General features: G+C 34.1%; 6 protein-coding genes across 11 annotated transcripts; 4 read left to right on the top strand and 2 right to left on the bottom strand.

Moving 5' to 3' along the window:
* Window positions 1–13683: 13683 nt before the first annotated feature.
* Window positions 13684–16338, top strand: LOC125586301. Its single transcript, XM_048756251.1, has 2 exons — window positions 13684–13990; window positions 14371–16338. The coding sequence occupies exons 1-2, from the start codon at window positions 13790–13792 to the stop codon at window positions 16057–16059; spliced, it is 1890 nt and encodes a 629-aa protein (XP_048612208.1). The 5' UTR covers window positions 13684–13789; the 3' UTR covers window positions 16060–16338.
* A 9507-nt stretch (window positions 16339–25845) lies between these two features.
* LOC106435776 (brassinosteroid-responsive RING protein 1) lies at window positions 25846–26666 on the top strand. Its single transcript, XM_013876705.3, has one exon. It carries the CDS (start codon window positions 26207–26209, stop codon window positions 26585–26587), a length of 381 nt encoding a protein of 126 aa, XP_013732159.1. The 5' UTR covers window positions 25846–26206; the 3' UTR covers window positions 26588–26666.
* Window positions 26667–37372: 10706 nt separating this feature from the next.
* On the top strand, window positions 37373–39566 carry LOC125586307 (cytochrome P450 86A2-like). Its single transcript, XM_048756259.1, has 2 exons — window positions 37373–37978; window positions 38104–39566. Exons 1-2 carry the CDS (start codon window positions 37557–37559, stop codon window positions 39437–39439), a joined length of 1758 nt encoding a protein of 585 aa, XP_048612216.1. The 5' UTR covers window positions 37373–37556; the 3' UTR covers window positions 39440–39566.
* An 11422-nt stretch (window positions 39567–50988) lies between these two features.
* LOC125586310 (acyl-CoA hydrolase 2-like) lies at window positions 50989–54596 on the top strand. Of its 6 annotated transcripts, none has more exons than XM_048756270.1 (17): window positions 50990–51113; window positions 51178–51270; window positions 51340–51410; window positions 51483–51558; window positions 51633–51679; window positions 51760–51876; window positions 51961–52038; window positions 52141–52228; window positions 52301–52413; window positions 52494–52556; window positions 52631–52686; window positions 52768–52872; window positions 52978–53034; window positions 53264–53365; window positions 53504–53552; window positions 53954–54022; window positions 54168–54596. In XM_048756270.1, the coding sequence occupies exons 1-17, from the start codon at window positions 51086–51088 to the stop codon at window positions 54276–54278; spliced, it is 1323 nt and encodes a 440-aa protein (XP_048612227.1). In that variant the 5' UTR covers window positions 50990–51085; the 3' UTR covers window positions 54279–54596. The 6 variants fall into 6 exon arrangements, 5 of the variants coding, with proteins under 5 accessions (XP_048612227.1, XP_048612220.1, XP_048612224.1 ...); XM_048756279.1 differs by having other exon boundaries at window positions 50991–51113; window positions 54201–54596; XM_048756263.1 differs by having other exon boundaries at window positions 52141–52413.
* Window positions 54597–55667: 1071 nt separating this feature from the next.
* LOC125584287 (BON1-associated protein 2-like) lies at window positions 55668–56198 on the bottom strand. Its single transcript, XM_048752563.1, has one exon. It carries the CDS (start codon window positions 56196–56198, stop codon window positions 55668–55670), a length of 531 nt encoding a protein of 176 aa, XP_048608520.1.
* Window positions 56199–56992: 794 nt separating this feature from the next.
* LOC106383965 (transcription factor MYB3R-2-like) lies at window positions 56993–58496 on the bottom strand. The gene is made up of 5 exons (XM_048752568.1): window positions 58484–58496; window positions 58246–58355; window positions 58047–58159; window positions 57836–57964; window positions 56993–57720 (listed from the first exon to the last, which is right to left on the bottom strand). The coding sequence occupies exons 1-5, from the start codon at window positions 58494–58496 to the stop codon at window positions 57015–57017; spliced, it is 1071 nt and encodes a 356-aa protein (XP_048608525.1). The 3' UTR covers window positions 56993–57014.
* Between the last annotated feature and the right edge of the window lie 2269 nt (window positions 58497–60765).

Genomic DNA, 60765 nt, shown 5'->3' on the forward strand with positions numbered 1-60765 from the left:
ATCAGCTTGGTTTGTTGTAGACGTCACATCCCAAGCTTTCTTCTCCTCGAAAATCACATCTCTACTAACCATCACCTTTCTTGCAACTGGATCATAAAGTCTATAGGATTTGGAACCCGGCTCCGTTCCGAGATTGATCACACTGTCTTATCTCTAATCCAACTTATTCAGATAAGGTTCAGTTATTTTCGTATGTGCTACACAACTCAATATATATCCTCAAGTGTTGGATATTTGGTTTCTTCGTTGTGAGGCACTCGTATAGCGTTAGATCCTTCAAGGCTTTTGTAGAAACTCCATTGATGAGGTAAGTTAAATGTCGTACAGCTTCCCCCCCCCCCCTTCCCCCATAGGTAGCTCAGCATCTTCATTGCCTTAAGCATACTTCTTGTCATTCCCATCAAGGTTCGGTTTCTCCGTCCATAACACCGTTTTGCTGAGGTGTGTAAGGTGTGGTTAGATGCCTTTTTACTCCATTATCTTCACAGAATAAATTGAACTAAGCTGAGGTAAACTCTCTTTCTATATCGGTGCGAAAGTTTTTAATGGTTGACCCGATTTTCTTCTCTACACAATCCTTAAACCTTTTGAATCGATCGAATACCTCACTCTTCTCTTTCAATAGCATAACCCACATATACCTCAAGAAGTCATCAATTAGGACAAAGACATAGCGATTATTTTATGGTGTCGGTGGTGTGATTTGTCTACATAAATCTCTATGCAATAACTCCAATGACTTTGTCGCAGGAAACATGACAATGAGTGTCTAATCTGCTTCCCTGCTAGACATGTGTCACAAACGCTTTCCTCGTCTGTTATACTCGGCATTCCTACGACCATCTTCTTCCTTACTATGTTTTCATCACTCCATAGCTTATATGTCCTAGTCGAGCATGCCACCTCCATGTAGCATTTTATCTCTGACATGTAAATATTTCGGGTAGCAAATCTCCATCGCGGTCTTGTAGAGACAGTTTGGGGATCTTGTAACACGTACAAGAAACCTTCCACACGAATCTGTGAATGTTATATAGATGTCTTTCATGTTAACCTCACATCCGTTTTATGTTGCTTGTCTGAGGCTCAATATGTTATGCTTGAGATCGAGTATGTAATATATGTCTTTGAGTGCCTTTTTCTCATCAGGCTTGCACACAAAAGTTACCACCCCCTTTCCTACGATATCAACACACGAACATTCACCAAACTTAGGCCTGGGCATTCGGGGTCCCAATCGGGTTTCGGTTTTATCCAATCGGGTTTCGGTTTTTCGGGTTTATCAAAATCAGCCCCATTCGGATTATATGAAAGTTCGGTTCGGGACCGGTTCGGGTTCTATCGGGTTCGGATCGGGGTTAGTAAATCTTCAAAGAACCGGTACAACCCAATATACTTTCGGGTTCGGGTCCCAATCGGTTTTTCGGTTTAAAAGTACCTAATTTTTACCTATTTATAACCAAAACATGAGTAAAATCGGTTCTTCAGTTTTAAAATACCTAATTTGTACCTATTTTGTAACCAAAACTTAAGTAAAATCGATTCAAAAATAAGGAACATCAATCGTGATCATTCAAAATCAAACGAAAAGTAAACATATTTACTGATAAAAAGAAAACCAAATAAATAAAAGCATAAAACGAAAACCAAGTTCTCATGAAATGAGAAACATTGTTTAACGAAAACAAAATCAAAATCTAAATACTTCAAGATTCAACTGACATCTTTAACAATCAACCTTCATGTAATAGAACCACCAGCCTTCATGTAATAGATAAGTATTTTAGATGTTCAATATTTCTTAGTGTATTTTGGATACATATTAGGAATTGAGATCATATTTGGTACAAGATCTTTTCAAGGTTTTGAATGTTTCGGGTTCTATCGGATATCCATTTAAATTCGGATTCGGTTCGGATAATACACATAACCTGAAATACCACAAAACAAGACCCATTCGGTATTTACTTCGGGTTCGGATCGGTTCGGATTCATTTTTATCGGATCAGATTCGGTTCGGGTTTTCGGGTTCGGTTTATTTGCCCAGCCCTAACCAAACTTCACCTTGCCATTGGTGTTTAGATTAAAACTCGAAAAGAACTCCTTGTTTTCCGTCATGTGATTGCTCGCTCCATTATCCAAATACCAAACACTTGCATTGCTTTTTTCGATATCAAGGTTCTTTGGAATCACCTTTTCTTCATTCAAGAGGACGTCGGCCTCTTATGTCTCGTTTAGGTTGGTTTCTTCATTCTTCACTGGTTTCTCTGGACAGACTGTTGTATAGTGACCCAGCTTGTCACATCTCCAACATATCACCTTTGAATGATCTTTCTTCTAGTTTTTGTCCTCGGTGTGTGACACATGGTTTTGGTTGTTTAACTGACCTTGACCTCTGCCTCTAGCATTCCGTCTTCTACCTTTACCATGGAAACTTTCATAGTTCCTATGACTATGCTGGTTGTTATTTGAAAACATAAGCTTATATTGGTCTTCTTTTTGAGTTTCTTCTCCTACATGCTCCTTGTACGCCTTTAGCCTTCTAACTATGTCCTCAAAATCCATAGAATTAAGGTCTAGGACTCGCTCAAGATACTCTACGATCTGGATATACTTGTGTCTCAGAAGTCCCTTCAAGAATTTCTTCACCATCTTGGATTCTTATATGTTTTCTCCCAATGAGGCTGCTTTGGATGATAGGCCTGGTATATTTCCTTCAAATTCATCGATCGTATCATTATCATCCATCTTCAACCTATCAAACTCTATCATCAACGTCTGAAGTTTCACCTCCCTTACACGATCAGATCCACGGTGTCATGATTGATGACGTTCCAGATATCTTTTGTTGCGGTTTGTTCTCCCACCTGGAGAATCAACGTCTCGGAAACAGATTGAAACAAAAGAGCAGTCGCAACATCTCTCTTCTTTTGATCATCTGAACCGTGTTCGATTGTGTCCCACAATTCATGAACACAAAGCAGAACTTTCATCCTCATTGAATAAACCGTATAGTTTGTCGATGGTAACATACAATGGATGGATGCAGATCCAAAGTCCTTCGTGTGAAGAGCCCTCACATCTGCCATCTTGCTTTTGTGATCTCTTCACAGTGACCAGGATCGAAGCTTCAACTTAAGTGTAGATCGAATCTCCAACCTGGGGCTCTGGTACCAATTCAAATTTCTAGAAACACAAATTTATAAGAACAATTTTTCTTATTGCTTAAGAAACTTCTCAAAACTAAAGTTTTCAATATTTCTTTTAGATCTTATAGAACACCTCTCCATTAGATATATATTTTTATAGTGAAAATTTAAATGTAGGAAATGAAAACACAAACTTTATTTAAATAGAAAATTTTCTTTTCCTATTCTAAATTTTGTTTTTGTGTGTGTTTATTTCCTAACATATTAGAGCATCCGCATCGGTTCAACTTTTACACAAGTCTCTAGCTACGCAAATAATCAAAAAATATAAAGGAGGAAAGAGAGAAGAATAATTACCAAAAACGTCCCTCGAAAAAGAGATTATCATACAAAGAGAAAGAGACTATTACTAACTTGTCTTTCATTCAAGGCTCATTTTTGTTCATTTTTTTGTTATCATTTATTTTAACTATATAACTAAAATAATAATAATATAATAATGTTAAAAAACTGTTTTTTAGAACTTGTCCACGAATGATGCTCTTAAAGACCTATTAATATGTTAACTCTCCACAAGTTTTGGAATTATCCAACATCATCCATTTACACGATTACTTCGAGCAGTTACCACGATGCATAAAGGCTAATTAAGCATTGTGATCAAAAGTGAAGGGAAATGGTCTACGGCTACCGAGCTTTACTAGATTCTTTTTTTTTGGGATTCCAGGCACGATTCTCTGGTAATGGTTAGCGGAAGCAGCGGAATTACTCCATTCATCTCCATTATCCGTGACTTAATAAGACCTTATTCTCCCTATATCTGGTTTCGAAATATCACCAACTGACCTGAATATCCAAATAGAAGCTTACATCACCAAAGATACTGAGCCCAGAAACGAAGAAACACAGAAGATCAGACCCCTCTTTTTCAAGCCAAGTCTCTCAGACCAACCAGTCTCAGCAATCCTAGGACCAAATCAGCTTACCATGTTTTTTTTGTACTATCCACTAAAAATTGTACGTAAATCTTACCATATTTGTGTGTAATATGTGTGTGAAGCAGAGATTTTACTTGAGACCAAAGGTTCTGTTGGATCCATTAATAGCCTTTAGGCTTTAATGAAATATGTGAAAAGCAAATGACTTGGGCCTGTGTGATCAACAGCCCAAAGTATCATCATTTATGATGTAAGGAGACTTGTCCCACATCGCTTAGAGGAAGAGAAGTTGAGCAATATATATATGTTCACTTACCATGAAAGATTAAACAGCTTGGAGAAAGAAGAAAGCTCCTCACGCGCGCGCCGCCGCCGCCGTCCGGCCGGCTCGGCTCGGCTCGGCGTGGGCTTGGGCTTGGGCTTGGGGGCCTCTGGCCCGATAAGAAGTATTCTTTTTGGACCAAGTTAAGCTCAACGTTTTGCCATTTATTTCGGGAAAAAACAGCATACAATTTTATTTAAAACGACAAGTAGTTTGTCTAGAAAATAAAAACGTCATGCATGTTATCCTCTCGAAATTTTTAAACGAGATAAGAGAGAGTCTTGAGGAAGAAGTTTCGGAACTCAACTTCCCTCGATCTCCGCGAGATTCTCGCCCACGTGCAGCAGCTGTTGCGGGAAGTGGGTCGTCTCCGTCTCTTTAAATATCATCTCTTCTCTTCCTTCATTTTTTAACCTTTTCTGAATCGAAATCCAACAGCAAAATTCCCTCTGCGTAAGTCTATTATTGCGAGAGTGTTTCGTAGATTTTTTGTTCGATAGGGCGATCACGGGTGAGGCGTGAGTCGTCTGCCATGGTTGTATCCTGGGACTCTATATTCGTACAGTCCCGTCTCACTAACGGAGCGAATATTTTGAGTTAAGGAAAGAGATCATATCTCGCCTCCATGTCTCGTTGCGAATACGGTTTCTTATCGTTCTCGTATTCGTTTTCTATATTTGTCTATTTCCTTAACTTTGCTTTTATTATATCGTTTACATCAGTCCGGTTTACCGGCTTTAACAATCTTAACTCAAAATCGCTTTATGTCTAAAGCTCGAATCGGGTTGTAGAACGATTTATAAAACGGGTTTTGGAACCGTGTTTGCGATTTGCTTCCTAGCACTTCCGCGAAACGGTTATTCTTATTTTATAACGATGTTTGCGATTTGCTATACGCTTATCCGCGAAACGTTTTCTGAGTTTATTCTAAAAACATGTTTGCGATTTGCTTTATAGTACTTCCGCGAAACGTTTATGTTTTATTTCATTACGATTTGCGAATTGTTTTTTAGCATTTTTCGCAAACGTTTTTGATACATCTTCAAAACGTTCTATAAGTGAATCGTTTCAAGATCGCTTTCTTAAGCGAGTTTGTGAAACATTCTAAGTCTATAAAAATGATTTCTGCGAACGCTTTTAAGCGAGTTTGCAAAACGTTTTTTCCAAGACTTATATCGATATGATTTGGTTCAAACACCAAAAATGAACATCGATTTTAGACTATTATTTTATTTAAAATAATATGTTAAATGTTGAATGGAAGTACTAATCCGTTTTCATGTTTTTTCTACAGAAAAAATGACAAACGAAAACGACACCCCCACTCCCATGGACACCTCGGATGTCATTCAGACTCCACTCAACGCTGCAGCAACTGGTGTGACAACCGCTGGAAACATCACAGCGTCAACCACTGCAGCAACAACGAGCACTTTCCTCCCTGCGGGGAATGCTGCTGATGAAACCACTCGCCGTACCCTATTCGGTGCTGGTCTTTATCAGACGGGCTCAATTTCAGCAACTGCAAGTGGTCCGGTGGCAGTTCAAACTCCTCCGACTGTCCCTAGTGTGTTCACTCAAGGACTGATGCCAAACCAATTTGATGGCAAAGGCTTCAAAACGTGGCAGAAGAAGATGTTGTTCTTCCTGGCAACGATGAAGCTGGAGAAGTTCCTCCAGGAGGACAAGCCCCTTATGCCTTACGGGATTGATGATGTTCACAGCCTCGCAACTGTTGACATATGGGTGCATTCCGACTTCATCTGCAAAGGCTACATTTTGGGTCGCCTCATTGACCCATTGTACCGTGTCTACTGTGAGATCCCCACGGCGAAAGAGCTATGGAGATCACTAGACAAGAAGTACAGAGGTGAGGACGCTGGCTGCCAGAAGTATGTGGTCTCAAAATTCCACGACTTCAAAATGGTGGATTCAAAACCCATCATGGATCAGGTGGAAGCGCTTCAGCTCATTTGCCATGAAATCGCTGCTGAAGGAATGTCCATCTGCGAGACATTCACAACTCTCAGCTTCATTGAAAAGCTTCCTCCAAGCTATGCGGATTTCAAGAACTACTTGAAGCACAAGAAGAAGAAGATGGGGCTCGAGGAGCTCATCACGAGGCTTCAGATGGAATCCAGAAACCGAACTGCTGCGAAAGTCGGTACAAAGGAGCACAGTGTCAACATGGCTGAGCACAAAGGCAAAGGAAAGGCACACGCCTATTCTCCTGCCAAGCCTTCCAAAACTGCTGCAGCCTTGAAGGCTTCTGGAAAAAACTTCAAGAACAAAGGTATTGAGATCAATGCGAATGTGGAGAAGTTCAAGGGGAAATGTCACTACTGCCACAAAGTGGGGCACAAGACTGTTGAGTGTCGCAAAAAGATCAAGGATGAGAAGGCTCAGGCAAATCTCACTGAGGAGGATCTCGTTGCTGTGGTGACTGAAGCCAACATGGTTGAAAGCAACAACCCCAAGGAATGGTGGTATGACACTGGTGCAACCACCCACATTTGCACCGATAGGGCGATGTTCAGCACCTATCAGAAAAGCAAGACTGAGGAGAAGCTCAAGATGGGAAACACTGCAGTCTCCAAGATTGAAGGACGCGGCAATGTGATTTTGAAGATGACATCTGGACGTGAGGTCACTCTGACAAATGTGAAGCATGTGCCTGACATGAGGAAGAACCTGGTCTCGGGAACCTTGCTCAGCAAGAATGGATTCGCCACAAGTTTTGAGGCGGATAAGCTCGTGATTAGGAAGAATGGGATGTATTTGGGAAGGGGTATGTTAAGGGTGGACTTGTCAAGTTGAATGTAATGACAGTCACTCCAAAAGTTGTAGCTCCAAAAGTTTCAATGAATAAGAATGAGCCAGTTGCTTATTTGGTTGAGTCTTTTAATATATGGCATGAAAGATTAGGCCATGTAAACTACAAATCTATACAAAGATTAATGAATTTAAATCTAATTCCTAAATGCAAAACAAGTAAACAAAAATGTGAAGTATGCGTACAGGCTAAGCTCACAAAAACGCCATCACCTCGTGTTGAAAGAACTAATAAACCTCTAGATTTAATTCACACTGATTTATGTGATTTAAAATACTTACAAACTAGAGGTGGTAAAAAGTACTTTGTGACCTTCATAGATGACTGCACAAAATATTGTTATGTTTATTTATTACATAGCAAAGATGAAACCTTAGAAAAATTTAAAGAATTTAAACTCGAGGTCGAAAATCAGCTTAAAACAACTATTAAAGTAGTTAGAAGCGACAGAGGAGGCGAGTATGATGGTCCGTTCAATGCATTCTGTAAAGAACATGGAATAATCCATCAAACTACAGCTCCTTACTCACCAGAATCTAATGGAGTTGCTGAACGCAAAAATCGAACTCTAAAAGAGATGATGAATGCTATGTTGCAGGAATCTGGGTTACCCCAGAACATGTGGGGGGAAGCGTTGCTTACCACTAATTATATCCTCAACAAAATTCCACACAAAATAACTGGCAAAACTCCATATGAATTATGGAAAGGTAATTTACCTTCGTATAAATACCTCAAAGTGTGGGGGTGCCTGGCAAAAGTTGCGGTACCACCACCAAAGAAGGTCACTATTGGACCTAAAACAGTGGATTGCATCTTCATCGGATATGCACATAACAGTAATGCTTATCGATTTCTGGTACATAAATCTGAAATATCAGACATTCATGAAAATACAGTCATGGAATCAAGAAATGCATCTTTCTTCGAAAATATTTTTCCATATAGGGAAAAACAAGGTTCAAAACGAACTCGAGAAGAAAGAGACAATGACAAGAACTCAGAAACTGAGACAAACGTCGAGATTTCTATAAATGATATTTCAGAAAATGAAGAAAAAGATGAACCTCGAAGAAGCAAAAGAGCTCGAAAGGAAAAATCTTTTGGAGAAGATTTCCTAATGGCATTTTTAGTAGAAAATGCTCCAAAAACTTTGGCAGAAGCCATGGCTTCACCAGAAGCTCCATTTTGGAACGAAGCTGTCAGGAGTGAATTAGATTCGATTATGCAAAATTATACGTATTACATAACGGATTTACCACCTGGCTGCAAAGCATTAGGGAATAAATGGATAATGACACGCAAACCTGGTGGAAAATACAAGTCTAGGCTTGTAGTTCAAGGATTCCGACAAAAGAAGGCCTTGACTATTTTGATACATATTCTCCAGTGACGAGAATAACATCAATAAGACTGATGATAGCAATCGCAGCCTTAAGAGACTTAGAAATCCATCAAATGGATGTAAAAACTGCTTTTCTAAATGGTGATTTAGAAGAGGAAATTTACATGAAACAACCTGAAGGTTTTGTCATTCCCGGACAGGAAGACAAAGTATGTCGACTTGTAAAGTCACTTTATGGGCTTAAACAAGCTCCTAAACAATGGCACGAAAAATTTGACAATACAATGATGTCAAATGGTTTCAAAATAAATGAATGTGACAAATGCATATACTACAAAACTACCAAAAATGCGTATGTTTTGCTATGTCTATATGTAGATGATATGCTCATTATTGGAAGCAATAAAGACATTATCAATCAAACAAAGAACATGCTCAAAGGGACATTTGAGATGAAAGACTTGGGATTAGTAGATGTAATTCTCGGGGTTAAAGTCACAAGAAATTCAAACGGAATTATCTTAACCCAATCTCATTATGCTCAAACAATATTAGAGAGATTTAAAAATTACTCTAATAGTACGGCAAAAACTCCGTTAGATCCCCAAATGCACTTGACAAAGAATTCAGGTGAAGCGGTTTCACAAAACGAGTATGCACGTGTGATCGGAAGTCTCATGTACTTGACAAATTGTACTAGACCGGATCTGGCGCATGCAGTAAACGTACTTAGTCGATATACAAGTAATCCAGGTCATACACACTGGAAAGCTATAACGAGGGTACTCAATTACTTGCGCTACACCAAAGATTTTGGGCTTCACTATGGTAAAGAACCAGCAGTTTTAGAAGGATACAGTGATGCTAACTGGATATCAGATTCTAAAAACTCAAAATCCACAAGTGGATATGTCTTTACACTAGGGGGAGCAGCAATATCATGGAAATCTACCAAACAAACAGTGTTAGCCAGATCAACAATGGAATCTGAGTTCATAGCCTTAGACAAAGCAGCAGAAGAAGCTGAATGGCTTAGAAATTTTTTGGAAGATATTCCTATGTGGGAGAAACCTGTGCCAGCTATACGCATACATTGTGATAGTCAATCAGCAATAGCTCGGGCTCAGAATAATCTCTACAATGGTAAATCTCGTCACATCAGAAGACGACATAAAACCATTAGACAACTTATCTCAACTGGTGTAATCACAATAGACTACATCAAATCGGCTGACAACCTAGCGGATCCATTTACTAAAGGTTTGCCACGAGATGTTGTTGCTAAATCATCAAAAGGAATGGGTTTAAAGCCTATAACGAATGAGGATGCTTGATTGCAACCCTACCTATCATGACTGGAGATCCCAAGACGTAGGTTCAAAGGGAAAACAAAATCAAACAGAATCTAACCAAAGCACTTGAGACAAAGTAGTCTCTTCCCAGCTCCTAAGATGATAAAAGTGCTAACAAATGTGTGAAGGATAAGCATAAGCTTTTAATGATTCCATAGCTTCTAAGCGGAGTATTACTCAATACTTTTCATGGTCAATCACCTAATGAGTGTGAAATGGGGCCGTTTCTAGGAGAATGAATGCAAGGCTATATTCTCTAAGTTCACTCATGAAAACCAGGAATAGTTCAGGGCCACAATGAACACAATAGAGAACTAAGTTCTACGAGAAAATGAAGCTGCGTTATGCCTGTTGTCTCGGTCTACATAAAACACCGGTTGGTTCAAGACATCATGTTCACCTTCTGGTAAAGTAAACCCGACAGATATTAACTATGAGTGGTTCAAGGCTTAAAAATGCCACCAACTCAAACACAGTGAATTTTTCGCAAACACTCTCGATAAGTCTGTCTAGTCTAGTCCAGATTAGAATAAGTATAGTTTTTTAGAGTCTATCGAGTCTGCATTTAGTCTGCATATGTTTAGAAGAGTCATTTCTATTCATGTGGGGGATTGTTGGATCCATTAATAGCCTTTAGGCTTTAATGAAATATGTGAAAAGCAAATGACTTGGGCCTGTGTGATCAACAGCCCAAAGTATCATCATTTATGATGTAAGGGGACTTGTCCCACATCGCTTAGAGGAAGAGAAGTTGAGCAATATATATATGTTCACTTACCATGAAAGCTTAAACAGCTTGGAGAGAGAAGAAAGCTCCCCACGCGCGCGCCGCCGCCGCCGTCCGGCCGGCTCGGCTCGGCTCGGCGTGGGCGTGGGCGTGGGCTTGGGCTTGGGCTTGGGCTTGGGTGGAGGGCCTTTGGCCCGATAAGAAGTATTCTTTTTGGACCAAGTTAAGCTCAACGTTTTGCCATTTATTTCGGGAAAAAACAGCATACAATTTTATTTAAAACGACAAGTAGTTTGTCTAGAAAATAAAAACGTCATGCATGTTATCCTCTCGAAATTTTTAAACGAGATAAGAGAGAGTCTTGAGGAAGAAGTTTCGGAACTCAACTTCCCTCGATCTCCGCGAGATTCTCGCCCACGTGCAGCAGCTGTTGCGGGAAGTGGGTCGTCTCCGTCTCTTTAAATATCATCTCTTCTCTTCCTTCATTTTTTAACCTTTTCTGAATCGAAATCCAACAGCAAAATTTCCTCTGCGTAAGTCTATTATTGCGAGAGTGTTTCGTAGATTTTTGTTCGATAGGGCGATCACGGGTGAGGCGTGAGTCGTCTGCCATGGTTGTATCCTGGGACTCTATATTCGTACAGTCCCGTCTCACTAACGGAGCGAATATTTTGAGTTAAGGAAAGAGATCATATCTCGCCTCCATGTCTCGTTGCGAATACGGTTTCTTATCGTTCTCGTATTCGTTTTCTATATTCGTCTATTTCCTTAACTTTGCTTTTATTATATCGTTTACATCAGTCCGGTTTACCGGCTTTAACAGGTTCAAGTGTGTGAGTGATGGTGTGTGTGTATTAAGGATCAATCACATATATGATTGATATGTGAATCTTCAGAGAATAAGGATAGTCAATATACGATCATAAAAATATATTATGGGCACTTCCCAACCACTTTTCTTGATTCCTTACCGGCCTTGAGAAATGAAGAAGATACGACCATTAACTACCATCTGTAAACCCTAGGCTAGTTTGTATATATGTACAATGTACATATATTCTTCCTATTTAATATATTCAACACCTTTACAGTGTGGACCGAAGAAGATGAGACAAGAAGTGGCTAAGATATGTTCTTCTGGTTTGGCTAAGAATCTTCACTTTGAATCTAACAGTTTTGGCTGGTGATTACGCGCACTTTACTACTCTCTTTATGTGATCTTTTTCTTTTGTGGAAATGTTCTGTTTTATTTTCTAAATTTATTTATATGGAAATGACATCAGTATCTCTCTGTTTTGAAACACTGTATTATATTTAGAGTTATTCTTGGGGAGTTCACCAATCAATAGAATTTTATTATTTCAAATTCGATATCTTTTAGAAAAGTAAAAAAAATATTGTCAAGTTATATTATGGTTTAAAACAAAAAGATAATAAAAATAGTAGTTACAGAAAAAAAAGAATTAAAAAAAAAATTAACGTCGTAAGCAAAACAATAAACCCTAAATCCTAATCCATAAACCCTAAACCCTTGGGTTAACCCTAAACCCTTGGGTTAACCCTAAACCCTTGGATAAATCATAATCTCTAATAAAAACACTAAACACTAAAACCTTAAACCATAAAGGCATAAGCCCTTGAGTGTTTTAGTGTTTAGTTTTTTGATTTAAAGTTTAGGATTTATCCAAGGGTTTAGGGTTTACCCAAAGGGTTAGGGTTTAGGATTTATGGTTTAGGGTTTAGGGATTAGGATTTAGGGTTTAGTGTTTTGCAGGTGACGTTAAATTTTTTTTTTTGTAATTACTACTATTTTTTTATTTATTTCTTTTTACCTTTTAATTTTAAAAACATAATTAATTTGACAATATTTTGTTTTTTTTTTTAAAAGATATCGAATATGAAATAACACAATCCTATTGGTTGGTGAATCTAGAGGTTTACCCTAGAGCTAAACCTAGAGGGGAACCCAATAATAAGTCTTTTTAAAAGATATTGAATATAAAATGACACAATCCCATTGGTTGGTGAACCTAAAGATTCACCTTATGGGGTGAATCCAAGAATAAGTCTTATATTTAAGGGTGTAAAAAGAGGTATAACTCATGAGCAAGCTCAGCTCAGCTCGATTTATTTATCTGTGCATGGTGCTTGGTCACCATTGCTAAACTATGTTCTATGGCCTTTCTTTTGGCCTTTTTCTTTGAATGGAAGTACTTAGTGTTAAAAAAAAAAGAACTATGTTTCCTAGGCTCATTTAATAAATGAGCTTAATGATCGGATTTAAATTAAATCATGAGTTATATGCACGATCTTTAATAAAAATGAGCTAACTCATGAGTTTGGTCTTTTTATACTTTATATATACTAGATTTTTTAACCGCGCTACGCGCGGATAAGATATTATATGTATTTCTCAATTCTAAAAAAATATAATGTATAATACTGTATTACATTATTTAAAGAATATAAAATAAGACTACATAACATAAATATATTTTTTAAATTTTCTTTGTGGAAATCATTAAGTTGTTTGATTGTTGTACTTGATTCACATATTTGCATAGTTATTTGTGATAGATGAATAACTATATTTTTATTATCAGTAAATAATATATATTTATTATATAATATAAGAAAAATAAAATTATATTCTTTTAAAACAAACTTGTCTGATGTAGGGACTCGGTTATAGACATATCATATTCAAATGAGACATTTTACAGTTATCAATCTTCTTAACAGTCAAGAAACAAATCTGAATATCAAAACAATATCTCATACGATCTCTTTGTGGAATAACTGCTCTGAAGAAATTGAATTTAGGCATCAAAAAGGACTGAAAATGGATGTGCATATGTGTTATCTAAGTCAGTTTTACAAAGTACTATTCATAATTCATATATCATTTATGTCCATCCTATTTTTTGTCCATATTTTCTTAAACATCTTGAAATAACTGATGCTAATTAATAATAAACTTTTGGCTGGCAAAAAAAGAGTCAAAATTGTCTAATTATTGCTTAATTTGTCTAACTGATATATATGTATTTCTCTAAGGCGATGGTGACGGCGACTTTTTGAATTTAGGGTTGATGGTGATTTTCGATTGGGATCCGGGCGTTAATGGGAATCGACTGGATCTTTATCATTATGATAAGATTGGAGGAGGATGGAATCACAAGGAAGAATTGGAATCAAGGGTTCTCGAAGGAAAACACGGTTTTGACGGGATTCAAAATAGGAGGGGGCTACAATGGGCTGAGATTTTCACACGATCTGAGGAGGAGATCTGGTTTACGGAGTATCAATTACGAGATCTGCGAGGTATGAGGCTCACTTTCCTTATACTGGGATCTTCCTTAATCAATTTGGCGGATTCAGAAATTACTTCACTATATCATGCTGGTCGAGTTTTGGATATAGGGATTTGGTACTGGAATTATGATGGAATATTAGGTGATTTGATTATGATAATTTTGAGAGGATGTGGGATTTCACGAATCATTCAGATTTTGGATTCAGTTTGTGATAAACTTTACAGATACGGTTTTAATGATTGGGTCTTCGGGAATATTTTCTTTTGTTTTGGAATTGGATATAAAAGGAGAAGAGTGTTTCTCTCTTTTTTCATAGTATCAAACTATTTACTATTTCTTCTTGGTATTGTTATCTCTCTGTTTCTGGTTCTATTCACAATGTCTCAGGGTTACTTTGTGGGAAAGGAGGGAGCGATGAAGACCGGTGAGGTAGCACGGAAACGTTTGAAGATATCAGTTCCTCACTTCGATAATTCAGAATTGATCAAGAGTTATGCGTTGACGTTGGTGGGGAGATGTATGAATCCGGACGAGCAAGAAATCAATTCGCTTCTAGTGATGCTTCCGAAGATCTGGAAGGTGGAAGAGAGGGTGACTGGTGCTGACTTGGGAATGGGGAAATTTCAGTTTCACTTTGAGAAGGAGGAAGACATTGAGACGGTGTTGGAGATGCAGCCATATCACTTTGATTTTTGGATGCTCTCCTTAGCAAGATGGCAGCCACGGATGCCAAAGAATTTCCCATCGGAGATTCCGTTTTGGATCAAGGTGGAGGGTGTTCCGCTTGAGTTCTGGTCTACGGCAACGTTTCAGAGTATCGGAGATGCCATCGGGGAGACAACAGACGTGGATTTGGATTATGGCAAGATGAGAGTTGTGATTGATGGCGCTAAGGAGTTGTGTTTTGATACTACGGTAGATTTCAAGGGTGGAGAATTCTATGAAGAGGAGGAGGCTCCGGTTCTGCTAAAGTATGAGAAGTTGTTTGGGTTCTGTAAGCGTTGCTTCAAATTGTGTCATGATGAGGATATTTGTCCCTTGAATCCAAACCCAGTCAAGAAGAAGGAAGCAAAGGCTGACTTGGAAAGCAGGAAGGAGGATCGGGCAAGGAGCTACAAAGGAGTGGTGATTAATGGGGATGGGAGCAATCAAGAGAATCTCAAGGACCAGAGAGGTTACCATGGGAAAGGAAAAGGTAAAATGTATGAAGAACCAGAGAATCAATGGGTCAAGGTTCCGGAGAGAGGAAGCAAGAGGCCTTCTACCTATCGAAACGGTAGCAGAGGTGAGGAGGAAAAATCAAGGTACAGGAACTCTCGCTGGGAGCAGCCGCGGCATCATATGCAAGAGGATAGAAATCGGTATCAACGTGATGCAAGGAGGGCCAGAAACCATATTGATGGTGAGCGTGGAGAGCCAAGAGAGGAAGGAGAGGTTGGAGGAGTAGCGAGAGTTCAGAGGGGTTTAAGGAATGTGGAGAAGCCAACTTTGAGCCTTGTGACTCAGGTGGCTACGCGAGAATCAAATGGGAAAACCAATTCTATTGATGCAAGTGCAATAGCTATGGAGAAGGAAGGTGAACTAGTGGAGAAGATGGAGACTAGCAAGATGGTAACTAGTCTGGACAAGACTGAGGAAGTGATGGGTCATGGAGTTGGCGATGATGTCACAGAAACAATGAAGTTTAATGGATCTGAGATAGATGTGAAGGGCAAGGAAGAGGCTACGGCTGATGAGGATGAATTTCAGGCGCTCACAGATGGGGAGGTGGAAACGGTCCAAGAGGATACGAGGGATCCTATGGACGTGGAGAATGAGCAGGGGGGGATTGGTGATCAGCGTGTTCAAGCAGAGGATGATGAAAAGAAGAAAGGAACACGTAAGGCGTTGTTCAAGAAAACAACAGCGATCGCAGTGGGGACTTCTAAGATGAGGTTCGTCCAGGCAGTGCTTTCACCACGAAAGAATGCTCATGCTAAGCCAGGCAAGAGACAGGGAGGAGGAGATGGAGCAAGACAGACAGAGGATAAGGGTCCTTTAAACCCTAAACCTTCCTCTTCCAAACCGTTTAATTGATTATGTGGATCAAATCTCAAGAAGTATTGTGGTCGGATAAGTGGTGGGGTTGGGGAGTTTTTCTTTCATTTTTATCAATAAGCTCTATGAGCATTTTTTTGTTGTTGGGAGTTGGGGTTTTATGGCATTGTTTTGGCCGATGGGGTTATGTTTTCCTAGTGCTTTTGGTTCTGGTGTTATGTTGGAATAAACTTGGTGCTTTTATTTTTTCTATTATCTCTTCTCGGCCATGGCTGATTGGAACTGTGAGTCTTTTGGTAATGCATTGGTTTATCTGGACGTTGCGTTTTTGGGTTTTGGATGTTACTCAGGTATTGGGAATACCAAAAATAGGTTATGGAAGAAGCGGACAGATGGGGTCTTTGGTCTCATCAAACCGAAGACTACCATATCAAGCATTAGTTGAATTTGGCATGGGAGTTCAGCAGCGGGTATTTGGACATAAAGATTTCTCTGGATTTGGATATGGAGCTCAAAAGTGGGTACTTGGAAACATGATTTTGTTATGGCTGAGAAATTGGGATAACGAAATTATCACGTCTTATGCTTGTGTGTACAAAGGATCATGTTTAATGATTTTTATGTGTTGGTGCAATATTTTATTTATCATGATGTGGACCAGGAGCTTTATAATTTGCTTAAATTATAACTGTCTACTGATACTATTATTACATGATAGAAGTATTACGGAGGTAAATTGGTGCTGGGGATTTCGAGATGGATTACTGCAATGGGTGGAGATTAGGAACTTGGCGTTGCCTAGAGACCATGCTAATATTTTATGTCAACACGAGATGCGCAAGTGTTTTGAAGAATTAATAAATTTGATGGTTTTAACATGGCAACAGGCCTATTTAATATGGGATTTGGAGAATTCAGGGTATCATTACACCCAATTTAGGCAGCTCAAAGGAGCTTTTCTATATATTTTTAAATGAGAGCACTAAGTTGGAATTGCCGAGGAATGGGAAGTAAGTGGACGATAAGTTATTTAACGGAGATATGGCACAAACATAAGCCGGATTTTTTATTTTTATCGGAGACAAAGCAAGAATTTGAGTTTGTCCAGAAATTTCAAGGTCATTTTGGATTTGATAATTTGGTCACTGTGGATCCAGTGGGGCGAAGTGGTGGATTAGCGCTTTATTATAATAATGAGTATCAGGTTAATGTGTTATATTCAAGTAATCGAATGATAGATGTGGAAGCAGTGGCTCTTGGAAAAACGGTATATATGACGTTTGTGTATGGAGACCCAGTGCAAGATTTACGAGAACAAGTGTGGGAACGTTTAACTAGATATGGAATTTCGCGATCAGACCCTTGGTTTATTATTGGTGATTTAAATGAGATCACAGGAAATCATGAAAAAGAAGGTGGAACGTTGAGAAATGCGAACTCATTTGTCCCTTTTAACAATATGATAAGGAATTGTGGTCTCTTGGAGTTCCCTGCTAAAGGAAATAAGTTGTCATGGCAAGGAAGGAGGGGCAAGGGCAAAGGGGCAGTAATGGTTAGATGTCGTTTAGATCGTGCATTAGCGAATGAGGAGTGGCACACACTATTTCCCCGTTCTTATACAGAATATTTAGGGATGGTGGCATCGGATCATCGCCCAGTGGTGGCTTATTTAGAAGATAAAGTTTCTAGGAGAAAAGGACAGTTTAGATTTGATAAGAGATGGATTGGACAAGAAGGTCTTATGGAATCAATTACAATGGGATGGTCCGATAATAATGAAGGAACAAGGACTGGTATAGTGGAACAAATTAGTAATTGCCGCCGTGAGATAGCTAAATGGAGGAAAAATAATCCACCTTATGGGAAGGAAAAAATATCAGACTTGCAGAAAGCACTTGAAGAGGTACAATCAGATGATACTAGATCTCAGGAGGATATTATGGAGGTATCTAGGAAGTTGCAAGAGGCATACAAGGACGAGGAGGAGTATTGGCATCAGAAAAGCAGAAATATGTGGTATTCATCTGGAGATCTCAATACAAAATTCTATCACGCTTTAACTAAGCAACGAAGGGTCCGTAATAGGATAGTAGGGCTACATGATGTTGAAGGAAAATGGATTACAGAGGACAATGGAATAGAGAGAGTGGCGGTTGCATATTTTGAGGAATTATTTACTACAACTTCTCCATCGGAGTTTGACGAGTTCCTCTCAGAGGTAACACCGGGCATAACTCCACTGATGAATCAACAATTACTGCGGATAGCGACAGAGGATGAAGTCAGAGATGCTTTATTCATGATGCATCCAGAGAAGGCACCAGGGCCGGATGGCATGACAGCTCTCTTTTTTCAACATTCATGGCATATTATTAAGGGAGATTTGGTGGAGATGGTGAATGATTTTTTGGTGTCTGGAGAAATGGATGCAAGGTTAAATATTACTAATATTTGTATGATTCCAAAGACAGAGAGACCTACAAGGATGACGGAGCTGCGACCTATCAGCTTATGTAATGTAGGGTATAAAATTATTTCGAAGGTTTTGTGTCAACGTTTGAAGTTATTGCTACCTTCCCTGGTCTCAGAAACGCAATCGGCATTTGTGGCAGGACGCTTGATTTCTGATAATATTCTTATAGCACAGGAAATGTTTCATGGATTAAGGACTAATGCGGCGTGTAAAGGAAAATATATGGCTGTCAAAACGGATATGAGTAAGGCATACGACCGGGTAGAATGGGAATTTATTAAGGCGTTATTACAGAAAATGGGGTTCCATGGTCATTGGATTAAACTAATGGTGGAATGTATATCATCGGTTCAATATAGGGTTCTTTTAAATGGCCAACCTCGAGGACTCATTATACCACAGAGGGGCTTACGTCAAGGAGATCCTTTATCTCCCTACTTATTTATTCTGTGTACCGAGGCTTTGATAGCGAATATTAAGAAGGCGGAGAGGGAGAAACAATTAACAGGAATAAAGGTGGCCAGAGCATGCCCTTCAATATCGCATTTGCTTTTTGCGGACGACAGTCTCTTCTTTTGTAAAGCTCAAAAGGAAGAGTGTCACACTATTCTAAGGATCTTAAAGGAATATGAGAAAGCTTCAGGTCAACTAATAAACTTTGATAAGTCTTCAATTCAATTTGGACACAAAATCGAAGAATCTGTCCGACAAGAGCTAAGAGATATTTTGGGCATACAGAATCTGGGAGGAATGGGAACTTATCTAGGATTGCCGGAAAGTCTTGGAGGTTCTAAGATACAAGTTTTTGTCTTCGTACAGGATAGGCTAAATAATAGGGTCAATGGCTGGACTTTTAAGTTCTTTACGAAAGGAGGAAAAGAGGTGATCATCAAATCAGTGATTACGGCTTTGCCAAATCATGTGATGTCTTGCTATCGTTTACCCAAGGCTACTGCAAAAAAGCTGACGAGTGCAGTAGCTCAATTTTGGTGGAGCCCTGGCGGTAATACAAGAGGAATGCATTGGAAATCATGGGACAAAGTATGTGTCAGTAAGGAGGATGGTGGTTTAGGATTTAAAGATATCACTGATTTCAACACAGCGATGCTTGGTAAACAATTATGGAGGCTGATAGAGAAGCCAAATACCTTATTTTCTCGCGTTTTTAAAGGTCGGTATTACAGGAATGCATCACCCCTGGAGCCGATTCGTTCATATTCTCCGTCATATGGTTGGCGGAGTATTATTTCAGCTAGATCTCTGGTAAGCAAAGGACTAATCAAAAGGGTGGGAACAGGATCTTCTATATCCGTATGGAGCGATCCTTGGATCCCAACCACTCGCCCGAGACCAGCAAATAAAAATCAACACAATCTTTACCCAGACCTTACAGTGGATTCTCTTATTGATCCTCATTTGCGAAGATGGAATTCGCCGGCGCTTCGGGCTTTGGTGGACCCACAGGATGTGAAATTAATAGAAAGTATACCATTGAGTAGAACTCGAATGGCAGACAAAGATGGATGGTATTTCACAAATAATGGAAAATACACGGTTAAATCTGGATATCAAATTGAAAGGATATACCCAGATAAGGAAAGATCACCATTAGTGTTTGGACCCACAGTGGATATTTTGAAGGCATATTGTTGGAAAATACGGTGCCAACCAAAGATTAAGCATTTTCTATGGCAATTGGTGACAGGGTGTATAGCAGTCAAGAAGAATCTGCATAAGCGAGGGATACCCGGAGATATCGTTTGTGCAAGATGTGGAGCTGAGGAGGAATCGATCAACCATGTATTCTTCGAATGTCCTCCTGCACTTCAGACATGGGCTCTTTCAAAGATTCCAACAAGTCCAGCTATGTTTCCAACAAGTTCTCTCTTTGTGAACATGGATCATCTCTTTTGGAGAATTGTTCCACAGATGGAAGATCATCAGTTTGCATGGATACTATGGTATATATGGAAAGGAAGAAATAATAAAGTCTTTAGTAATCTGGATGTGGATCCGTTGGATACCCTTAAACTGGCAGAAACAGAATCAAAACTCTGGGCTGAGGCACAAATACTGACTGACCACAAGAGGATTCCACAGGTAGAGGCTATGATTCTTCCGGCAATTCCAGGAAGATGGTGTTTTACGGATGGTTCCTGGAAAGAGAATGAGATTTTTTCAGGTCAAGGATGGTACAGTACTCTAGAAGGATTTGCGGGTTTGATGGGTGCAAGGAATGTTCGGGCTTCTCTTACTCCTCTTCATGCGGAGATGGAAGCTTTATTATGGGCAATGGAATGTATGAAAAACTTACGACAATTTCATGTTACGTTTGCAACGGATTGTTCTCAATTGGTGAAGATGGTTTCAGAACCAGAAGAATGGCCAGCATTTGCAAGTTATTTGGAAGATATAAACAGCCTGAAAGAGAGTTTTTTCCGAGTAGAGATTATCTATGTACCAAGAACGCAGAACAAGAAGGCGGATAGCTTAGCCCGCAGTGCTAGGAAGGAAACGTCTTTTGTAGTTCACATGGATCAAGATCTCCCAGTTTGGTTCACAGAGTCAATATGAGTCTGTAAAATTGATGACAAAAAAAAAAAAAAAAAAGATATATATGTATTTCTCAATTCTAAAAAAATAATGTATAATATTGTATTACATTATTTAAGGAATATAAAATAAGACTACATAACATAAATATATTTTTTAAATTTTCTTTGTGGAAATTATTATGTTGTTTGATTGTAGTACTTGATTCACATATTTGCATAGATATTTGTGATAGATGAATAATTATATTTTTATTATCAGTAAATAATATATATTTATTATATAATATAAGAAAAATAAAATTATTTACTTTTTAAACAAAGTTGTCTCATGTTGGAGATTCGGTTATAGACATATAATATTCGAAGGGGACATTTTTACAGTTATCAATCTTCTTAACATTCAAGAAACAAATCTGAATATCAAAACAATATCTCATACGATCTCTTTGTGGAATAACTGCTCTGAAGAAATTGAATTTAGGCATCAAAAAGGATTGGAAATGATGTGCAGATGTGTTATCTAAGTCAGCTTTACAAAGTACTACTATTCATAGTTCATATATCATTTAAGTCCATCCTTTCTTAAACATCTTGAAATAACTGATGCTAATTAATAATACACTTTTGGCTCGCAAAAAAAATTAAATTTGTCTAATTATCGTTTAAATATTTTATTAATATTGTCTAAGAAGCTTTCAATTGATATCATAGTTTAATTTTTATTAGTTCTTTTTGTTAATTTTAGGATTTTTTGTATTTAAGATTTTTTTCCATATTAAGCTTATATTTCTTTCACATAATATATATATATATATATATGTCATAAAAATTACCATCAAATCAGTTTTACTTTTTTATTATTTTATTTTTAATGAAAATACACTTTTAAATAATTTAATTTAAAATAAAATTATATATTAAGTTGTTGTATTCTAACAATTTGATTGATTTAATTAATTTGCTTTGGTGGATAACTTAAAAAGTTTTCATATGAATCGGGGAAAGCAAGCTTATGTTGTTATATTATATTTATTTGTGTATATAGAATCTTGTGTATATAGAATCGGGGAAAGCAAGCTTATGTAAACTTACTTTTACAAAAGTCTTAACTTTGTCACGAAAACAAAAATCTATGCTTTTTCATATTTGTCAATGTTCTCACACTTTCAAAGAATATATTAGCTTAGTCACTTTCTTATTTTTTTTACAAAACAAAATATCGAAGTCTTGAAAGTTGAATCCATATTATTGTAAATGTACATAAGAGTTTGTGATTACATATTTAGTGATTCTTGTATATGTGTTCAAGAAAGTTTCAATGGCTTAGCGGTATATGCTCTATATTTATGTCATACTAACCCGGGTTCGATCCTGTCCTTTGCATTTTTTTTTCATTTTTTACGAAAAAATAAATGAGATGACGTGACAACTTCGGGCTCTCTGATTGGATGATTATATATGCTGATGTGGACACTCTAAGAGGGATTTATATCTCCCTTTTAGTATAGTATAGATATATATATATATATATTGATGACTTCTACTTTCTTACGTAAGAAAATATAATTTCTATATTGATCATATCGTCTTCTAAAATTAAAATGTAAAACCAAAAAGTTTTAAGTATATATAAAAATGTAAGAGATTGTTGATAGAAATCTTCATATCATATATATCTTTAGAATTAAAATGTAAAACAAAATATTCCTATAACTCTCATGCGGCATAAATATCTTTTTTTTTCTCTAGACAAGCGGCATAAATATCGTTATGATTTAAACATATGAAGACTTTGAAGATCATTCATCTCAAGACTCTTATGTGGAATAGACTTTTGGATCATTGATTTAGCTTAGATGTAATTTATTAGTACGTGTTGGATTTATTTAGTATTTAATATTGATGTTTTGAATTTTTAGTATATAAATTTTAAATTATATTCCGAAATTATTTTATTCTATAATTTATAATTTTTATAATTTTATATTTGATCGCGGGTTAGTTTATTTAACTCATGATTTAAATGATCTGAGTTCGAGTTTACATATTGAAACTCATATAATAAATAAGCTAAGCTAAAATAGCTCATGAAAAATCCAAATTTACTATAAGCTGAATTGAGTTGAGCGAGCTTTCTCATTTTGACACCCCTAATTATATTGCCTTACTTAACAATTTGGTTCTTAGCCGAGGTGTGAAGTATTGTATTATGTGACTTTTGAAATGAATGATTTTTTTTCTATCTCTTCTTTGGTAAATGCTTACAATAATTGATGGACCTGTTATTTTATTATCTAATTTAAAGACAAATTAGCAATACTTTTACGATTTACGCCGCTAATACTAAGTCAACAGATTATATACTTTAGCACTAATTGAAAAAAAAAACTAAATAAATAAGTAAAGCTAAAGAAACTAGTGATCTAGCCCTATATATACGTCAGGAAAAAGTATTTGTGATATTATCTCTCTAATTTAAATATTACTAGGATAAGACCCGCGCCTTGCGCGGGATTAAGTTATTATTTTTATTATATTTTGGAAAATGAAACAATAGTTTAGCTTCATTTGGATTACGGGTGTTCAATCCGGATATCAGGTTGGTTTCGGTTCGGTTCGGTTTTTTTCGGTATTTGGTTAGTAAAATATAACTACTATTCTAAATCCATATTTACTTTGACTTTAGTCTTTCACATACTTTTGAAAGATTTCAACTGGACGACTAAATTGATCAGCCAATCTTGTTGCTTTAAATCATTAGTGTTTATATATATATATATTTATATATATATTATTTAGTTTGAATATTTATTAAATAAAAATTCATATGCGTTATATTTTATGATCATTTGTAATTTATTATAACAAAAAAAAAAACTATTGATCACAAAATTTTCAGAGTGGGAATATTCAAATTTCTAATAATATATAGACGTTTTGAAAAATTCAAATATAACATATAAGAAAAAATATAAATGTTTTTATTATATATTTAATGTGATTTTTTAATATCTTTCAATAATATAAAATTAAAAAAAAAGAACTAAGATACCAAAATTGTTATCAAATATTTATTATTCATAATAATTAATTTTCATATATACGTTAATCATATTAGGTAATTTCGTAGCTTCTAATTAAGGAAAGTGCAAAAAAAATTTGGTAGATTATTTATCAATTCGATAGTTAGTTTAATAAAAAATATAATGTAAGTCAAGATGGACCAACCTATTTTTCTAAGAATAGTATATTTTATATAGTCATTTATTAAATGAGAATTTATAATCATACAGTTCTATGATCATTCATATCATTTTATAACTGAATATTTAAATCATCGATAACAAAATTTTCAATGTGAAATCTTTAATAAGTTTATAATTTATAAATGTTTTTGAAAATTCATTGAAAGTTTTAATATTAAAATATTTATGTAATCTTATGGTATATAGTATAATCTATATATATATATATATATATATATATATATGTTTTATTATTAAATGATATTTTTTACTCATATGGTTTTAAAATAATGTGTATCTTCTTATAATATTAAATAAAAGTTCATATTAATACAATTTTATGATCATTTGTAACTTATTATGACAAAAAAATAATCTATTGATCACAAAATTTTCAGAGTGGGGATCTTCAAGTTTCTAATAATTTATAGACGTTTTGAAAAATTCAAAATATAACATATAAAAAAAAATTAAAAATGTTTTTATTATATATTTAATGTGATTTTTAAATATATTTTAATAATATAAAATTAAAAAAAGAACTAAGATACAAAAATTGTTATCAAATATTTATTATTCATTATAATTAATTTTCACATATACGTTAATCATATTAGGTAATTTCGTAGCTTTTATTTAAGGAAAGTGCAAAACATTTTTTGGTACGTTATTTATCAATTCGATAGTTAGTTTAATAAAAAGTGTAATATAAGTTAAGATGGACCAACCTATTTTTCTAGAAATAGTATATTTTGTATAGTTATTTATTAAATAAGAATTTATAATCATACGGTTCTATGATCGTTCATATCGTTTTATAACAAAATATTTAAATCATCGATAACAAAATTTTCAATCTGAAATCTTTAATAAGTTTATAATTTATAAATGTTCTTGAAAATTCATTGAAAGTTTTAATATTAAAATATTTATGTAATCTTATGGTATATAGTGTTTAATATATATATATATATATATATATATATATATATATATTTATTTTATTATTAAATGATATTTTTTACTCATATGGTTTTAAAATCATGTGTATCTTCTAATAAAAATGTTAAACCATTGATCATTAATTTTTAATATAATAATTTTAATAGTTTTAGTCATTTATTGTCGTTTTTAAAAATTCAAAATATAACATATACGAAAAAATCTAAATTTTATTTTTATAGCTAATTTGATTGTTTAATTTATTTTAATAATATAAAATTAAACAAAAAATGATGGAGGAGATATACATTGTTATCAAATCTTTATTATTAAACTCATTAATTGTCATATATATATTAGTCATTTATGGTAATTCCGTAGGTTTTATTTAAGGAAAGAAAATATCATATCATATCATTATATCATATAGTTTGACCAACTTATGTATCTAACAACATATAAAAATCGAATGTGGACCTACTTATTTTTCAATTGAATGTAATTGACTACCTAATTGAGTGCCACCTATGCATTGGGGCCTCTTTTAATTAATACAAAATTGAGGTTACATCTTTTCAAATGTTCCTCAATTAATATATAAGGGATGTATATACTTTGCTTTTGCTTGCAAGTCATGTTTTTCAATTACGTGAACCTCTCTTTGTTTACTTTTGATCTTAATTTGGTTTTCTTGTCCTTCACCAACCAATCATACACCGTGTATCTATTATCTTGTTCGTCCCTGATTGGTCGTTCTCCGTCACAGCCAGTATCTTTATCTCTTTAACGTACGTTTCAATCATCTCTTCTCCTAATCCAGCCCTAGCTCGGCGATCTACGCTAACACCTTATTGTAATATAGTACAACCAACCATATAAATAGCAATTTATATGCTTCCCAAAATCTTCCTTCTTTATTTCTCAAAATTTGATTGAAAAGAATTCTTAAACCATTCTTAAGAAAAGGAAAGATGGGCCTTTCTTACGGCAGCACCGGAGTTATAATCGTTGGAGTTATTCTGAATGATCTTATGAAAGAGGTTTGTTCTTTTCTTGACCTAACTCGTTTGTTAGGCCTTTATTCGTCGGAAGCTTCGGGAAGCATAAACAAGATTCCGATGGATGATATACTTCCAGCTACGAAATTTGAGGATATGTCTCGGGTGAATCCGCCGGAGAGTTGTCGGATATGTCAAGATGAGTTCGAAGGTGGTGAACAAGTCCGGTCTTTGAGGAATTGCGCTCATGTTTTTCACAAGACATGTATTGACCGTTGGATCCATGACGACAAGATGACTTGTCCTTTGTGTAGGACCTTAATCATCCCTGATTTCTATTTCTTTCGCTTGTAAAATCTCAAAAGAGATGCAACAATCGTTTGAAAAACTATTTTTGGATACTTTTTGGTATATATCTTTATCATTAGAACGATCTCTCAGACAGTTTCTCGTAAGAGTAATTCCAAAGTAACACCAAGAGGCTATATATATATTGAATGCTTTCGAATGGAACTACAAATATGACATCAAAATATATATCTCCTAAATATTATTTGTAAAATGATTTGTATATGTGTCATCACCACAATCATTCCCAACAAAGAAAAAATGATGGCTTTTTAAAAATATGACATGGCATTGTGACATATATAATTTCTCTTATAAGGATTTCTATTTTTTTGGCAAGGTTTTCTAAATATTGTAATGGCTAATAACTATTATATCATCTTTAAAGTAAGTTTTCTATATAAATATTTATTTTTAGCAAATTTTTTGAAATATAGTAATAACTGATAACTCATATATCAATATTAAATAATATATATATATATATATATATCTCAAATTAATAAAAATAAATGAAATATAAGTACAAATTTCTTTTACATCAACTTATATATCATATTTTGTATATATAATCAAAATTTTGTTGATAGTTAAATGATTACATTTTATTCAAATTTATTGGTTCATTAAGTTGATTAACATATTGATTTTTACGAGTTTAACGTAATTTAACTAAAACCAAAAAGAATTTATATGATAAAATATAATGATATAAATAACATTATTTTTATAAAAATGTAAACTATTCTCTATTATACCATCCAGAACATATGGTATTCCAAAGTAACACCAAAACCTACATATATTTAATGGTGAATGCTTTCCAATAGAACTACAAATATGGCATCACAATAAATATATCTCCTGAATATTACTTGCGAAGTGATTTGTATATGTGTAATCATCACAATCATTCTCAACAAAAAAATATGACATAGCATTTAAAAAATACTAGCGCTAGACCCGCACGCACGTACGTATATTAATTTTACATTTTTATAAACTGATATTAGTTTTTCATGATTAGTGTTATATATTTTAAATGTATCGCCGTAAAATTAATTGTATTCAAAATAGCTGGACTGAATCGGGTAATAAGATTATTTTTGGTACAAATATCCGAGTCCATTTCAGATACATTGGTTATTTAGATATTTTTATGTTTTTACACATCAGAATCAAAATCATTCAGACCCGGAAGGACCCAACTCGAACCCCACTAATTTAAAAGCCCCAAAAAAAATTGATCCAAAAAAAAACTTGTACCTCAATGAATACCCGAATGTTTATACCTAACTGATTCTGTAAATAAATAAATAAAAATATTTCTATATATGTGACTATTTTTTATTTAGTAAAATAGTTATATGGAGTGAAACATTAAATGACAATAAATGTAATACATTTTAATTATTTTGATTTAAGTTATTATTTTGTTCACATAAACTATGCCTTTGAATTTTGTGTTTGACTACGAAATTTTTCACCGATTGAAACTAAGATAAAATAAAGTTTTAGTAAAACTGATTAAACCGAAATATTAACCATATGAAAAACCCCGGTTATTTTACATTTTTTATTTCTATAATCTGCACAAAGTTAATGTTGATTAACTAATAAATAAAAATCTGCATTATTACTTTTATGGTAATATAAAATGTATTTTTAAGATAAATATAATTAATGATGTTATGTACCGTTAAGTTAATATAATTAATGAAATTAATAAAATGACACTATATTTTTTTTTATATTGCTATCCATGTCTTCAAACAATTCTTGTTTATACTAATATCTATATTTCCAAACAAATTCCAAATGTACTTCAGTTTTAATAATATAGATGACATAGAATTGTGACATATATATTTTCTTTTATAAGGATTTCTATTTCCTGGCAATTTTTTTTTCTAAATATGGTAATGAATAAAAACTCTTATACCATCATTAAAGTAAATTTTCTATATAAATTTTTGTTTTTAGCAAAACTTTTGAAATATATTAGTAACTGACATATATCAAAAATTAATATATATGTATATATATATATAATTAATAAAATAAATGGAATATAACTACAAATATTTTTTACATCAACTTATATATCATATTTTGTATATATATAATCAAAATTAATTGCAAGTGTTCATTAACATATACCAAAATATAGCAATACTAATCAAATCAAATTTTTGTTAATAGTTAAACATTTAAAGTTTATTTAAATTCATCGGTTCATTAAATAATCAAGTTATATATCAAAAACAATTGGGGGAATTTTGCTTTTACGCCATTTGTTTTACCATTATTCATGTTTACTCTCATTAGATTGAAATTTTCATAAATACCTAAAGTATGAGGTTTCATTAAAGAAAGAAAAGACTTTTCTACCTTGATTTATAGATAAAATACAAATATTTATTAAAATAAATAATAAAAAAGAAAAACATTAATAGTTTCAAATATAACTTTTTTAATTTGCACTTTTTATAATTTTTTATAATTATTTTTTCTTCACAATGTTTTTTCAAAAATTATATTGAAATTCGAAAATGATTTTTAAATTATTTTTAAAATTTTATTTTAAATATTTATTTATTTTAAAAGTTTTAAACGCTACCCTCAAATACCGCACCCCTAAATTTGAACCTTAAACCTAGATTAATTAATCCTTCACTACAAGAAAATATCAAATTACCAACTGCATGTTCCATATTATGCAGTCGCAAAATATTAAGATTGAATTGCTATTATATAGCGATTGTTTTACGACTAAATGAATCAGTTGCAAAACAGTCGCTAAAATTACCGACTGTATTGCGACTATCCACTGTGGTTGGTACTAGTGGTTTCAAATCAGTCGCTAACTACTTAGGGTCTGACTGGTTCAAACGCAGCGGTTGCGGTTGCGGTTGCGAGCGTTTGCGGATGCGGGTGGTTGCGGTTTCTAGTAGTTTTAAGAGATTTGTATGACTGGTTATGCGGTTAGAAATTGGTGCGTTTGTGGGATACTTATGACTGGTTAACTACCAAATACAGTAGCGGTTAAATAATAAATTAACAATATTTAAATTTTATATAATTATAAAAATATCAAAAATCATAGTATTATAATAAATATGAAAATTATATTTAGAAAGTTATAGTTTTAAAATTATAGAAAATATTTTTATTTTAAAATTTAATAATATTAATTAAAATATAATAGATATATTTTAGTATTTTTATAATTCCATTTTAAAAAATTTATTGAATATTTTTATTTTTGTATTTATATGGTTTTTTTTTAAAAAGAAAAAAAATTATCCTTCCGCAACCGTCCGCAACCGCAAACGCTAGCTGGAACAAGCTTTTGATTTTAAAAGGTTCAGAGCGGTTTGAAGCGATTTGTAGCGGTTTGTATGATTGTTTTGAAACGCTGTCAACCGCTAGCAACCACAAAAGCTGCGTTTGCGGGTGGTAGCGGGGAAACCAGTCAAGCTCTTACTCTATAACCAAAGAATTTTTGACCCTTAGATTAAAATGAAACTAATGGCTGAGATGGAAATTTTGGTTATAGAATAGATATTCAGAAAATTGCGACTGATTTACGACTGATAATTTCTGCGACATTATGATTTGCGACTGCGTGCATCAGTCGCAAATCAGCCGCAAAACGTAAGTTTACAACTGATTAGCTACTGATTTTGTAGTCGGAAAATACATGTTCCCTTGTATTGCTAGAGATATAAGTGTATATTTATCTCTTTAAAACTAAAGATAAATGTGAACATGAAAAATTATTTTAAGAATGTCGTAGTTTAAACAATTTATCGAAAAAATTTATATACACAAAATCTTTACAATGGTGTTTTATCAAACAATTGAGTTATGTCCTCACAAAAGTTATATTGGCGTTATGTGTCTATTTTTCCATTATAGTCGCACTAGTAATAGATTTAAATGGGACATCAAATAAATTGCTTTAAACAATAAATATTATTGAACCAAAATTAAAATAAAATTTAAAATTTAAAAAATTTCTTAGTTCTTATAAAATTAGTCAGTCAACATATACATAGAAATGTGAAGAGTACACTTTTTATAAAAGTACAAAATCATGAATTATATAGATGAAACAACATGATTTTTTTTTCTCATCAACATAAATAGACTCACTAAAACTCTATATATAATACTAGTAACTTTGCATTCATATGAACGATAAAAGACGTTTATTTCTTAGCACTGCGTGCAAGACTATCTACCTTTGAATTCATCGTTCTTAGTATATGAATGAGCTCAGAGGAGTGGAAGCTTCTTCTCAGGATCTTGATATATTCTAAATAACTTGCAAACAGTGTCCATTCTTTTGGTTTCAAAACCATTTTCACCAATTGAGAACAATCTGTTGCAAATGTGACCTTAAACTGTCGTAAATTCCTCATACATTCCATTGTCCAGATAAGCGTCTCTACTTCCGAACGTAAGGATAAGAGACTAGTGCATCTACTTCCGAAACAACATGATATGACCTCAGTTTTAACCAAAATTGCGTACGTTTGTATTTTAATAGTTGACATCTGAATGAAAAAAAGATTATTTGCCTCAAAATAATTTTATATCCATGTCACACAATAAAATGTTATGGCTAAGAACATAAATATAATATATTTAGGAAATATAATTAAAGGTAAAAATTAGGATAAATAATTGTTGACTACATGAAATACTGACCACCATATTGTTAGCTATACAAACCGGATTATTTTATTTAATTATACAAAGTATATGTTATGCATGACAACATCCTTCAATTTAATGATATTATGTAGTCTACATCATGAACTTAATTTTATTAATCCAAAAACTGATATAAATTCAGAGACATTAACTAAGTTTAGCTCTCCGGTTGATCAATTAAAATCTGATTCATCCGACCAAAATTTAACTAAAATTTGACTCATCACGATAAAAGAAAAAATTATTTAAATTACAATATGGTGGGTCAAATTTTAATTGATGAATGAGAAAACTAAACGGAGATAACATCTCAAACATCCAAGTCACCTTTTGGATTGATGAAATTAAATTTTTGATGTTTACTACATAACATCACTAAATTAAAAAATGTTACTATGCATAACATATACTTTGTGTACTTAGATATATAATCTACATGACTAGCCATGAAGATATACCCTTACTGATAGTGGGGCACATGCTCCCTACTCTTTTTTATTTTTTTGTTACGCACATATGCTAACTTGTTTAATTGTTCTTAGATCAATGAATAAACTAAATAAGTGCCCCCATTTCATAATTCTTTTGTTTTGTTTTTGGTATTGTGTCCCCGACTGAAAGCATTTCTAGATCTTCTACTGTGGCTAACCATGTAGTGGTTAATATTTCAGGTAGATAGCAATCATTTTTTCTATAAATTTAAAATAATTCAACCAGGTATAAAATAAACATATCTAATATAATTAGTTGCATTTAATAAAAGTAATATTTACTTCTAAATATGAAAATCCATACTATTAAAAGGAAAGGAGTGTTAAAAAATCTACCTATGAAAGTTGTTTGGACCCTTTTATTTAACTCATTATTTTTGGTCTTACCTTAAATTTAGACTAACAATATGTTACCATATATTTCTCTAACAATAATTTACTCAATTCCTTTGTTTATTCAAATCTCACTCCTAAATCCTAATTATTACTATTACTATATTTACCATTTTGATTTTTAATCGTAAACGCATTGAAACTAATATTTTATTTTATCACTTTTATCATATAATATATGATTTAAAGCAAGAGAAGTTACTTGACATATATGTGTACATTCTAACTTCTTTTTTTTTTTTTTATAATAAAGTAATCATATCATATATAAACGTTTCCACTAAAATCTCATATCATATACTAAAACTTTCAACCGTCTATAGTTTGAAAGATATTCTCATATTTAAAAATTAGTTTTCTGAATATTCATGTTACCTTCAAAAATATAGAAATTCATTGGTTCTGTTAAAGCTAACCCGACTTCACGATATCAATATTGATTATTCACGATTTTGAAAATTATTGGTTTAGATATTATACTTTTATATACTTTTCACTTAAAAATGAATCAAAACTATTAAAAAGAAAGAAGTTTTTAAAATCTAATATATAAAGTTTTTGGAGTCATGTATAACTATTTTTTATTTTTTTGGTGATACCATTAATTATTCTAACCATACAATATTTTAAATATTTGTAACATATCCTAATATTATTCCTTATGATACTTTTTCTAAGAAAAATATTTCATCAACCATGTTTTTGTACAATAATGTACTTGAAACTCCAAACAAATACTCAAAAAATTTAAATATCTAAAAATTCAAAATCTTAACTAAAATCTGACATGATGAACTGAAAAATACCCAAAATTTTATTCAAATAACCAATTTTTTTTTAATTTGAAAATTTACCTGAAATCAAAAACTATAATCGTAAACTAAAAACTTAGAAAAATATCCATAATACCGGAAACATATTCGAAATATCCAAATATACCTAATAAACACAATATATTTATGATCTGGTCTAGGGTAGGACCGAGACTCAAACAAAAACCTGCGAGTCCAAAAAAAACCAATAGGTTATCTTCTATGGACCTGAACTAAACCTATATTTTCGTTTTTATTTTGATCTGGATATAATTTTCATACCTAAAAGAAACTTTTACGTAAAAGTGTACATATAAAATCTCAAATAAACTAATTCATAGATTATAACACTGTTAAAAATTATATTTTCGATATAATAAGATTTTGTATTATAATTTAATCCAATAAATCCGCGCTTTCCAAGCGCGGGTCAAAATCTAGTTATATTTTGAAATAACAACTATCGTAAACAAAAAATATTATAAAACTAATTCAACGATTTGAGAAATTTATATCGATCTAGCTACGGAGTATTATTCTAGTAGAGTAACTTTTTCATTCGTTAGTTAGCAAAAAAAAAAAAAACTTTTTCATTCGTTGACTTAGACTTTTTTGTAATATATTATTTCTTCAGCTATTTTCCATTCCGGGTTTGTAACCTTGTCATAAGAAAATAAGTCAACTGCAATAGTAAATGCTTTCGAAAAATCATGTTGGGAGGCAATTAGCACCGAAAATTAAATGCATCACTGATTTCTTCATTTGAGTTATTGGCATCTGTATATAATGTACTCCATAAAATAATTATTGGCATAGTTATCTCACTGAGAAAGAAAAATAAGGAGAGTCAACGCTGAGTGATAAATGCATTTTGCATATTGAAGTTGGCAGGCCATCTACTCGTTGTCTGACATCTCTCAAGTTGTTCCGTTCTGTTATACTTACACACACACACACACACACTTGTTCATTTGTTCGCAGTTTACAAAGTCAATGTGCTGCAATATATGGAGAAAAAGAATCAAATGTAGTTATTGCATTTAGCAACAGAAAAAAGTAGTTATTGCAGTGTAGAGTACCAGAGTTTAGAAGTAACAAAAAACAATCTTAAGAAATGAATGAAGAATCTTTAAGCAAAAAAAAAAAAATGATGAATTCTCCAGATCCATGTAAGAATGAATAATAGCTGAGGATACCATTTTTAGCTTCTAGAATATATTTCTTAGTTCAATATATTTCTTAATAAGACTATGAACAATGATTTTGTGTTTCAACACCTTACTTTTTGCTATTCAATATTCCATGTCATTTTCTCCTTTTCCACCTAATAATATAATAAAAAATATTCATTAAATACAGTTTTTTTTCCAGTGTCCAAATTATATGAAACAAGTTTACAAATATAAAGTTTTTGTATCTATAAAATAAGTAGTCACAAATAATAAAGGGAAAAAAATATACAAAAAGACTCAACAAGAACTAAGGAATACAATATGTGGTGGGTGTCTCCACCATAATCTTTTTTCAACATGTTGAATACTTTCAACACAAATGAATCCACCTCATCTTAACATCCATATTCAATACTTCCATTGTGATCATTCAACTGTTGAATCATGGATTCAACACCTCCATTGCACATAGTCTAACTGGAATCAAAGAATTAGTAGATCGGTACCGCCCAAAAAGGGAATGGACTAAGGTTGTTGGCAAAAAGAACCATTTCCCCAGCTTGAATCTCGTTCAATCCATAAACTTGTGAAATCCCATCTCCAACTGAGACCACTCTAACAAAGCTAGAATGCTTATGTTGTGTATAGTAGCCAAGGGGACCGAGCAAGAGACGCAGGCTCATCAAACAGTGCTTTCTAGTTTTCTTCAGGATTTAGCATGAACCGTGGGTTGGTCTGGTATGAGAAGTTATGGGAAAGAGTATATTACAGAATTTTTTTAATTTGTGAATTTCTACAAGACAATTACGTATTTAAAAAATATCGGCTCAATTCATCCTTTCATTTCGGTCTTAGACTGCTACGGTTAGCTCTTTCCCGAGCACCTGGACTGTCACTTCCCGCTTCGGCCGCTTCAAAAACCTCGAAGGATTTCTATTTTAAGGCTGTTGATGTCTAACGACCACCCCCCCCCCCACCCTCCACCGAGCAAGAGACGCAGGCTCATCAAACAGTGCTTTCTAGTTGTCTTCAGGATTTAGCATGAACCGTGGGTTGGTCTGGTATGAGAAGTTATGGGAAAGAGTATATTACAGAATTTTTTTAATTTGTGAATTTCTACAAGACAATTACGTATTTAAAAAATATCGTCTCAATTCATCCTTTCATCTCGATTTTAGACTGCTACGGTTAGCTCTTTCCCGAGCACCTGGACTGTCACTTCCCGCTTCGGCCGCTTCAAAAACCTTGAAGGATTTCTATTTTAAGGCTGTTGATGTCTAACGACCACCCCCCCCCCCCCCCACCCTCCACCCCCACTCACGTCCCTTTTTGGAGCTGGGTGGTCATGAGGCAGTGATGTTTGGGTGTTTCATTGGGTCTTCATTTGAAAAAATCAGGTTGGAGCTTTTCATTCTTTATCATGTCCTCTATAGCGTTAAGTCGCTTATCAGACCTTGTCTAGGTAAGGTGTCTCGCTCAATAGTTAGATTTGGTGGTAATTTGTTTCGTGCAAAGTATATGTTCTTTGATGTTGTGATATTCCTTAGTTTTTAACCTACATGTTTTCTATATTTCTTTGCAAGAGATTGTGGAGCATTAGCTCAATCACCTTCGGTCTTGAGTTTGATTATTAACCATGTTCTTCTTCAGCTAGTGGGGTGGAGATCCATTTTTCGTGGCTTTCAACAATTGAAGCTTGTTTCTGAGTGACGGTTGCTCTTTGTTCCTTGTCGTAACCTGTCTTGGAGCTCTTCTCGTATATTAATAAATCGACCATCAATGTTTTCTTATTGACTTCTGAATTTGTCTTTGCTTCACACTTATGTTGTGGTGTTATATTCTTCAAAAGTTCTTAGTGCTCTTTTTGTACCGTGTTTTATATTAAGTTATGTAATAGTTGTGTTTCTTTGATTTAGCTCTGGGTGGTAACACTTAGCACGCCGTTTATGGCTCGGACGAGGAGACTTGAGTGGAACAAAATCCAACAAATAAAAAAAAAGTAAAAAAAAAAACCTAGTGAACTGATAAATGTAGTCGGGTAGGCCAAAAAGGCCTCAACCAAATACACAAGAAAATGTATATATTTTTTGTGGGGTTAATCAATTTACTCTAACAATTTCCTCACCATTGAATCAAAGAAAAAGAAGCAAATTAGATAAAAGAGTCACGAGCTGCTTACCAAATCCCCGAAAATAAAAGAAAGCTGATAAACCAAGCGAGAAAATTAAAAATCACGTCTTCTTTTTTCTATTACAAGTTTATAGCCTTAACGAAATAAATTAATTAAGGGGTACCAAATCATTAGCTTTCAACAAAACGTGATCGTTGGTTTACGATCACTTATAAAGTCAGACCTAAAATGTGCTATTGGTACACGACGTAAACCATATACATTAGTTATATCATGCAAACCCTAATGTCATTACCTAACTATACTTTTGTTGATCTCTTCTTAGTTCTTGCTCCCTCCATTTTTTTTATATATGACGTTTTAGAAGAATTTTTTTGTTTCAAATTATTTGATGTTTTCAATTTTCTATGTAAAATTTATTACTAATTAATGCTAGATGACCAATGATATTATAGTTTCTATTTTATTATTGGTTAAATTGTGGTTAGGTAAACAATTAATAATGTTTTTGTTTATAAATTAAATGTTTCTTAATCTATGTGCACAATCCTAAAACGTCGTATATAAAAAAACGGAGGGAGTAGTTCTTAGTTCTTACCCTTATTAAATGTGAAAAAAAAAGATTCTTCTTATTCTTTCCATCTTTTTCTGTGCTTTCTGTTCTCAACTAAACTCATTTAATCTAGCACACAATCTATAATATTATACTATAGTTATAAATTATTACACATATAATATATGGTAATATAAATGAGATAAATAACTGAGTCATTTAATGGTTTTATCACTAAATGGTACTACTATCTTCTTCCACTTGCCCTCTCCCATATACTCTCACAATTTTACTAAATCCTTGACTTCAGAATCTGAACATTCTTTAATTTATCTCCAAACGAATTGTTTGCACTGATAGAAACTTATCCAAATTTTCAAATCCCATTCAATTAGTATACACTCTCTCAACAGTCTCCATTAATGAGGGTTGCTGCTTCTGATGGCTAGTAGTAACAGTTTTTATTTTCCTCCACTTGTTTTTTCTTCTTAATGCCGTCTTCTCTCTATATATATATTTTCCCAAGAAAGCCATATCCTTTTGTATTAAACTTTGATTTAATCTCAAACTCTAGTTTCGGAAACACCATTCAAATTCCTTAACTTTCCTGGAAAAAGAAACAACCATTTCATTTCGATAATAATCAGTCACAACCTCCAATTACTATTTCGAGAGAGAGGAAAATCAAGTTGACCTCAGATATGGATGTATCCAATACGATGCTGCTTGTAGCGATCGCTGCAGCTTACTGGCTATGGTTCAAGCGGATCTCACGGTGGCTAAAGGGTCCACGTGTCTGGCCGATATTGGGCAGTCTTCCTGGTCTGATCGAGCAGCGTGACCGTATGCATGACTGGATCACTGAGAACCTCCGTGCGTGTGGCGGTACGTATCAGACATGTATCTGTGCAGTGCCTTTCTTGGCCAAGAAGCAAGGTCTCGTGACGGTCACTTGCGACCCCAAGAACATTGAACACATGCTCAAGACCCGCTTCGATAACTATCCTAAAGGTCCCGCGTGGCAAGCCGTTTTCCATGACTTCCTCGGCCAAGGCATCTTCAACGCTGACGGCGACACCTGGCTCTTCCAGCGCAAAACCGCCGCTCTTGAATTTACCACCAGGTAGATTTTTAAAATCGTCGAAGTAATTAATTTATGCACACTAATTTTTTTAATTCAATTATCCGGTTTTATTTGCTGGTTTGGTTCGGTATATTAATATGAACTGCTGGCTAAATAATTTGCAGGACGCTGAGGCAAGCCATGGGTAGGTGGGTAAACCGGGGAATCAAGCTCAGGTTCTGTCCGATTCTTGAAACGGCTCAGATCAAATGCGAGCCGGTCGACCTCCAAGACTTGGTTCTACGCCTCACATTCGACAACATTTGCGGTTTAGCGTTTGGAAAGGACACTCGAACCTGTGCGCCAGGACTTCCCGAGAATGGATTCGCTTCGGCTTTTGACCGAGCCACCGAAGCTTCTCTGCAGCGGTTTATTCTGCCGGAATTCCTGTGGAAGCTCAAGAAATGGCTGGGGCTCGGCTTAGAAGTCAGCTTGAACCGGAGCTTGGGAGAGATTGATGGGTATTTAGATGCAGTCATTAATACACGTAAGCAAGAACTGCTGAGTCAGCAAGAGAGTGGGGTCCAGGGACACGACGATCTCCTCTCCCGTTTTATGAAAAAGAAAGATCAGAAAGGTCAGTCTTATTACAGCGAGGGTTTCCTGCGGCACGTGGCGCTTAATTTCATACTCGCTGGTCGTGACACGTCATCAGTAGCACTGAGCTGGTTTTTCTGGCTCGTCACAACGCATCCAACGGTGGAGGATAAGATCGTGCGCGAGATATGCTCCGTTCTGATCGAGACGCGTGGAACCGACGTCTCGTCGTGGACGGAGGAGCCCTTAGGATTCGATGAGGTGGATCGATTGGTTTACCTCAAGGCGGCGCTCTCGGAGACGCTCAGGCTTTACCCATCGGTGCCGGAGGACTCGAAGCACGTCGTGAACGACGATATTCTGCCGGACGGAACCTTCGTACCGGCGGGATCGTCGGTGACGTATTCGATATACGCGGCGGGGAGGATGAAGACGACGTGGGGAGAGGATTGCCTGGAATTCAAGCCGGAGAGGTGGATCTCGCCGGACGATGGGAAGTTCGTGAACCACGATCAGTATAGATTCGTGGCGTTTAACGCCGGACCAAGGATATGTCTGGGGAAGGATCTAGCGTATCTCCAGATGAAAACGATAGCTGGGGCGGTTTTACTCAGGCACAGACTGACGGTAGCGGCGGGACACAAGGTGGAGCAGAAGATGTCGTTGACTTTGTTCATGAAGAACGGACTTATGGTAAACGTGCACAAGAGAGATTTGGAAGGCATCATGAAGAGTCTCATAACCAAGGAGAGTAACGACGCCATTGTCCTCAAAAAATGCAACGGCGTAATTGGCGAAGGCATTTCCGTTAATGCAGCTGTGGCTGTTGCGGTGCAGGCCGATAGTATCACAAGCTTATCGGGTTTATCATTGATATTCTTTATACTATTTACTAAATACATACATTTCGTCGGGGTTTTGTGATTGTGAGGTGGTAAAAAGTCAAAGAAATTGGTTTGGTTGTGTGATATGAAACTTGGTACTTGTTATAATCAAAACAAAGGTAATGGTGTGGTTACTTTTGGTTTCTTTTCTCTTTTGTAAAAGCTTTTACATTATAACTGTTGTTCTTCCCACCAAGAATAGCAAATCATTTAGCATTAATTATGATCTCATCACTATAACAGGGCTAGCTCGGCACATTTATCCAAAACAGAAGAACCAAACTGAACCGAAAAACGAAGTTCGGTTCGGATTTAGATTTATTAATTATACTAGTGGATACTATATATGTAAAATTTAAAACCGAAACCGAACCGGTACCTGAATATCTTTAATATAATTTATATGTTTATAAATATTAACTATATTTAGTTTTAAAATAATTAAATAATTTAAAAACAATATTTACAAATCGAATCTAAATTTTTAAATGAAAACCCAAAAACATATCTGATATTTAATTTGAAACCCAATATTTTTTTATCTTTTTATCCAAATTAAACAAAAATCGGAGTTGAACTGGAACCGAATTAGATTCGCTATTATTTCAAGTATAAGCCGGTTCCCAACTTTGTTACCCAACCGAACCAAAAACCAAAATGACCGAATTTTCTAAATAACCCTAACGGATCCTAAACCTAGGAATCGAACCGGTACCAAACCAAGAACCGAATGCCCATGCCTAATCAAAACAAATTTAAAGAAGAGAAAAATATATAATGCTTTCTTCACACGTAACCAGTCTACTGCAGTAATTTCCTCTCCGGTTGCGAACAAGTTCCAGACTTGAGCTCCAATTAAATAAACTGCTACTTTGAGCACATCCCCGCAAGAACCTATAGTATATGGATTGACGTTAAAATAACGGAGAAATTTTAATATCCCTTATATATTAATTGAGGAACATTTGAAAAGATGTAACCTCAATTTTGTATTAATTAAAAGAGGCCCCAATGCATAGGTGGCACTCAATTAGGTAGTCAATTACATTCAATTGAAAAATAAGTAGGTCCACATTCGATTTTTATATGTTGTTAGATACATAAGTTGGTCAAACTATATGATATAATGATATGATATGATATTTTCTTTCCTTAAATAAAACCTATGGAATTACCATAAATGACTAATATATATATGACAATTAATGAGTTTAATAATAAAGATTTGATAACAATGTATATCTCCTCCATCATTTTTTGTTTAATTTTATATTATTAAAATAAATTAAACAATCAAATTAGCTATAAAAATAAAATTTAGATTTTTTCGTATATGTCATATTTTGAATTTTTAAAAACGACAATAAATGACTAAAACTATTAAAATTATTATGTTAAAAATTAATGATCAATGGTTTAATATTTTTATTATAAGAAGATACACATGATTTTAAAACCATATGAGTAAAAAATATCATTTAATAATAAAATAAATATACACTATATACCATAAGATTACATAAATATTTTAATATTAAAACTTTCAATGAATTTTCAAGAACATTTATAAATTATAAACTTATTAAAGATTTCAGATTGAAAATTTTGTTATCGATGATTTAAATATTTTGTTATAAAACGATATGAACGATCATAGAACCGTATGATTATAAATTCTTATTTAATAAATAACTATACAAAATATATTATTCCTAGAAAAATAGGTTGGTCCATCTTAACTTATATTACACTTTTTATTAAACTAACTACCGAATTGATAAATAACGTACCAAAAATTGTTTTGCACTTTCCTTAAATAAAAACTACGATACCTAATATGATTAACGTATATGTGAAAATTAATAATAATGAATAATAAATATTTGATAACAATTTTTGTATCTTAGTTCTTTTTTTAATTTTATATTATTAAAATATATTTAAAAATCACATTAAATATATAATAAAAAAATTTATAATTTTTCTTATATGTTATATTTTGAATTTTTCAAAACGTCTATAAATTATTAGAAATTTGAAGATCCCCACTCAGAAAATTTTGTGATCAATAGATTATTTTTTTGTCATAATAAGTTACAAATGATCATAAAATTGTATTAATATGAACTTTTATTTAATATTATAAGAAGATACACATTATTTTAAAACCATATGAGTAAAAAATATCATTTAATAATAAAACATATATATTTATATATATATATATATATATATATATATATATATATATATATATATATATATATAGATTATACTATATACCATAAGATTACATAAATATTTTAATATTAAAACTTTCAATGAATTTTCAAAAACATTTATAAATTATAAACTTATTAAAGATTTCACATTGAAAATTTTGTTATCGATGATTTAAATATTCAGTTATAAAATGATATGAATGATCATAGAACTGTATGATTATAAATTTTCATTTAATAAATGACTATATAAAATATACTATTCTTAGAAAAATAGGTTGGTCCATCTTGACTTATATTATATTTTTTATTAAACTAACTATCGAATTGATAAATAATCTACCAAAATTGTTTTTGCACTTTCCTTAATTAGAAGCTACGAAATTACCTAATATGATTAACATATATATGAAAATTAATTATTATGAATAATAAATATTTGATAACAATTTTGGTATCTTAGTTCTTTTTTTTTTAATTTTATATTATTGAAAGATATTAAAAATCACATTAAATATATAATAAAAACATTTATATTTTTTCTTATATGTTATATTTGAATTTTTCAAAACGTCTATATATTATTAGAAATTTGAATATTCCCACTCTGAAAATTTTGTGATCAATAGATTATTTTTTTGTTATAATAAGTTAAAAATGATCATAAGATATAACGCATATGAATTTTTATTTGATAAATATTCAAACTAAATAATATATATATATATATATATAAACACTAATGATTTTTTTTTTTGACAGAAACACTAATGATTTAAAGCAACAAGATTGGCTGATCAATTTAGTCGTCCAGTTGAAATCTTTCAAAAGTATGTGAAAGACTAAAGTCAAAGTAAATATGGATTTAGAATAGTAGTTATATTTTACTAACCAAATACCAAAAAAAAACGAACCGAACCGAAACCAACCCGATATCCGGATTGAACACCCGTAATCTAAATGAAGCCAAACTATTGTTTCATTCTCCAAAATATAACAAAAATAATAACTTAATCCCGCGCAAGGCGCGGATCTTATCCTAGTTATCTTTATTCCAACACATAATTAAGATCTAAATAAATACTTGAATTTTGAAGAACCCGATATCTGCTCCACTTTAAATAATATGTACATAATCTAAGTATATCCAGATTATGAATACTATAGATACCTCGTTGGAGGATGTAGCCAGTAGCCGCAGTGCCAAAGACACCAGCGAGGACTCCTGCTGTGTTTAAAAGTCCTAAGAGTACACCCTGGAAGGATCCACGTCGAACATAGTTATTGCAAACAAATTATTTTCAACCTTCGATGTTTGGTAACAAAAGTAATGGAATGGAGGAACTACTTTTTATCTCACAGCGTAGCGTGGGGGGCAATGTCTTGATTATTAGAGTAGAGACCCGACTAGGAGAATGCTTCAGAGCCCTGCTGGGGACAGCATGAGTCTTTATGTCAGAGCTGGACACCACTTTTGACTGGTTCTAAGTGATAAGTTTCCTGGGCTTCCAACTTAAAACCAATTGGCAATTAGTGAATTGACTCAAGTCCCTTATATATTACTCAAGTCCCTTTAATATTTTCGATGTGGAATCTTCTCTCTAATACTCTCCCTCGAGATAATGGTGCGTATAACCATTAATCTCGCAGAATCCATCATACCCCCTACGAAATCATGCTTTATTTTTCTAGCGATCTCGGTGGAACTGAGCCTTCTATGGGCCATCAGCTAATGGGATGATCGGGCCACTGTCCGGGCCGGATTAATGGGTCAGGGTATTGGGCCGGCTCTGATACCATGATAAGTTTCTTGGGCTTCCAACTTAAAACCAATTGGCAATTAGTGGATTGGCCTAAGTCCCTTATATATTACTCAAGTCCATTTAATATTTTCGACGTGAGATCTTCTCTCCAATACTAAGTGAGACAACTGTCAGACATTTTCATTTAAGATATGTCCAATTATAGTTGCAGGTTTGCAAGTCTTAAAATGGCATCAGTTTTGAAACACTTCCAAGCTGTAAAATGCATAACTCTATGGCCACTCTGAATCCTTTTAATCATAGGATGCCTTACCTGACGGCACGTCATGCAGAGAACCGCCACTGCTGGAGTTTTGACACGGTTCAGCTGAGACAAGAAGAATAAAGTAGGACCCAGAGAGCCCATTGATTGCATGATCTGCCACATTGAAGAGTTTATCAGCAGAAAGAACTAACAAGTATACTTTTGAGTAGCCTATAGACACATAATTGACCCCGAGAACATTATGAAAATACATTTAATGGTCAGAAAATACAGTTGTGTATTTCTTGCTTCTTTCTTTCCGAACGGCAGTAATAGAAAGACCTCCTCTGCTCATAGGAGTATCACCAATCCAACCTCCAATATGAACGAATATAGCCATGGTAAACCATGGTAACACGCGTAGGAACCCCGATGGTAATATGTGGGCATCCATGTCCAGTGTTGGGCCCTCACCTAAAGCTGGGGAAACAACTGCTTTAGACGCCAAACTAGGATAAATATTAATGGGTGCCACAATGTATAATATATTCATGTATCCCAGTAGTTGTAGAATGCTTTATTGCATGTTAGATCTTGGGTTTGAATATAGATGGACCCTAAAATATTTTTTGCTTTAGGTAGTAGTTTACACTGGGTTGGGCCTATCCATGTCAATTGTATGAATGTTCCTAATATGGCAGAAGTGGGATATTATGAGAGCCCGCACAAGGGGGTTTAATGTAGAGAGTGTCAACTTGCATGGGATAATTGTAACAAGTTCATGTGGTTTGCTACGTCCGAGTATGACCTTCTTTTCTTCTTCATTTAGCTGAGGGTCATCATTGGGAGAGCTATATGCCTGAGAGGAAACAAAAGAAGTGTTTAAACAAGCATTATGTTCGAGCTTTTCTAGATATAAGAATCTTGGCTCATGTCATAACTGGACTGAGAGCTGCTTATAAATCTAGATATTGTATTGGCCTGAAGCTGCTTAAGATGTTCCCAAATGTAAAATACACTAATAGGTGTGAGCACCAAGCCCGACTTAAAAAAATAATGGGCCCTATGCATATATTTTTTCTTTCTAACAATGGTGAGCTAATTTAAAAATTGGATCCTTAGTTTTTAAGAATTTAAAAATAGAGGGCCTTAAATTAGTAAAGAAAATTAAACCAAAGATATGGAGTCCTGTGCATTTGCACTGCTAACACACCATCAGAGGCGGCACTAGTGAGCATGGTCACAGTCATGAATTACATCCCAATATTCTCCTTCAAGTATCTACAAGGAAATACTAGCGAACAGATCATGAGGCCGAGTATCGCATGGGTCGATTGGGTCAGGAAGTTATTGTCGAGTAAAAGTCTTAGGATCATTATCATGTTAGGATTAGGTTTTTGGGACTAACCTTGTAGACGGAATCATTCGCCTCACTAAGAAATTGTATAGTTGCCTATGCCGCATTTAATGTGGCAGGTTCTAAAGATGGTCCGGGTTGAACGCAAGACAAGCGACCGAGGGTGTGAGTGATGTCCTAGTCATTTGGGTTTAGTATTGTATATGATCAACATTATTATATTTAAACTACAATGTATCAAATCCATTATGATTAATAAAAAGGTGAATTTGTGAAATGACCAAGTTTGGAAAAGAAATTAAGTGCAGACCACTGATTTTGACATAATGTAGTATCTATCAATTGTGCTTCATTTCCACCGGTTTTACCCTTGATTCACACAAGTTGCCGGTGACTTCAAGATGTGGAGATGACGTTGACAAAATCCAAGTGTGGCCAATAATTAATGCAAACTGTCACCAACAAAAGGAAGATAACACAGCCACATCACATACACATAACCACAAACATTTCATTAATTTTACTTTATATCACCACAAACATTTCATTAACTCCAACTTTTAAATACTAAAGCCTAAATGGACCACTAAACCTAAACTCAAATGTAAACTATATTATATATTTCTAATTTTAAATAAAATTAAAATTTGAAAAAATATATAATATTTTGTGATATTAGACTATAGTATATAAAGATGGAAAATATCATACTAAACTCTAAACCCAACCTCTAATTACTAAACTCTAAATCATGGCCACTAAATCCTAAACCCAAATCTAAGCTATAATATATATTTAAAAGAAAATCAAAATCTGAAATATATAATATTTTATAATATTTTAAAGTACTATACATACATAATATGAAACATTGTATAAAATAGTATACAAATGTTTGTTCTATTTATGTTAGTTGGGAATCATATGTAAAATAGTAGAAGAAGAAATAAAAGTACTTGTTAATGAAAAAGACATTCTTGAAGTAGACATGAACCTAACATTGTCAAACATTTGAATGAAACTAATTTTATATTACGAGCAATCATACAAAATGATATAGAAGAAAAAAATCAAATTTGAAGACATGACATATAAACTCTAAACCCTAAACTCTAGTTTGAAAAGAAAATTACTAAACCCTAAACCCTAATCACTAAACCATAAACACATATATAAACCCGAAACCCTAATCACTAAACCCTAAACCCAGATATAGACCCTAAACACTAATCACTAAACCTTAAATCCTAATCACTAAACCCTAAACCCAAATATAAACCCTAAACCCTAATCACTAAACCCTAAACATAGATATAAACCCTAAACACTAATCACTAAACCCTAAACCTTAATCGCTAAACCCTAAACCCAAATATAAACCCTAAACCCTAATCACTAAACCCTAAACCCAAATATAAACCCTAATCACTAAACCCTAAACCCAAATATAAACCTTAAACCCTAATCACTAAACTCTAAACCCAAATATAAACTCTAAAAACCAAACTCTACTCACCCACTTAAATACTAAAACCTTAGACAAACCCCTAGTTACTAAATCTAAACCCAAATAACTAAAGTATAAACCCAAACAATCTATATAATATGTTGTCAATTTTCTCAATGTAGACGACATAGTATGGAACCGCTATAAATAGTATAGATGTACTGGTCCACTCCATTTACATTTTCCAAATGACCAAGTTTAAGAACGTAGTTACTAAACTCTAAACAGTAATTACTAAATCCTAAACCCAAATATAAATCCAAAACCCTAAACTGTAAACCCAAATCTCAAAATCTAATGCAAACCTCAACTTCACCACCATTCCTCTAAATAATAGAATTTAGATTTCTAAACTAGAATTGGTAATAATGAAGATTCCAAATAATCAAATTTGTGCAACATTTAAAAGATAAATTTCATATTACAATCAATCACAAAAAATGACAGTGAAAATAACTATCGAATTTGAAAACATGGCATATTATTACATTTTAAGGAATAGTATAGCATTTCCTCTCAAATAGTATGGTGTCTTTACACAAATAGTTACCCTAAAGAATATATACTATACTATTCATTTCATCGAATATAGTATAGACAAAAAGTTCATCTTCTTCAATTCTTCATTCTTAGACATGCTGATACACATTCATTTGGCTCACTCTCATTATTCTTTACTACCATATAGAGATCGTCTTCATCTACTCTTTTTTTTTCTGAGACAGCAACATTTCACAGATCTACCGTCGTTATTCTTCATCAGTGGATATCTGTCATGGATCTAACTCTGATGCGATAATCCCATCTCATTTGCAAGATTTAAAAACGAAAACAATATGAAAACAAAAGCATAATTGTAAGAATCAGTGAGTTAAGAGATGGAGGAAAAAAATTAAAGAGTTGGTGTGTGTTCTCACCGTCTACGCCTTCATCGTTGCCTTTTTTTACCACAGTTGATTGTTCTTCTCTTGAGAAGAAATCAATTCAAGAAAAAAATCTGGGAAGAAGAATTTCATCTACTGTAAAGTTAACAAAACAAAACACATGTGAGCGAGAATGTGTGATTTTCAAGGGCCACACGTTACTTTTGAGTACTATTATTATTATTAACTTTTCTTTATTTTTTCTTGCAGGTTTCAACCGGTTGTATCTGAGGGTAATATGACAATATTATATATAAGAAGGAAAGTGTATAGGTGATGTAGGTTTTTTGGTTAGCATTTGAATTATAATTTGTTTGATGGTTATACAACCCAATTTCCCTTAATAAAATGCGGCCATATGGCTTTCTTTGCTTCCGCGTATTGATTGAGTAGTTAAAGAATATTTGGTTGAGAATCTCACTTGAATATTACATTTAAACAGGATAAGGACCAAAAATATAACCGACCAGAACTGGATCGCCTATCGGCTCGAGTTGTTTGATTCCGGTTCAGACTAGCGCCTGGGTCGGGTCTTACAATCTGCCCTTTTTGGCGTCATCTCTTTTATTGGATCTATTTTCGGTAAGGACGTTTGATGCTCTACCTTTGGGTTTCAAGTCGTAACATTATGTGTGAAGCTTCGGCGAGGTTGTGTCGTTCATTGGTGTCTAACTGATGGGTTTCTTCAGATTTCCTGGTAAAGACTATAGAGCTTTAAGTCAATCGCATTTGGTCTTTGAGTAGTTTGATTTTCAACCGTTTCTACGTCGGCTGCTCGGGTGGAGATTCATTTTCTCGTGGCTTCAATTAGTTGAAGCTTGTTCTTGAGTGGTGGATGCTCTTGGTTCCTTGACGGAACCTATCTTGGAATTCTCTTTCACCTATAATAATTTCGACCTTCAATATCTTCCTGCTTATTCTGGCTTCCCTCGTCGTCTTGCTTTGCTTTTTTTATTAGTTAGTCTGGTCAAGAAAGTCTCTGTAATCTAGTTCCTTCCTTGTTTTATGTTGTGTTAGTTGCTTAGTAGAATTCATATATGTTTGGCTTCGGGGTAGTGTTTATCTTGCCGGCTGGCTTTGAAAAGGTGGTGTACCTTTGCCGACTTAGCTATGTACCAATCATTTGTATGTTAACTGTTTTAATATAATCTTTGGATGACAAAATTTTTTTTACAAACAACCAAAAATACAACCAGCTATACAGTCACCCTATGCATGTTAAAACAGCAGCAGCCATGGTGCACCCTTCCTACAGCCAAAACACTCAGCAATCTATATGGAAACATAATCGATGAGACAATAAGAAAAATCACAAATTTTTGTCAAGGATAAGGAAATCTCGGGTTGGCTCTTTCGAGCATTCTCAAAAAAAAAAAAGTTTCACAAACCACACAATTAGGGAGCTGCCAAAAATATTAAACCAATTACGACTTGTGTCGCTCAAACCAAATATCACTAATTATTATAATTCACATTCCATTCAGTGCCTACAAAGCCCATCATAAAATCATATTGCCAACCAAAAGAAACAACTCACTATATAACACAAGCACATCATTTTTTTTTGTTAAAGTAAAATATTTTTATCGGCCCGAGCCCGAGCCCGAGCCGGCTAGACGGCGGCGCCAGCGCGCGCGTGGAAAGCTCTCTCTTCCTCTAAGCCTTTTAACACAAACACATCATAAAATGTAAAAACACATAATTTTAAAAATCAATTCCATCAACGCATGAGACTACCCGAATCCAAGCTTTATATCAATATCATGGCCAAATTGCCAACCATGGCTAACAAATTTTCTTGAAAATATTGCAACACTAAACACAACCAGCGGCCAACGCAACAAAACTTTTGACACTATAGTCCACAAATACGTAAAGGAAAATACACTTCTACCAAATTTAACTACAAACAACAATTATAACACAAACGAAAACCTAACTACGAAATATACTGTTAGATGGACTGTTTAATCCACAAATACGTAAAGGAAAATACACTTCTACCAAAATTAATTAAAAACACCAAATATAACACAAACATAAAATCAACTACGAAATACACAGCTAGATGGACTGTTTACGCCCCCTCCCTCCCATTAACACACATGTGACCACGACAACCAACCATCGAATATAACAACGAACATCATCATTTAGAAAACAAATAAATAAAACACACAAAATCCCTACATAACGATAAAAACATTGTTATCCAAAATCCTAACCGGAATTTATCATATACTACCCTTAACTCTTTTATCCAAACCGAACAATAAACCAAAATAACTGAAGCAAATCCAAACAAAATTTCATTAATAACCAAACAATTCTTATATCTCTACAACAGAGGACCGGAAATGAAATAATAAACCAAAATTGAATCGAAAACCGTTCAACAAAGCCTAATAGCAGTGCAGAAATATACACAAACCAACAATTTAATAAACAACACTCGTGTAAATCACATACAAAACCACTAGTATTTTAGATGATGACATTCTTGCAAATTTTTCATACAAAATATAATTTTTTTTGCTAAAAATTTCAAAAATAGTAATAATATTTTTAATTCCTAATTAACGAATACAATCGTACAGTTATCAAACCAGTATCAAACCAAAAGATACACTTTGTATTTTTGATGAACACCAAAACATACACTTTTAGGGGGAGTTATTGGAAAATGAATTTGTGTAGAGTTTATGAATTTTAAGAGTTGATGGATTTTAAAAGTTATGTGGATTGTGAAAATATATATACATTGGCTTCTAAAATTTGATCATAACTTTTGTAGATTGGTATAGATTTTCATGAATTTATATTAACTCTTTTCTATCATTCTTTTTGTAAAATAATTTTTTTTAAAATCATATAGCATGATTATTTATTTTTTTCTTTAAAATTAAAAAGAAAATAATAGTGATACATATAAAATTGGGCAATAGTTATTTTTAAGTTTTTGTCACAAAAGAGTTCTTAATAAAAAGGAAAATGACTAAAATATGTTTCATTAAATAGGCAAAAGATACCCATTGCTTTATAGATATAGAAATAAAAAAAAATTATAGTTTTTAATTATATGTTTTCAAATTTTGAATTATTTGGATTTAAGATGCAATAGGTATTTGGTAAGAATCATTATTTTGTTTTCTAGTTTTTTTATCACATGGATTTTGAAAATCACATGGATACATATGATATTTTGAAAGTTGAACCTTATGAATAAAAATGAATAGAATTCATCTCCCAATAACAATAGTTTTAGTTGGAATTAAAAAATCAATAATAACTAAACTTTTTGAATAACAAGGGATTTGAATGAATTTTGAAATTTTTTAAACCAATAACAATGAATTATATTAAGATTTTTAAAATCTTTGAACCAATAATAATGAAATCTCAAAATTTTCAATGTTGATGAGAATTCACTTACCTCTCTTATCTTGCTCCTATCCCATAATTAAATTCGGAATATTTTGTAGATGGGCTTTGAGGCTTAGGGCCCATGAAAGTAGTCCATTTTGTAACTTTGCGACCACGACATGATTAACACGTTTATCCACACTAATGTACAATGCACCCAAGGGTAGACGATAATTACATCCTTACTAAATCCATATCCATAGGTCCGACGATTGATTTGACTTTTTAGTTATTATTCAACGTCTCCATGAAAACTGAATCATCATCATCATCAGGTAAGTATCTCACAGATCTCATTACTCGTCGATAAGAGAGGAAAGTGAAGTTTGGTTTTTATAGTAATGGAGTTCCTTGAGAAGGTACCCTTGTTGCATCGGTTAACTTCTACTTCTCTGAAGAGAATCGCCCAAGTCCTTGTCTTCAAGCGTTACGGTCAGTGTGATCTCCAAGATTCTCTGATTTCAATCACCAATTTTATTAATGGTTCTCTGCTATATGCAGAGAGAGGGGATTATGTAGTTGGTAGAGATGAGGAAGAGATGGAGGGAGTCTATTTTGTCGTGGAAGGACAGGTTTGGATTGTTACTTTGTGTGACTCATATGAAGATAAAAGACAATTGCAACTTGTTATGTTTTGTTTCCAGGCTCAGGTTCTAGGACCTGTGGGAGAAGAGAACTGTTCAGAGTTTTTCTTGAAACCATTTGATTACTTCGGCCGTGGTGAGAGGAGGATGATTCTTTCATTACAGACCTGTCTCTTTAGTTAGTGCTCATTGTTTCATTTTCCTACACAGGAATTTTTGGGAATGTTTATGCAGTAGATGTTGTTGCTGTCTCACAGGTATTTTTTTTTTTTTCTTTTTTATACAAAACTGCTGCTTTGGTATGCATCATTGAGTACTGTTTTTTTTTATGCCTCAGCTTACCTGCCTACTCTTGACTTCTGATCATTGTCATTTGCTTGAGACAAAGCCAATGTGTGATTCAGATAACGAACGCTCTCTTCTGGAACGCATTTTGTATATGGATCCATTAGATGTACTCCCAACTGCGCTTTCACCTTTTACCATTCTCTCTCACTTTTCTACATATATTTTTATATTACATATTTCTTTCTTGTAGTTGAATGTATTCAGGGGGTTCACTCTACCCAATGCCCCAGCCCTTGGAAAGGTTTTCGGAGGGCAATTTGTTGCACAGGTAATTTAATCAGACTACATCACATATTGCTTTGTTCATGTGCGGCTATCTATTGACATGACTAGTATTCATTGTGTACACAAACAACCTACACATTGGCAGGGACTTGCCGCAGCCTCAAAAACTGTTGAATTTATGAAGTTAGTCCATAGTTTACACGCCTATTTCCTTCTTTCTGGAGATATTAGTAGTAAGGACTTTAATCTCAATATGCTTTTGCTAGCAAGCACATTGCTGTTTTCCTCTGAAAGTTCTCTTGCAGTTCCCATCATATATGAAGTTCGCCGCTTACGCGATGGCAACAACTTTGCCACCCGAAGAGTAGATGCAAGACAGAAAGGAAAAACCATATTCACCTTGTTCGCATCATTTCAGGTTTTCATTATCAATCTCTATGCTTTTCACGCTTTATAACAACAAAGAAAAGACCTTTGTAGCTTCTGTGGTTATTACAGAGAGAGCAACAAGGTTTTGATCACCAGGAGTCGAACATGCCTCATATGCTACCTCCTGAAACGGTAAAAAAATACATTTTCTCCTTGCTTTGAGGCTTATAACGAATGGTGATTATTGCCATTTCTATCTACTGCAGCTTGTATCAAGGGATGAAATGCTTCAACGGCGTATGACTGACCATCTGATACCTAGGTTTTGTTGCCAGATCCATTCTTCCAAGACCTTAGACTACAATGAATCACTTTTCAATTGTGTTTTTATTTCTCATTACAGGTATTACCGAAATAAAGTTGCAACCCAATATACTGCCCCACTGCCTATAGATATTCGATTTTGTGAGCCAAATTACTCTACAGAAGAGAGAAAGTCTCCTTCAAGGTCAAAATAAATGTCTAAATCATGATAAACCCAATTAATATATTGTGTCACTCTTAAACCATTACTAAATGTTAATGCAAAAACTGGCAACTTGTCATCTTGCAGATTGAAATATTGGTTTAAGGCAAGGGGAGAACTTTCTGACGACCAGGCTTTGCACCGGTGAGCAACTCTGTCAATTGGTACTTCTCTTATGATCTAGAAGCTTTTAAATGTAGTGCTCTATTTTAACACAGTCTAAGCAGTTCAACGATGAGGGTATGTTAGTATCACCAGTTATTTATCTTTGGCCACTGACAATGACAACTTGTGGGGGGAATAGATCTACTGCAGTGTTTCAGAAAATCTGTTGATTATAACTAAGGAAAGTGACTATATTGTGCATACACAGATGTGTGGTTGCATTTGCTTCAGATTTGATGTACGCCTTTATCAGTTCAGACCCTCACCTTAAAAAGCGCATGAGTGCAGTTCCTGTTAGCCTTGACCATTCGTAAGTCCTTTTCTTTGGTTCGAGCCAAGTGTGTTTGTGTTTGCATTATTCATTATATAACTAAATTCTGTATTTTTACAATCTAAGAAAACAATAGTTGAGAGTAAGTTTATTACTCTTGTTAATTACCTTTTGCAGGATGTGGTTCCACCGACCTCTAAGAGCTGATGACTGGCTCCTCTTTGTGGTAAGATAATTTCATCTTCTTTTTTTCTGAAGATTTTCTGAAGAAGGAATAGCTCTTACTGATAGAAATCCAAATGCTTATTTTCTGAAACTCAAATTGCCTAAAGGACACTTAGCACAGATTTGTCTTGTTATTAAAAGACATAAACCGTATGTATACTCAATATGAAGATGACATTGCAGTGTATCAAACCCGCGGGAACATCAACCACTAGATTAGAACAAGTTGCTTGTTTAGCTGGTATTCGTTTGGTTTTATATCTCTGCTACTTTTGAATCGATTTGGTTTGTGTTTAGAGTTGCATGTTCAAATTAATTAAACCGCAACATTTGAGTGTAATTGCAAAAGAAACAAAATCTCCGGACCAAAAAAATATACATAACAACTTTGCTCTTATGCAGATGGTGAATCTAACAGCGTCTCAAAGTCGTGGTTTAGCAACTGGAGAAATGTTCAACAGAAAGGGAGAGGTACGTTGTTGTATCCTTCTTAGTCTTAAGTACACATACTCAGAGACCAGCTGAAGAAGCTAGTGGAGTTCTCTCATATGCTCCTTTTAATCATCAATCGAGAGTTATTTTGAATACAAAATGGATCTCTCATTTTTTTGTAAAGCGTAAAGAGTGTATGGTAAATGGGACTGTGCAGCTGGTGGTATCGTTGAAGCAAGAAGCTTTGCTCAAAGAAACTGTGACTAGTAACCCCATCTTGGACTCCAAGCTGTGAGTGATAGACGCACAACATACATACAAGGGAGTTTTTGCAGCTGATACATTCTAATGCTTGAATGATTATTACCCCTCGATAAAAGGGGTATTGAATGTATATTGTACTGCGATATTTGGTCAACAATGTTTTTAAAGAAAAAATCGAACCGGGAATTAGTGACGGTTTAAAATTAGGGATTTGGTTAGGATATATTCAGGTTTCAATACTTGTAAGCAAGAAGAAGCTTTGCTCAAACATAAAAATAATATACTTGTAAATTTTGAATATTGTATATGAAATATCTAAAATTACCACAAAATTGGTTCGTTATGGATATTTGGGCAAAACGGTTTAAACGAACCCGCAAAGATCCGTTGAAGCAAGAAGCTTTTGATCATAAACATTTGAACCTAACTAGGTATTTAGAAATTTTTGGTTCCGGTTTGGATCGATTCCTCTCGCATCAGGATCGGTTCCTCTCGCATCCGGATTGGTTCCTCTCGCATCCAGATCAATTCCTGTCTTGATCTATAATTAAAATGCATGTAATTTTCGAGTTCGTACTGTCGAGTTCGGGTCGACGACACCGAGTATTTAAGATTAGGAAATATCTGAAATACTCAAATTCCAACAAAATTTTGTTGAAATTCGTCATGGTTATTTAAATTTTGTAAAATAACCGAAAATAAAATACTAATAATTAAAATTTTCATTTTCAAAACTCTAAATTTTTACAAAAATAATAATGAAGATTGCTAATAAGAATACAATACAACTAAATTATAAACTAAAATATATAAAATAGAACAAATAAAATCATAGTTTTGAATATTCATATTTTTAGGTCGGAAATAAATCGGTTCTTATCGGGTCGGATCTATTTGTTTTTATATTCTATCAGAACTCTTAATTTTAGAAATGTAAAGCAGAAAAACATGCATCCAAATAATTAAACCGCTAAAGACTCATTTCTATGCTGATTAATTACAATTTGTATATATATATATGTCCAGATTTACCCGTTATTGATCTATTTGGACATCTTATGCGGGTTATGCCACACTTTAACATCTCTACTTTCTAGTTTGATTCATTAGAAACAATGAAAGTATAGTTTTATAAAAATATATATCTAAAGAATGTTTATTTTCTTTTATAACTAATAATCACTTTATCCTTATTTATGGTATATCAGCTAAATGATATAATTACCCAAATTAAAAATAACCGAAAATCCAAATATACAATATACAGTATCGATTTCATTAGTTAAAATTAGTTTGTTTGTTTTTTGGTTCTTTTAGACCATGGTGATCAAATTTGTTACAGTAGACCGATCGAATATGTATAAGTACCGGAAAAATAAACCAGATGAAACCATAACAAACCAATCTCAAACCTAAAAAACTACCTTAACCAAAAGGGACGCAGACCGGGCTTACTAACCGGCACGATCCTCGCCGAGAAATTGACAATACCGTTCCTTTTGCCGTAATCGTCCCACAATCTGTAACTCAGACACTGCAAGAAACCCTCCGGCGCATATTCTCCCGTAAAATCCTTTATCGGCACACGTGCCGTTCCCACGTGTTTATCCTTCCCGCCGGAGATCTCGCAATAAACCCTAACGTACATGAAACCCTCCTTCTTCTCCGGCGGTACCGAAAACTCCGTCTCTAGCTTCTCTTTCCACACCGGATGATCCCCACAGACCTCCGTTCTCATTGCCCGGTTGCTATAATTCCCGGCGATGTCAAAGGCGACGAATGCGTTTTTCTTTACCGGTTTTCCACCGATGAGGAGACCCTCCGCCGATACGGCCGTGATTTCGAGTTTACGAGTCGTCATACCCTTTTGCACTAACGCTGAAGCAGAAGAGACACCAAGCCTCTCACGAGGCGTTGGTTTTTCAGCAGAGAGAAGGCTTTCACGAGACATGTATTGCTTCGAAATTTTTTTTTTTTGGTTGCGCAAGGAATGAAGAACTTGTTTGTATTTATATAGAGATATGGTTTTACCTTTTTTTTTCCAGTTAGCTTAGGATTAGGGTTTAGGAAAGTGATGAGAAATTACGTTATCAAGAAGGAATTAAAGCTACGGTCTTTCCTTATAAATATTTTGTGATATTATTATTATTTGTTTTGGGCAATTATCTACGGTATTTCCTTATAAATATTTTGTGATATTATTATTTTTTTTTGGGCAATTATCTCCGATGATCAAAATAGTTTATTTTTATTTTTAAAATTTTAATATTTATTATTTATTTTTTAAAATAAAAAACCCTATCTCCAAAACCTTAACTCTAAATTGAATAAATTCTAATTCTAGATTAGTTAATCCTTGATATAAATGCATATTTACCTTTTAATAAACTTATTTTGGTCATTTTCTTCCTTGAAGTCTATTTTTTGTGAAAATAATTAAAAAAGCTATCTAAGAGAATTTCTCTAGTTTTTATCATAAAAATGTAACATTATGATAAATATCCAAGGTTTTTCATTGTATTATTTTTCTTGTACTAGTGTGAAAAAACACGTTTTCACAAAATATGAAACGGATATAAAGGAAACTAAACGTAGGATCCTAAAGTATGGTGGATAAGAAAACTAGACTAGACATCAAATATGTACCATGAAGAAAAATTGCTCCAACAATTATGTAAAAAAATACATGAAGAGAATTAAACAAACTGCTGAGTTCTTAAACTTGATGATTCCAAGTATGAAACCTTTAAAAAGGTATGTTCACTTGTCAAATAAAATCAAACTCCAAGCGCCTCTCCAAGGGTTTTAAACCTGAACAAGTGTTGTTGCGTTTCATGAGTAAGGAGCTGGTAGAAGAAGAATTTGAAACTGAATGTTCTTCCTCACTTGACAGGAGAGTCCGAGGACATCTATGAAATGGAGAGTCGTTTTCTTGTTTGCGCCGTGAGGCTGGTGATCTTCTTCTGGAGATAATGGAAGGTGTGTTCTCGAAAGTACTCGCAGCCATTTTCCATCTCCCTATGATCTCCCTCACTTCTTGTCCAGCGCTGCTGCTCTGTGGGGTTTCCGGACTCAATGGAACTTTTACACAAGACGGAGTTGTTAATTGTGGAGTTAACCATACATTCTTGTGGTGATGGTCATCTGAAGAAGGTGTTATTGATATTTCAACCTTGCTATTGCGTCTTAACCAATCAGATTCTAGCGATGATGAGATTGTTGATTCTTCATCCCCTTTAAGAGAGTTTATGGATGAAGACGTGTTCCTCCAATTCATGGGCTCTAGAGTTAATTCCAGTGAATACCTTTGAGGACTCTTGGCAGCTTTCTCGATTTCCATCATGTTGCTTTGATTGACAAAGCTAGACTCAGAACCACAAGGTCCATGACCAGACAAGGGGCTACTAGTAACAAGGTGTTCCGATATCCTCTTAAGTGAGCAATTCCAGTGGTTCTTGATATTATTCTCTTTCCTGTGAAATTTCATGACCAATATTTTTCAAGAAAAAGCGAACAAATTGCCAAGATCCACAACTGTCTATCAAAATCAGACAAAGCTGATCATATATCTGAGTTCTAAGGACAAACCTTCCAGGCAAGAGCTTGGCAATCTCGGCCCACTTATTGCCTTGATCTCTTTGTGCCTGAACCAGAATCAGTTCCTCTTCTCTAGTCCACGGAGTCTTTTTGATAGTCGGATTTAGATGATTATGCCACCTATATAACATGCAAATATATAGTAAGCTTTAATTTTATGGAGGTAAACGTGGAGTTGTACGTGAAAAGGAAAAAAACATACCTTTCACGACATTGCTTGCCAATGCGACCAGGGAGTTGCTTGGATATTTTGGACCATTTAGGCTTATCATTCTCAATAAAGACATTAACCAATTCACTCAAGAGATCATCTTCCTAAAAATAACAAGAGAAATTTATATGATCGTCAGCAAAAAAAAAGGAATTAGTAGGAGGAAAGGATATCAAGAAAAGTTGATTACCTCTTTTCTCCAAGGTCCTTTGTTGAGGTTAGGATTAAGAACTTTTAGCCAACGGTGTTGACACTGGACATCAGTCTTCCTCTTGTCTTTTCTCCCGGGAACACACTCAGCTAATTAACCAAAAGACAAGAGAGAAACAAACATATATATATTGGATAGGTGTACAAGAGTTTTTGAGATGACAAAACCAAAATCAAAATATCAATTACCAATCTTTTTCCAATTCTTTCCTTTGTACCTCCACACACCATTCGTCAAGAGTTTGTCCTTCACAAAAAGAAAACAAATAAGATGATGGAAATAAAGATTTTCACCAATCACACAAAGACTTCCACATGAAACAATTGACCTACCTGCTCTGGGGTCCATCCTCCTTTAGTTGATCTTCTGGTAGGACCACTTATTCTTCTGCATCTTTGACCAGACATGAAACATCAATAATCGAAGACAACCTTGTTAACTGATCACATATATATATACAGTTGTTCATACATACACACTGGAAGAAAGAAGATTAAGAAGAAGAACATACTCTTGAGAGTCAATTGCACAAGTAGGAGGAGTAACTTGGGCGCTGATATCAGACTTAGATCGAATCAAATGCTTAGATTCTGCCATTATTTCTGAATAAAAATATATGGACGAAACCGTAACTAACGACGACGATCCATCAAATCCGAGGAGTTGCTAATAGTTACATATTTTTCTTAAATTATAAGACCAAACGGAGATTCAACAGGAGAATAGAGAAACATTATTTACTGGAGAACAAGATGTAAATATCTAGGAGTAGAGAAATTAGAGATTTGTGTTATCCTTGAGAAGTTACGGACGAGTAACGGCTACCAATATAAAATATCAAACAAATTCACTCTCAACAAAGAGAAATAAAAAAAAATCAACCTGAGAGAGATTCACGCTCAATTATATCTTTTGTAACTTTTTGAAATATCATAACTAAATTTCAACCATAAAATAAATCAAATCAATCGACAGGATTAAAAAGATCTCCAAAATCATTTATTTAGAATTTTATAACTGTTTTAAGAAAATTTACCTAATGTTAAATGTGCATATGGCGACTTCTAGATGTTTTCTTGAAATCTCCTCTACCATATTTTGAAAAGTTCTATTAATTAAACCGGAAATTATGTAGTCTAAACTGAATGTATAATTTGCACACAAAAAAACATGAATACGCTATGGTAATGGTACTCATTATAATCATACATATAAAAAGTTGGTTGAAAAAACAAGACTTAAGAGTAAACATATTTTATAGGTATCCTTGTGCTACTAGACGGCTTGAAAACAGGTACGGACGTTATTGCCTACTAGCCAAGTGACATCAATTGCAGCTAAGAAGCCTCCTTCAGGGGTTTTGTAAACTCAATACATCCAATACATATATTCATCTACCCTTTTTTTACTGCAAACACCGTACTTTATTCAACCGGTTCAAATGGATTAGGCTGAAAAGCTAACCCGGAGGAACCACATTGTTTACATGGCAAAATTCAAAAGCTTTCGCACGAGCTCCTTTCACAAGGAAATCGGTTCTAACATTAAAATCACGAGAAATAAAAGACAGAGTAAATAGCGTAAACAAAGAACGGATATGGAAAAATTCTTCCCATTCTATGAAGCCGAAGATGGCCAAAAATCTTCTTCTTCGAACAGCTTTACCATTTGCAAGCAGTCCGACTCGAAATGCATAGTATCATGCCTCATATGGAGAGAAGTTCACATAGCCAAAAGTAGTGAATTCATCTCCACATGCAGGGGAGTGAGGACTTGTTTACCCCCAGAGAACCAGAAATCATAGACCCGTCTTCCAGCTCCATAACGAAACCACCTCCAAAAGTAGACTGGTTGGTTGCCCAAAATGCATCCACTTGACATCTGGATTTATGCAACCTATTCATCTCCTCCTGGTCATCTGAATGTGATCGCTCCTTTGCATTTCCTATCGTCATCACTTGTTGCGCCACCAGCCACTCCCACTCCTCGCATTCTTGAGTAGCCTTTTGAAGTGAGTCCATAGGTGATACCTAAACTTCATTCAAAAGTTTGTCATTCTTTGCTTTCCATAAGAACCACATGATCCATGAGAATTTAGCTAGTCGTTGCATCAATATACTTTTTGTTGGGGCTCTGAACAAAAAAAAATCAAAATTTTCATAAACTGATGTACTCGGGAATTGTCCCTCGATGGTGGATCCGATAAAGCCCATGTCTAGAGTGCTGGAGGGTATTCAAAGAGAAGATGATTTATGTATATTGAAATGGATAAATAAGCAAGAAAATGTATGAATGTGTACAAAAAAACAGAAAAAAAAACATTCCTATGTTATGGATGATTGGGATAAGAAAAAACATTCATATATTGAAATGAATAAATAAAGCACAAAAGCTGCAGTCAAATAAGAAAACACAAGTTCAATATGGATGTACTTGGAGGGGGTGGTGATAATTAAACGGGTACTTTCTGATTGATTGATGATCAAATAATATATTGGG

Source organism: Brassica napus, chromosome A2 (assembly GCF_020379485.1).
Source record: "Brassica napus cultivar Da-Ae chromosome A2, Da-Ae, whole genome shotgun sequence".
NCBI lineage: Eukaryota > Viridiplantae > Streptophyta > Magnoliopsida > Brassicales > Brassicaceae > Brassica > Brassica napus.

Coding starts and splice junctions, on each gene's coding strand:
- LOC125586301 (XM_048756251.1), top strand. CDS start 13,790: ATGGGAATCGACTGGATCTTTATCATTATGATAAGATTGGAGGAGGAT. Junction 13,991..14,370: donor TCAATTACGAGATCTGCGAG/GTATGAGGCTCA, acceptor ACAATGTCTCAG/GGTTACTTTGTGGGAAAGGA.
- LOC106435776 (XM_013876705.3), top strand. CDS start 26,207: ATGGGCCTTTCTTACGGCAGCACCGGAGTTATAATCGTTGGAGTTATT.
- LOC125586307 (XM_048756259.1), top strand. CDS start 37,557: ATGGATGTATCCAATACGATGCTGCTTGTAGCGATCGCTGCAGCTTAC. Junction 37,979..38,103: donor GCTCTTGAATTTACCACCAG/GTAGATTTTTAA, acceptor AATAATTTGCAG/GACGCTGAGGCAAGCCATGG.
- LOC125586310 (XM_048756263.1), top strand. CDS start 51,086: ATGAAAACTGAATCATCATCATCATCAG. Junction 51,877..51,960: donor TGTATATGGATCCATTAGAT/GTACTCCCAACT, acceptor TCTTTCTTGTAG/TTGAATGTATTCAGGGGGTT. Junction 53,366..53,503: donor CCTGTTAGCCTTGACCATTC/GTAAGTCCTTTT, acceptor TACCTTTTGCAG/GATGTGGTTCCACCGACCTC.
- LOC125584287 (XM_048752563.1), bottom strand. CDS start 56,198: ATGTCTCGTGAAAGCCTTCTCTCTGCTGAAAAACCAACGCCTCGTGAG.
- LOC106383965 (XM_048752568.1), bottom strand. Junction 58,160..58,245: donor AAGGACCTTGGAGAAAAGAG/GTAATCAACTTT, acceptor TGTTATTTTTAG/GAAGATGATCTCTTGAGTGA. Junction 57,721..57,835: donor GCCAAGCTCTTGCCTGGAAG/GTTTGTCCTTAG, acceptor GAAATTTCACAG/GAAAGAGAATAATATCAAGA.